A 72089-nucleotide genomic window follows, 5' to 3' on the forward strand; every position below is an offset into this window, starting at 1 on the left:
GTAAATAAAAATAATTCTCTGATGTTTGTCTTCACGTTATATTGAAAACAAAAGAAAAGGAAACAAATATCCTTCAAACTTAAACAAGTTCTCTGTCTTGACGGTATCAACCTCGCTGTTCGCGAGTGATGCAAAATAACCGACGCTATAGCTCATTCTTTCAGTATTGAGTTCAACCTGACTTGACATTAATCATGCAGGTACAAAATAAAGAATCAGATCAATTTTCACCTTCAGAGACGGAGTTCTGCCAATGTTGTAAACTATAGTCTTCTGTCTGTTTGGATCGGACAACTGTACTGGGCTCAAAATCAATAAAACCATTGATCTGTCAGGAATACTTCTTTGGTTTCCACTATAGCCTTTTTCTCCTCATCCACCTCATGAAACTTTTTTTTTCCTGCGCGGAAATAATACGCTTATCAATCAATAGTTGAATAATAATTCGACGCGACTATTCTCTACGTTTGATAAGATTGTGTCAAAGGGCCTGAAGGCCATACCTCTGTTGGATTCGTTGACCTCTATTGTGACTGGCCAGCTTACAATGCCAACGGTAACAATAGATAACAGGTACCGAATTAACTTTTGTTATGGTAAACCCATTGGTTGCCAAGTGAAGTATAGAGATATCTTTGCAATGATTACACTATTGAATATATTTTTAAAATCTTGTTGTTAGGTGGAATTGTAAGCTGATAAATATTTTGAGAATAAAAATGAAATAGATGGTAGGTAGAATGAAAAGTAGAGCAGCAACTATGTCCGGCAATCAAAGAACGGAAGGACGACGACAGTGGTCTCACCACTCAACAGCCCCCCCCCCCCCCCATCCCTCGCCCCTCCACGAAAAGCGTCCAGTTACTGTAGTGACGGTGCGACAGGTGTCGCTAATACTTGGTTGTGGTTTCAGGCCTATGAATTCACGCACAGTAAGCACAACGTGAAGTGACTAGCCCAGAGTTTCGGCCTCAGATGTCAAGTGGCGGTCCGCTAGTCGTTGACGACTTGGTTCTTCGATAAACACCTGCAACTCATGCAACCTATGCGACATTATTTCCTCTGTGCAGTTGTATGCGGTATATCCACTTCGGATATAAGCTTATTATTAGGCTCTGCTGACATCGCAGCGTCGATTTCTGGGAATCAAGTTACTGCACGTTTTAAATATACGCACAAAATGAGACGCCAAAAGTTGTGGAGCCCTGGTGGTTTTCACTTTTCAGTGTAGTGCGAGTGGGTACAAATGGTGAGCGCTATCGCTTGTGATTGTCCGAATAAGAAGAATGAAGTCACAGCTTGACGTTTCCAACACTGCCGTGCTGACAGCAGTCTACAGTCAGTGTTGGCCCGCTCCTGACCCGAATAATACTCCGAGAAAGGGTTTTATTGGGTGAGTTATACTACTTTCCTGACAAACTTTGATTTGTAAACATTATTCAACATTGCCTTGGCAATCAAACAAGGGAACCATGGCCATGCTTGCAGCTCCAACATTGGAAGAAGCATATACACACAATCAACTCACATTCTTGTAACTAGAACCTTCATTGCTGTGAACATTTATGGTTTTCTGAAAATGATAGTAATTTATATAGTAAAGTAGTCTCTATAAGATCTTTTGAGTGGGGCACACAACTTGTAGATTCAAATCTACTTGTTGATACTGATACCACATGTACATGCACAATGTAATTTAACAGTTTTTGAAGTTTTGTGGAATTCACAAAAAAAAAAAAAAAATAGGTATCAAGAATTTATAAGCACACATTCTTTACCCCTGAGGTTGAAGAGGAATTCTGAACCAGTTAAGGTTAGTCTGGAGAGAAAGAGATAATTTTACAAGTACTATGAAGACATCATAACATTAGATATATTCTTTTAAAGTAGAAGAATTAGACCCTAAATGCTGTCATTTTTTTTACCTTACGTACCTTGATGCAGTAATCCCTTGAAGCAGCTTGTACTTGAAGCTAGAAACTATACTGGGATTAACTTGAGAGCTGTTTTTGTTTTTGTTTGTACATGATCAATGGAGAATTGTGAAATGATATCACCAGCTCACTCATTTGCATATTTATTACAAATGTATATCAACTATTTGAGAAAAAATATAGCAAATTTTTAAAATTTAATATTTTCCTTTCAATTTTCTGTTGTGCTTGTAAGTTGTTGTTTTTTTTTTTTTATAACAAAAATTAGTTTTCAATTGGTCCAGAATTTCCTGAGGCTTGTTCTTGGTTGAATATGTTTCTAGATTTATGAATGGTTGTGTGCACATGGAACAGTGAATAGATTGATCAGTACGTATACTTTAAGGCATATGTGGTATTTCTGATCCATACATTGTACATGTGCATTGATATAGACCCCCGACTAAATACTGGTTAGTGATAAGGTTAGAGTGAAGTTTAGAGTTAGGGTTAGGTTTAGGGTTAGAGTCTGGATTTGGTTAGGATTAGGCTCAGGATTAGGATTAGGGTTAGGGTCAGGGGAAGGTTCCGGGGTAATTGCCCAGGGGGTAAATGCCCTGGACCCTATACAATGTCCATTGTACAATGGGTAAATGGAGTATCACCTTGAATAACAAGTTCTTTACTGTTATAAAGTAAAACAATGCAGGATTATATGCCACATCATGAAGAAGAAACAAACACTAAAGCATGGAACCCTAATGTGAGCAACATGATTAAAACATATATCTAATACTTGGCTTATAAAGAATAGAAAAAAATCAGCAAAAGGTAATATATTAGGTGAAAGGGATGGGTGATTGTAATGAAAGAGGATTATAAGTAAAGGTACAAGTTAGGGAGACAAAATGGTAGCATTCTGATGTTTTTTGACACATTGTGGCATTTGTCATATTTCCATATCTTTCAGCTACAGAGAAAAAAAGAGAGATATAAATCCATTGTAAATAATGAAATGACCTGACATCCTCGTTTATCAAAAGACGACAAAGACAAAATCCTCCAGAATGTGCTTTGCTTCACACTCCTGGAGTAAATACTGTCTGCAAACTATCAAAAGATGATATTTGATTTCCACAAATTTGTGTTCAAAATTTAAAATGAAGGACCAAACATAATTGTTTTGTATGTGAATATGTGACACCAATGTGCATGAGTCTTGTAACTTTGAAAGAATTATAAAGTTCCCTGTGTTACATAGAAACCAACTAGCACGAGCGATGGGAATTGTTGTAGTTGAGTACATTGAAAAGCCACTTAGTTAAACTTGAATCATGTCTGCATTATTTTTGGTATCTCTGTTAATATGGTTCACTCAAAAGGGCATTCGGAACATAATACAGATTATTATAAGGGCTTGATTGAAGGTTAGCGCAGTATGCATAATTTTATACAAATAATATATATGTACATATCGTCGGTTGAGAATGATAAGGGCGTTAAGTTGCCACTAAACCCATAGTGTTCAAGACAACTTAACGCCCTTCTCATTCTCAGCAGACGATATATACCTGGTACCATATCTGAAATAAAGCAAACCAATTTCTTTTTCTTTTTCTTCTTTCTTTGTAGGTCTCATCAAATGAAGTCATCTTCACCCCGGTCCACCCATCAAGCATCCTCCACCAACAGACCACCGTCCGCTGTCAGGGGGAACAAACAGGTGCCCCACCCCACCCATCGACCCCAGGGTGGGTTGGGAAGGGGAGTCAATAACCCGCGAGCCACCCAGGGATTATGTGTGAATGGAATGAGAGCCAGTGACCGATGGGGCTTCCAAAAAGACCGATCAGAAGAAGGCTTTGTTCGCAGCAATGATCTTCCACTCCATCTCGGTTTGGATAAGGTACGATACAGTTTTTATCATCACCAATAATGTTATTGTTAATACTTTGCATTCCACCCAGTGTTAAAGGGACATAATATTTCAGAGGATTTTCAAAACTTCACATCATAGGTAGTACATAAATCGACAATTCCATGTTTTCATAGATTTGTTGAATTTATTGTGGTCTGTGAGCAGAGAAACCAATACTTTGAAAAACCTAAACAAATCACCCTGAACAATGATGATGACATAGGAGCCTCGCATATTTCAGAAATGTGGCAGTGTAATTCCATTACAATATTACTTGCTTAACAAGTTCACCTGTGGATAATCTATGTATGCCATCTTCTTTTGTTCTGCTTCCCTGAGCCCCAACTCATACATTCTTATGGTGAGACTGCCATGTCCTAATCCTTGTTCATTATTGCAATTTGCTCTAAATTTTGAAATCATTCTTATTCCTCATCCTAATCACTATAGATTCTGAGACTACTAGTATGTACCCAGTATAACTAATTGTAGTTGTTCAAATGTAAAAGTCTGAAAATCATCTGGAGATCTCCTGTAAAAGGCCTACTGTAAAAGTGGATATTTTCGTGTGAGTAATTTTTTTTTTCCGCTCAGTCAGGTAAGATGAGTTTTGTGTGTTTTAAATTCCACAGAATCAAGGCAGCGCTACTGGAACATATAGCAAGCAAAAATATTTGTGTGCTTTTATTTTCATGCTGGTTTCTGGTTTCACAAAAATTTCAACACCACAAAAATTTCTCCTTTTACACAACAGTACTGCCACAAGTTGCTTGCTTTGACATGTCACATATGATAAAAGAAATCATAACTGTGTGGGTTGACCTTGATTTTACTTATAACTATTTCATGTGTAACTTCATGTTGTGACCCGATTATGTGTATTCCTTAATCGGTATTTATGTGATATGTCTGTCTATGACAAATATTTTAAAGGCATAATGATCAATTTCAAGAAGAGCAAATTGACAGATAAGTGTGTGTGTCACAAGACAAACAAACAAATTAACAAACAAAGAAGCAGGACTCTGCAGATACATAGGTCTTTATATTTTTATTGAGTGTTATATGTTCTACTTATTTCAATGTAGTGTTTTTTTTTTTTTGGTAACTCTGTAATCAAAATATCAAAGAGCAATCTTTGAATAATGTTTCTCATGTATGGAAGTTATCATTTGATGCATTTGTGTATAAAAAGAAAGAAATTATAATCCAAAAAATTCATGTGAAATTAATGTTCCAGGGCACACTCCACTGGAGAAGTTGGTCTCACTTCAAGCAGGATTTGAATACTGAGCTTGAAGAAGGTATGTTAGGTAATTCCATATAGTACTTGTTGCTTGATAAATGTAATTTAAAACCGAAAAAAAAACCACCAAAGTAGTGAAAGCCAAAATTTAGAAGGCCTCCCTCTCCTCCAAAAACCAAACATAGCAGTGAAAGCAAAAATTCAGGACTTACCCAAAAGACCAAAAAAAAAAAAATTGTACTTGACATAGCATGGAAAGTACATGTTCTGAATGACAACGATGTAACAAATTTGAAGAACACAAACAGACTAATGCAGGTGCATTATACTACAAAAGAGAAAGAAAATTTGTAGTAAATCTGCAAACATATTTATTTTCTTGTACACCACAATATGTCCATTTTGAAGGAGAGGAGTATGATGATGATGATGAATGTAAGCATTTAAATATAATGCCACTTGTCTAAAAAAAAAATGTGAGAAAGACATTCATTTGAATTGCATTGGTAGATATCTTTAATACTCAGTATATCTTGACTTCAAAAATGCAAGAGTACAATGGGAACATAGTCTTATATCTGAGATGTCATTATACTGTATCATATGTTATCTAACATACTGGCAAATTCTGCACAATTGTAGTGGAAAAAGTAAGCATAATATAATGCCATAGGCTATAGTGCAAATTGTTGATTTGCATATTTTATTGAAATATTTTGTGTACATGGTAACTCCGAGTTGGATTGTAGCTGCATTGTTTTAATGCATTACTGTTATGTTAATTTAGTTGGATTGATATTATGTGATTGTCATTATTCATCATTTATAATTGCTTCTTAAAATCACAATTTCCATGAAGGGACATCCTATAAAGTATTCTGTTTTTATTCAATTCACAGAAGATTTATCCCTCTACAAAATTACACAGGTAAGTTGAAACTTTTTAACATATTTTGAATTACCGTATTCCCATCTTCACAGTAGATAGATTTGTTATTGTCCTCTCAATTGTACATCTTAATATGTTCAGTGGATGTCTTGTTTAGATAGATGATTTAGGATGTGTGACATACTGTAGCCTTTAATCTCTTGCTATACAATGTGTTCTACATGTACCAAGAGTGTACTCTTGGTAGCAGGGGTGGATCCACAAATTCTGTAAAGAGGGGTGGCCTTACAAAATTAAAGGGGGCGCATGAACTCCTCCCCCATTTTTTCCATTTTTTTCTTTTGTTTTAACAATAAAATGAAGGAGGGAGGGGTGCGCTCCCCCTGGATCCGCCACTGGGTAGTGTCATGTCATGCTTACTTGCCTACAAGATGATATTGAATCTTATAATTGCAGGTGTACCAGTCCAAGATATAATCAAAATGTTCATCAAAAAGGAATGCATTTATTATCTTTTTTAAAACCCTAACCAGAGCCTTTCCTATCTTGTAACATTGTCTTTGAACACAAACCAAATAAGATGGGCTTTTTTTATTTCTTCTTAAATCTGGAATTACAATTTTTTCTGTTCTGGAGTTATATAGGATATAATGTTTTCAACACTTAGAGACACCTGTCGCTGGTAGATGAAATATCACTATTTTTATATGTCATATATTTCCAATTGAAGATAAATCATGAGAGTAATTGTGTGAAAAATGTAATCACAGTAAAATGATTTATGATTGTGGCGTGCCTACTGTACAACTTTTGTCATTCATCGCTATATCTTCTGGAACAGAGCATGAGTGAGCAGTATCGTTTGTTGATATCTTGTTGCTAGGATACCTTTCGGAAGCTGACCCAGCAGGTCACAGAAGCAAGCCTCCACCTGAATGGCAGATATGGTTCTACCGGGTTTCAGGTAACTTCCCTTCTCCTCTTATTCAATGTAAACAGAGCAGAACAGAACAGGAAACTAGTCTTAGCTGCAGACCCCTAAAAGGTTTTCCAGTAACTCATTTTCAGTATACACATAACTGATACTTCATATCTCCTGTGCTATAGAACCATATTTGACAGTTTTATAAATCAGCTGTGTCATCAGCCTTTGTTATGCTGTGAAAGAATTTTCATTCACCCACCCCCTCCCACATACACACAAACCAAAACAGATACTGTACATCTTGCACATACAACTGCACATGTATTAACATTGATTCTCCAACTCCTAATTGACAGGTGTAATGAATTATTTCAAATACTGTGCACTATGACTAATAGAAGTAAGAAAGAAAATCATTACAAAATCAAATTATTTGATAAAACATTAAAATGATTGTAAACCATATAATTACATTGTATGTGAAGATTGGTAGGTATTATAAAGTGCTTTAAAATACCATGTACTGTGAGAAAGTCCACTAAATCTAACATATTTAATATAGAATTAAGGCATAAACATGACTTTTCTGTGGCACCACATATTCATGAAATGTTTATATTCAACAATTTAAAGGTGTATACCTATTTCTATTCTTTGGCAGAGAAATATTTAATGAGAAAAAATTGATAAATTTTTTAATCTTGCAATGAGTTGTTTTTATTGCAACTGTGTGACAACTGTCAATTAAGGGTACTTGTCAATCAATTGCAAGAAAAATAGTTTCCCTGAATTTGTAGACTGAGCTTGGCTGTGAAGACTAGCGGCGATCAGTGGCAGCCCTGGTTGCAGCAGCTAGCTGAAATGCATGCAGTTATCAAGCACTGGTATGCAAGTTATTCTCTCTTTTTCTGGATGTCAAAAACATGAAAAGAAATGTACACAAAATGTTTGGTTATTTTTTGGTTTTTGTATTTATTTTGTATTATTATTATTTTATATATTTATTTTTATTTATTTATTTTTATTTTTTTGTGGGGGGGGGGGGGGGGGGGGTGGCCCACTTGGGCCACCAAAACATATAATTTCTTTAAAATGATGGTTGCTAGGCATCTATGTCTGGTGATGGTAGTCTACTATTCTTTCTTTGTAACTCTTTCAAACTTTGTCACATTTTGTAGTTTGTACTAGTAAATCAAATGCGTTGAATGCTGCAGTTCATATGTTTTGGATGGATTATGGAATCCTTCGTTGGCTCATGGCAGCCAGTATTTCAAGCGGTGTTTCCTTCCTCTTGATGTTGGTAGGGTGTGAGACGAAGCCAGCTGGCAGCCAACCTACCCTCCTCCCATCCCAGCATTCAGAACCATCGGGAGGCCTCGGGGGAGATGGAGAAGTTCCAGGCAGATCTGGCAATCCAGTGTACCCCTTTCAAGGAGCGGAAGAAGCAGTAAGATTTTCTACTCAATGACAGGGAAACCTTGCTATATAGTGCACTCCTGTTATAGTGAACACAGTTATAACGGAATTCAGGTTATAACGAAGTGAAAATTCAGGTCTGATTCTGATTCAGGTCTGAATATCATATCTCTCTATACTTCATTTGTTGAGAAATAACGAAATTTTGACATAACAAGAGAAAACTGTTGGTTCCAAGGACTTCATTTTAGTTGGAGTTGCCTATATAATGAGATGCTTGAGACCACTATAATTTCCTTGTTATAATAGATTTCTCCTTATGTCGTGGATAAAAATAAAAGAATATAAATTACCTTGTTATACCAGGTAGCTTCATCAGATGTCATGAAAACAAGGTTTCACTTTACAATTTTGATTGAACAGTTAAAAACTTGCCCAAACGGGCAACTCCAGGGAACTAAACAAAAGTGACCTAAATAGACAGAAAGAATCACAGAAAAGAGTTGGTCACTAAATTTCTTATCTCACTTGACCCAATATTTACTCAATTGAATTTCAGCTCAGTCCTTTAATCATGTATAATTTCTATTCATCCCTTGCCCAGGTGTAGTTGTGTATGGTTTGTTGTTTTCTAGTAAGTCCAGTGTTAATAGAATATTGCTGTCGGCTCATAGACCGACAGGTGTAATGTTTATCATAAAATGCCATGTTTCCCGTTCCCTAATCCTAATATTCAATACATGCACCAAACAAATCTCATAATACTGACTGTTGATCAATAGTCAGAGAAAAATATATTCACCATAAGCATTGATCTTGATATCTTCAAGCAAGAAGGTGGTATGTCTCATTCTTATTTTAGAGGAATCAAATTCGTAAGCAGATCCTGTATTAAACGAAGAAAGACTTTGGAAAGGTCAATTAGTTATTCTCTGTTTTTGCTGATTGCAGGAGGCCCAAGTCTCATATGGTCTCTTCAAGAAGGAGGAGATTGAGTCCACCACCTCGCCCTCACTCCACCCTTGGAATGGCTACCAACTTGTCTGATGTCAGGCGGTTTGATCAGCTCTCACCCAACGTGATTCACCAGCTACAAGGTGATGGAGAATATGGCAGAGAAGACGGGACATCACTGGACGGTGAGTGTAGCCTTGGACCCTACGATATCGTCAACGATGACTACAAGCTTGATGAATCAGACTCTGACTTGGGTGTGTCTGAAGACCTGCATTCGCTGGTGAGTGACGAGGTGGAACAGAGTGAGAGGCGGTCCATCGGATCCATGGATATGGATTCCTCGGAAGATGAAGAAGAGATCCGGGAGAGGATGGAGCGCATGCGTCGCCACAGGGAGAAGATGAAGAAGAAACTGATGCGACTCGACCTCCCCCCAGAAGTGCTGTCAGGGAACATTGACTGCATGTTCCCATACAGTGGATCCAGTGCAGCCAAGAAGAAGAGGCAGGATCCCTTTGCCGATGCCCTGAGTGAACCCTACTGCCACATGGATCTCCTGGAGCTCAGCATGATGGACAAGGACTGGCGAACCATCATCAGGACCGCTCCGGATGCAGATGATGCGGCCCTGATGGAGAGGATGATTGAGATGGAGAAGCTGCAGTATCAGACAGCCGAGTGGGAGAGCCAGCAAAGTTCCCCAAAGAGGAGGTCTGCATCTGCCCTGGGGCTGCGGAAAGGTTGGAATGACACTGCTGCCATACCCACAGAGCGAGCGCACAGTGCTCTGGCAAAACCAAAGCAGTCAAAGAACTGCTGTGAGGAATGCCTTCAGCTGGTGTGTGCAGGAGACTGTCCAAACAAGAATGCAGCTGGCAGAGGCTTGTGCATCCACTGCCGACAACCTTACTGCAACGGGGTTTGCACAGAATTTGGTTACCACCTGCACATACGGCATGCACGGCAGGAAGAGAAAAAGAAGAGGAGACCTAAATCATGCCACACTTGCAGACGGAGCAAGACTCCTAACAATACCATCAACACAAACAACATAATCCTTGGCAGGCCGCGGTCTGGCTTTGCCACATACAGCAGTTCAAGGGTGCAGAGCGCGAGGGCCAACAGAATGACTGTCGCCTCGACGGAAGGGGCGGAGCACGTTTCAGATAGGATGGAGAAGCTGGGGTTGTCTGCTCGAAAGTATGCAGACAAGAGTGGTGACGAGGGGGAGGATGAGAGGGAGGGGAAGAGTGACAAAAAGGCGAGACCAAGAACTGCAGGATCAAGACGACAGATACGCGGCAGGGATGCCCTCATAGCGGGCAAGAGTTTCCAGTCACAGCGAAGGTTCTCTCTGACCGAAGAACCAGTCTCCACTACAGCCGCCAGCATGAATCCAAGGATTCTCCGTGTGAGGTCAGCTCATTATCGCACAAGGAAAGCAAGACAGAAGGGTAGGAAGGTAAAGAAGAAGTAAAATCCTCTAGGAAATTTCATGAAAGTATTGTTATCTTGGATGACATGGAATATATTAGGAGAGCATGAAATTTATTTTGAGAGCGTAGGGGCATGAAGTAAGGTTCTAAGATTCTAAGATCTAAGATTGTAAGATCTGTGTATGATCAGATTAACAAATATTCATTGGTTGTTGACATGTGATCAAGGTTGAATGAAATTTACTTTTGCTGCGATTGCTTAATTAATCAAAACCACAATGTACAAACTGACAGATAAGTTCTATGTCATCAAAGTGAGGACATTTGAATGTTAGTCTTTTTCCTCAGGTCCCACTAGGGCACTTTCCAAAAATTCATCTGGGACATTTTACTGTGTTTTTATTTGTGTGTGACTTCCTATGCATTTTGGAGTTTTTAAGCAAAGAATGTCTCTATAATTGTACATTTTCTTCAAAGAAATATTTCCCTGCTGTTCTCAATGAACTCCATCAATGACATGTTCGTACACATCATCCTATATGGATGGAGACAGTTCAGTCCTTAGTATTTGATCTTAATAGTTTTGTGTAAAGTAACTCTCTTGGTGGTAGAGGCCAAATTCTCCACAATGTTGCAAAGCAAACATTACACAATGTGCATGCAACATGTTGCCATTTTGTACAGTCCTGAACTCTTGTACTTATGCCCAGGGCAAAATGGAGCAAGCTTATCACATGCGAGGTTGTGAACTGCTCTTGAAATCCCCCAACCACCAGTTCAATTCTCATTTCCAAAATTTTCAAGAATTACCATACTTGTAGCTGCCCACTGGTAATAAAAACTTCCTTGGAATCTCTGAATGTGCAACAATGTCTTCCACTTGTAATATCAACATGCAAAATGTCTGGACATGTCTAGACTAGAATGTCTTAACTATTTATGACATTGACATATGGCTGTGACAAGTGCAGTGCTTACTACAGTGCACTCCCGTTACAACGAACACGGTTATAACGAAATTTCGTTAAAACGAAGTAAATCTTCTGGTCCCAAAATTATCACCATTAAAGTCTATGGTACAAAATTTGCTTACAACGAACACGGTTATAGCGAAATTTCCGTTATAACGAAGTCTTTTCTGAGCGCCACAGACAAAGAAAAACAAAAGAAATGTGCTCCGTTATAACGAAATGCGAATTTCGTACGTAGCGGAACAAGCATTCATAGCGTCTCTGCATGGGTGAACGCTTCACACCACTGTGTGTTCGCTCCTTGTGTCACGCACAGTTTCTGAGGGGAACTTGCATTTGTTATTGTAATACAGTTATCGCATCACATTTCACATAGCTTTCCGGTGTATGATGAGTATTCAGCAAACATAATATGATATAATATATACGTGGTTCCTTGTTTTCGTTATATTGTATTTGTTCGGTTATAACGAAATTTTGTTATAACGAAAGAAAACTGCCGGTCCCGAGCATTTCGTTATAACGGAAGTGCACTGTATGAAACCATTTAGCATTTTCTTGATAGCCTTCTGACAGTGTATCGTAATGATGGTTGAACCAATGCACAAAAACATCTCGCAGTGTAGACATATTGTTATATGTTATGCAGTGAGGTTGATAGGATCTCTTCCAATGCTATGTGTTGTGTGCTGTAAGAGTAGCCAAAATTTTTCTAGAATGTGTTGTATCTGTTTAATGTGTTCTTCTTGAAACAAGAAAATATAGTGTAGTTGATCTAGAATTATGGGGATAGAATCCACCAACACCAAAGAGCGCATTATACAGATATGATAAAGGAATTTGATAGGGTTTTCGTTGTCTTCCGTGTGAATGCTACAATACACAGAGATGTGTTGGTGCCCTACAAACAGGCAGGTGAAATCTGACAAAGACTTTCTCAACACAAACAGGAATTATCGTTGATTATGATATATGTTATTACGATATTGTAATATAACCGGATTTCTCCAGTTACTGTGGGATCTTTATTGGGTATGTTCGCGGACACCTCACTCAGACTCACAACGATCACATCATATCGCATCATCACGTAGAGAAAGCATCAATAATTCACCGAGAAGACAATCGAAGTGCGTGCGAAGAAGAACTTTATTACCGTACTCGCCAATCCGGCTACCCGTCAGGACCAGTCGCCTGACACGATGCACCACTGTATCGCCGCACGAATGGCCGATACACACAGCGTTACAAGACTTTAGTGTACAATACACTACAAAACCACGGGGGGACTCCGCGGACACGTCCGCCCCCGACGAGCGTCAGCTCACCACTCCTCGCTCCTTCTACCCGAGCGAGAGTATAACCACGTGCGACCCGTGACCCCCATCGAAACTCATACGGTCATGGGGTCACCGCACGCCCCCTACGTCCTAACCAGACGTACCAGAGACAGCAACTTCAGTGCTCTAACCTCATTTCATTACACAGCCCCTCCCTAAGACTAGTCAGTCCCTTGACTAGGGCAACTCGGGCTTTACATAAATAATGAAATGATCGAAACCGGATACTACAATCCCGTATCCCACACAAACAGAAACATAAACAATAAACGCTAGAACAACATTTTTACATAATCTTCACAGATTAGCGTGAACACATTTACCTATTCTTACACGCTAAAACAACCAAGTGTATGACGTACATACGCGAAACACTGTCTCGCAACTTTGCATTTACATGTATTTACATAACTTAATAAACACACACAAAAAAGATGTGAAAACCGCATCATTACTAAACAAGCGAGGCATTCATCACTACGCATCATTGTCTCCCGCCTTGCTTAAACAACGAACTCCTTAAGTATAGCTTGTCCGATAGTTTACATTGTATTTACACGTATTTACACACACACAGAAAAAATAAACAAAGCTCTCTTAATAGCAGTCCACATTTTAAAGACAAATAGAACACTGTAGCGTCATAAGTCGTTGCGCCTTCCGCTAGGGGTTCCCGTCCTGCACTCCAACCATAGCGTCTCCGGAGAATTCCTTGCGCCGTCCCACTTCCGAACTTGGTGTACCAGATATCCTTATCGTAAGTCATCTCGCAGACCACATGACAGATATGACAATACGTCACTGCTGGTTCAACCTGTCGAAGTAGCACATGGCGTTGCAGGTAGTTGGTGCACCTATTGCAGGGATCCCGCAGTTTCCTACATTATATACATTAAGTTGCGGCTGTACACGAGTCACTACAATCACCTGGCGCTCTACCCAGCATCCCTGATACGAGTCATCGGATCGCTGAGGAGAGTTTCGCTTCCTTGGTTGATTGCGCCGGAGATCAGTATGGAAAACGTCGGAGAAATGGATTCATCTTTGCCGGTGTGCAAATCGATAGGGTCAGACTCTGGTCGAACGTCTGCAGCTTCGTTGAGGAACTTCCGAGGTGAATGGTGCCACGAGGACATGACGATCCGGCTCCTGTAAAGGAGCATCAATACCTCCACCAACCTCGATCAAAGACTGTAACAACGGCTCACAAAAGCACTGTTTCATTCGAGCCAGGTGCATAAAGCTTTTCTTTCCGATGTTTTCTCTTGTGTTCGGCAGGTCACGTCCGACAACCTTCCTACAACCAGGAACGGACCTTGTCATTTCCGTTGTCAGGATGTGTTCTATAGCAACGCAGAATTGCATTAAAATGCACCAGGAATAGAGTTTCGGTCTGATCGTGAAAACATGCATGTGCACGCATAGCAGGCATTCGATTTGAAGGCACTACTAACGACACTGCAGGCATAGCAGGCATTCAATGTGAAGGCACCGCTGGCACTGCAGGCGCTCTTTCTTCTCCACAAGTGGGGTCCTATTGTTTTTTTCTTCCGGCGCAGACTTCTGCCTCTCAAACAACAACTTCGACATCGTGACGTCGGAATTGACAGATGAACGTGCAGGCATAGCGGGCATTCAACCATAAGGCACCGCTGGCACTGCAGGCGCTATAGAGTCCTCTTGACAGGCGCTGTTCTCTCTCTATCTTCTTCAGGCGTAGAGTCTAACACAGTTTAATAAGCAGGCGCCTTTCACCTGCAAGCGCCCTTCACCTGCAGGCGCCTTTCACTGCAGGCGCCTTTCAACTGCAGGCAGGCGCCCTTCACTGAAGGCGCCCTTCCCTGCAGGCGCCCTTCCTTGCAGGCGCCCTTCCCTGCAGGCGCCCTTCACTGCAGGACGAAATATACGCAAGATGTATTTACTGATCCAGCCTCACCAGCCTCACCCTGCAGGCAATGAAAAGTATAGTAGGCATTTGTAACGAGGGCACTACTATAGCACTGCAGGATAAATCCTCTCTCCTCTAATTTATTAATGCAAAACAATTTTACATTAACATGATTTAGCAGTCACCTGGTCCACGAAACCCATCCCGACGCTGCCACCAATGTAATATAACCGGATTTCTCCAGTTACTGTGGGATCTTTATTGGGTATGTTCGCGGACACCTCACTCAGACTCACAACGATCACATCATATCGCATCATCACGTAGAGAAAGCATCAATAATTCACCGAGAAGACAATCGAAGTGCGTGCGAAGAAGAACTTTATTACCGTACTCGCCAATCCGGCTACCCGTCAGGACCAGTCGCCTGACACGATGCACCACTGTATCGCCGCACGAATGGCCGATACACACAGCGTTACAAGACTTTAGTGTACAATACACTACAAAACCACGGGGGGACTCCGCGGACACGTCCGCCCCCGACGAGCGTCAGCTCACCACTCCTCGCTCCTTCTACCCGAGCGAGAGTATAACCACGTGCGACCCGTGACCCCCATCGAAACTCATACGGTCATGGGGTCACCGCACGCCCCCTACGTCCTAACCAGACGTACCAGAGACAGCAACTTCAGTGCTCTAACCTCATTTCATTACAATATCATATATATCAAGATAACTTATATTAATAATGATATTACGATATATTGATTACGATACATGAATATATTGTAAGAAGTGGTGAATTCAATCAGAATGCCACACGACTCCTATTGCTACTACCAATGATTGCTATTGTAAACTCCTAATTCTGCAGACTTAGCAGTATGTGTACTACTTTTGGCTCTGGACAAGAGAGTTGATCCTTACAATTAAGTATAGAACCCCAGGAATGCCACACTGGGCATAATCCCTCTCCGCTAATTGGGGCTATAAATACAGGAACAGGAATTATTGTACAGTGTATGTTGAAAAATCACATCAGCATAAAGTTTTACACTACAGTAGCAGCATTATATTGATTTCATTCTATTCCTAACATTAGTAATTTATGTACAATTGTATCATGGCTGATGAGCTATTTGTATTTTAATTCCTGATGAAATAGTGTGCAATAGCATTCTTTTTTCATGTCTTCTCAAGTACGATTGATGCATCAAATGTGAGTTTATGTTTCTGAGGTTTCTATGAATGACTGAAAACATAAACAAACAAACAAAAAGACCAACCTGTTGTACTCAATATGTTTGGTCCTAACTTATAGCACAGATCGGATCAGATGAAGGCTTTTTTTTCAGTTTTATATTTCTTCTTCAGTGTTCACTTTTCAGGAGTGCTGCTAAATACCAGGGTACTTAAATGTTATTTAGCTTGTTGATATGTTTGTGTGTAGTTGTTGAGGAAGGGCATGTAGGAAGAAAAAAAATTTTAAAAAAGTATATGTGACCCTGCACCTCAAAGCAAACAAAAAGTCATCAGACACGAAATTCTAGTTAAGAGCATATTCTAAAAGAGCAGACTTTAAGCTTTAAAATGATGTATAACTCAAATCAAATGGACTCTCCTAACCTATCTAAATATTGGAAAGAAAGCACAAACTCAGGAAAAGTGTGAACTGAGAAAAGAGGCTCTGAAGTACAGTGTCTATTCAAGCACTTAATCTTTACCAAACTGTGCTGGCTGTGTGATGAATGAGACAAAAAACAGGAAGTAGACCACCAGAGTAACAACAATGAAGGGATTATCAGATTAAGCTGAAATTAAAGACGCCTTGTTAACACATTCTGTCCATAATTAATGCTAACTTTCAAATCAGTAGCACTATCCTTTCAAAAGTTATTAGAGTTGAAAGTGAAGAGTGTGGACATGGTTTTTCAGGGATTCTAAAGACACACCTAATCACACTATTCTACAAAAAAAAATGTTCGAGATAAACTGCTGAATAACACATTTTCCTGCCCGTTTTATGATACCAAATTTTAGCATAATGTAAAAGAAGACCCGCTCTTTCAGAAAATATGAAAAAGTCAAGCTCGGCTAGGTTGACCCATTTCACTTATTTTCAGTCCTCACGCAAAATCAGTGTGTGCGACTTTATGTTCGTAGACCACCAGAGTAACAACAATGAAGGGATTATCAGATTAAGCTGAAATTAAAGATGCCTTGTTAACACATTCTGTCCATAATTAATGCTAACTTTCAAATCAGTAGCACTATCCTTTCAAAAGTTATTAGAGTTGAAAGTGAAGAGTGTGGACATGGATTTTCAGGGATTCTAAAGACACACCTAATCACACTATTCTACAAAAAAAAATGTTCGAGATAAACTGCTGAATAACACATTTTCCTGCCCGTTTTATGATACCAAATTTTAGCATAATGTAAAAGAAGACCCGCTCTTTCAGAAAATATGAAAAAGTCAAGCTCGGCTAGGTTGACCCATTTCACTTATTTTCAGTCCTCACGCAAAATCATTGTGTGCGACTTTATGTTCGTTTTGAGGTGCACTGTCACATATAAAGCAAACTGGGAGACAATTTGATTAGTATTAATTAGACAAGTATTAATCTCCAAGCATAAATCCATCTTTCAGGCTGTACTGGGTGTACCCTGTTGGTCCTTGAGCAAAACAGGGATGATCTGTAGAGGAACATAACAATAACAAGAAGAAAAAGATACCCAAAGACCGGCACGCTGTGCCTCAAGTCAACTTGTCTATATTTCTTGTTGTTGTTGTTGTTGTCTAGAACTGAAATCATGAAAACTGTGTATTGATTAGGTAACAACTCAGCAAGATATTTTCAGTGTCGATGTTCATATAAATTACATCAGATGCTCATAATTTAAAAATGTGTATTTGTGTAGATTGTTTCAATAGTACAATGTACTATCATATTTATTCTACTTTGTGTAATTCTTTTTAAGTATATGGCATATGTACAGGCATACCATGTACATACATACATACACACACACACACACACACACACACACACAATTATTTGAACAGTAAAAGAATTAAAATTATGTTTTTCTGTGTAAAATATTGGAAGTAAATCGAAGCAGAAATGGAAAGCTTTGATACAATGCTTGACATCAAGATGCAGTCGCATTATAATGTATTATATATCAAAATTGTTGACACATCCACTGTCTTTTCCATCACCCGTGGTTGGAGCTTGCTGCTTGATACATGAAGGCCTACCATGAGACCAGCTGAAGATATTGGCTGTCAAATTTATTACATTATGCGCATTCAGTTGCAGCTGAATATTTTAAGTCTCCATTAACTTTGCAAATTTGTATAATTTTTTTTTTTCATGTGAGCATTTAGAGGCTTCCTTGATGTGATTTGAACCAATTTCGAAAAAAGAAAATAACATACTGTGTAGAAACCACGGGGAGGTGGAAAGAGTGAATTGATCTGAACATCATAATTTATGTTCTATGGTGGTTATTCTATGGGGTTTCTAGTTACGATAGAAGCTGTCATACATGTATGAAACAAAACAAACTTCTGACCCAATGCAAACACAGATTTACTTTATCAGTAACCAACAATAATTGTGATTATTATGGTAACAGCTAGAAACCTAAAATATTACAGTCAGTGTGCATGATATTTCAAGTTGTGAACATTTTCATGGTGGAAATTTGATGAGAATTTTGCACTCTAATACTAATGTGAAAATAAGTATATGTGCTAATGTTTTAGTTACATTGTTTTGTTAAAACATATTTATACTATCAGTAGGAAAGTGGGACAGTCAGCAAAACTTGGACATTTGAATATATCCCATTAGACAGTACTTATAAATTTCCAGTTTTGTAGCAATTAGCTGAAATCATATTTGTGGCGATTGTTTTAAATTGCTCTTAAAGTGAGTGATAAGTCATGGTGTGAAAACTAAAGAAAGAAAAGTGTTCTGTGAGGTTTTGGAGGAAAATCGCACAATCCATTCAGTTGTGGATTCTTACAATTTTGGTTCCTCAGCTGAAAATACTACAATTATTTGTAATATCACAAGAGTAGAGAGAAAAAATAAAAGGAATTCTTTAGAATTAATTTTTCTAGGATATCGGACGATCACTTCACCAAAGACCTGCAGAATGATATTTGCGATGATATATCCTTGTAACAGGTTAAGGGAGTGTGTTCTTCCCATTGACAAAAAGTCGGACAAAAAAGAGACTTCCAAAGTTATGCCACTGACATGCCTACAGTCTTCACTGTCAACTGGAGTTGTGTGTTCGCTGTAAAATGTAATCTAGGTCTACAGGGTGAGTGGCCACTGTGCGGTCATAGACTTGCAGGCTTTTATTCTAGGTATCAACTGATTTCATAGGTAAGATCAAGGGTGCGTTCGAGTGCTCAAAAGTCAACCAAAGCAAACTGATACTAAGTGAACCATACCGTTTTGTGCCAGATTTGGAGCATTCGAGTGCGCTGTTGAGAGAGCGTACCTCACAAATTATTTTTAGAGGGAGGTCACACATTTTGTAGCACAGGGTCATTCATCTGGCGCACTTAAACTTCTTACATATGTCCCAAACTGAGGAAATGAACACTTTGTATTATGACGTATGTCCATGTTACGCGCATTCTTCAAATGTGAACTTTTGGTACCCTCTTGGTACCCTTTAGGAGCTCATCTTTAGGTGGTCCACTTTTGACTCGGTTTGGTTCGGTAGGGTACACTTCAGGAGTATTCAAGCGTTCCTCTGGCATGGATTTGGTATGGATCTGTTCGCTTCAGGAGAGTGCTTGAAGGCACCCCAAGGGACATTAGTTGGCTAATGTGCAGTTTTGTGTGTGTGTGTGTGTTTTTTTTTATTATTTTACTTCATTACAAATCATGTCATATAGAACCTCAACAATAAGGAGCTGAGCTAAGTGCAACTACAACAACTATTGGACAACTACCAATCTGCTGTGATTGTGTATGAGCAGTTGCCATATGGTATCTTATTATTGTCATACTCTACAACTGATACAAGTCTTGGCGTGATGTGGTCTTTAACCCATATTGGTGTTAGAGAAAAGACATAGCACTGACATAGTGCTAAGTCATGTAACTATGAGCTGCATTTGGAATGTATTGTAAGAAAACAAGAATGAAGCTACATGTATCTGTTGTGCACAATGAAGGCAATACCACTGCCTTGTCCATCAATGCGAACCTTTTTGATGAGTTGATCTAAGTACATTTGTGTCATGGTTTATGAATTGTTTGTGGATTGTGGTTAATGGACATCATAGCAGATTACAAATTGTACCATTTGGCATGAAATATTTTATAAAGTGTGCCTCAAGTTTGTGTGCCATATCTTAAAAGGTTGCCTTGGATTCCAGGATGCTGCTTTCATCTTTGAAATAAAAAAAAAAAAAACAGAGAGAATGAAATAACATGGACTGCAGACGCTTTTTCTTCTATGGTTTTGTGTATAAACCAGGTATGGTTTTCAAGTGTTTGTATGTCTTACAAATTTTCTGATAACGTACTAAATGTAAAATGGGATGAAACAGCTCACTTAACTATACACAATAGTCTCTGGCTCAGGTAAGTAAAAATGTTGCTGGACTACACTGTACTACTTTTTTTTTTTTTTTTTTTTTTGAGGGGGGTACTACAAGATATGATGAACCATCAATGACATGAGTAAAAGCATACACAACAATCAAGGATAAGTTTAACAATTTCAGACTTATTTCCCCATTTGAATAATGTGAACTACTACATGTATTTGCCTACATGCAGGCACTAAATAGGAAGAATAGACAGGTGCATCATATACCCCTAACCTACCCCTAGAGCCTTAAGAGGGCACATTTTAATTTGTTATAAATACATGTACTCTGAACAAACGGGCATATGCCCGGTGTGAAATATAAGCCTGGTCGCCTGAAGCCAAACTCACCAATATCCCCAATTGAAGCCTTTTACTATAACATACACAACACACATACAGACCAAACTCATGCACACGATTACACACAAGCTCACAACACAAACATACATATGCTACTGTGCACAGGCACACCCACACACATGCATGCACGAATGCTGAGCCTTGCACTGTAGAGCATTTCAAATACATTATGTCACTACTCTCTAACACACGATATATGATGCTGATACTGACTATTACTCCCTCCCCCCACCCCCACCTCCCCAATATACTTGCTAGCTAGCTGACTTGCCACTTGATTGGAGATTGACTTATTTCCTCCAGCTTGGTCATCAACTTTTCATCCTCAGCATAAGGCAGATGGCAGTCGCGAGGGACAGAAAAAATGCAAGAGAGAAAAAGAGACAGATCAGAACAAATGACTTGCAACAATCCTGTATCAAATATATCATGAAGAGGGTATTGAAATATCACTCTTACAAAATTACTGTCCTTGATTGGTTTGAGGGGTAAAAAATTCTAGCAGTAAGTCCTGAAGGAGTGCACAGGCAATTCTATTTCACATATGAAGTAACAAATTTTCAACACATCTATCAAGAACTGACTTTTGATTGGACAAATCATGACAAATCTGGAACCATGATGTTGAAGAATCGATATCATCCGTTCAGTGGTAGAAATCAGGCGACAGCTACACTGCAGCTGTAGACAGTCCCTCATGCTGCAATATCCATTCTCCTACCATGAACAACCTCACATACAAACATTACAACCTTATTCGTCGGGTCACATCTTTTAGAGACAAGTTTTTGAGACAAATTGCCATTCACACAATGCTTCCATTCAACAGTCTATCTCCTTTTATTAAGAGTTTCCATAGCTGCAGTGTACGACAAAAATATTTCCTTTGACCTATGACACCAGACCACTCTGTCTGGCTAGAGGTTTGATGATTAAGAAGTTTAATAGAAGAAGAAGAAGACTCAAATTTCAGACGATCTTACATATTATTTGCTGACTATAATCTTTCCTGAAAATTAATTTCAGAGTTCATTTATGGAGTACGACTCATAACTCACATTCAAGAAAAGAAAGGATAAAAAAGTGCTCTTGGTAAAACACAAAATCTGTGACAATACCCAATTACCAAAAACATATAAACGTGCGCAACAATGCTCTCAGAGGAATATTTTGTATAACAGCTGTGCACACAGAAAATCTCAGTCTGGTACTCTTAACAGAGTGACAACATTGCGGTCATATACAGATCTTTGAATAGGAACAGCTAAAGCCAATCCATAGAGTGTGCAATGGTCTCCACCAAGTTCTAAATTATCCCATTTAAAGAAATACATCACAGCATACACTTCCATATCTACAAATATTTCATGCTTGTCATTCAACAAATTTTTACATGGGGTCAGCCGTGTTCAACTTCCAATGGTTACATTCACAATCTTGACAAAATTACTGCCCTCTCTCAATTGCCTCAAGTTCTGTTCATGTTTAGTAAGACCTCATGGACTTCCTACACAAACTCTGAACTTACATGTAAATGTCACTTGAAACTCAAATTTTAATCAAAGAACTACAAAGTCAAACTTGTTTCTCTCCCAAATCTGTGGAAAATCAAATATTATGGAAACTTAAATATCAATGTTTATAATTCTTGACCTTGGAGAAACTATGAGTGTCACTGCAATAATTGAATTGTCTTGTTTTGAACCACAACACACGGAGATAACAATAATGGCGAGTACGATGATCTAATGAGGACAACCCATCTTTTTTTTTTTTCTTATGCATATTATTTCTGTAGATCCTCATTCTCACACATCATTCAGTTTGTACTTTACCCTTGTTAATAAGCAGGATGAACCAACTTTCTTAAATACTATCTTAGGGACCGGAGTGAGCTGGGCTGCCAACAGGGGTGCAAGTCGATCAGCACTAGTTGTGGAGGGGGAAAGAGAGTGGACAAAGGAAGTTAGTCGTGAAACACTATCCACAGAGTAGACCATTTGTTTGATTTTCATTCACAAGTACGCCATTTGTTATCCACTGATTTTTTTTTTTGCATTTCAGCAGCTTTATAAACGAATGGAATGAGTAAAGATTTTCATTCGCATATATGCAATTTGCTATCCATTGAATTTTTGCATTTCAGTAAATTCCATTAACTTAAAATTACTTGAGATTTCAATGAACGGAATGATGAAAGAGAAAGTTATGAGTTTCTGGTGGAAACCAGAGTATTTTGCATTTCTGGCTGCATGCATTGGTCAGGCAGAAACAGCAAACCAATATACAGCATCGTTAGATCTGACCCCATCTTTCATTCAATGCATGACAAGATTGTGAAAATCAAACAAATGTCATCAAGCACATCAGTATGCCTACTCTGATGTAAGCAGAGACTGTAAACGTTCTGATGAAGTTATTGCATAATCTTTGCTTACTGTAGAATTGACTCAACCTTTCACATGACTGCTCTCTTATAATACATCACTTCTCAAAGTTTGATTACATAAATCTTTCACACATTTTTGCCATACTGAACAAACATGAACTTTTCAATATTTCATTTGCATCATACTTTGCCTTGAGTGAGTTTTACCATTTTAAGGTTTTGCACTATAACAAATATGTAAAAAAGAAAACATTTTTAGCATTCATTGTTTTAAGTATAAGGTGCATGTGTTATTGATAAAGTTTATAAAACTGACATTAGACCTTGGACCTTTGCTTGGTAAGATTTGGCCCACAAATGAATTCAGTAATTTTCTTGTCATTCTACACAGATCTTAAAGAGTGTAATGAAATAATGTATATTACTATCATGTGTTACTGAATTTTTGGAATAACAAGAAAGAATCAAGAAAGGCAACATCCGACCCCCCCCCCCCCCCACCAAAATAAAAAATAGATAAATAAATAAATAAAATAAAGTGAAATTACAGTCTCTGTATACAAAATCAGTATGCAAACTATATTACAGAATCATGTAAACCCTGGCTTCATTACAAGAATGAATAATGTATCGTATCATTTTAATGGTTTGGTCTGTTGTGCCCCTTTTGGGAATGAAAGCCAGCCTATTGCCAAATGACCTGTTTGCATATTTGACAAAGCAGTCAAAACTCATCAAAAATTCAATCTACTGCTAAGCACTGAGAATGTCTTTGAAAATTGCAATTATCAAAGAGTCTCATCTAAAGCAAAAATACAAACATTACCTCACTATTTCATGTTAAATGACACATGCTCTAGTTTTTCCCTCAGAAATCTCTCTAGTATGCTATGAAATGCAAAAAGATATTGGAGAGACAGTTATCATTAAAAAATAGTAAAACATTTGACAGTCATTACACAAACTACTGTTGTGCTCACACATGACTTTTTAACATCTGTTGGTACAACTTGGTATGTGCAGAAACGGGCAGGTTCCTGTGAAGGAAAACAAAAGAAATATTAGTAGTACTTCTTGTTTCACTCTACTCAGAATTTGCACTAACAAAGAACTTGACAATGAGGTCATCTACGATGACAAATTATAAAACAAAACAAATAATACATGGCCATACTGAGTCCTCAAAGAAAAGAGCAAAAAGTCAACTGCAAATAACAATTGAAAGTGTAAATGCATGTTAATGTCAATATTTTTTTTTCATGTTACCTTTGGAGTAATTTTCCTGCAACTGCATCACAGCAGACTTATATAGTGGCCTTATTTCAGGCAATATCTCAACAACACACACAAAAAAAGAAATACAGAGAGAGAAAAAAAAGGAGAATACCCTTAAAACTCAAATGCAAAAGGGCAGGGAGTCAAATTGGTGTAAATGAATGCAATAACATGGAAATAGTTTCATTGATTAAGCTCATTATCAGAATCTGTTTCTCCTTCAGTAGCATGACAAATACGGCCAAAATGATCAAATTAGGGATTTTTTGTTCTAATTCAAACTACTGAACACATCTTTTCGTTCAGACTTATAAAGTTAAAAAAAAAAGGGTACAGTGCCCATGTGTGAAAGAAAAAAAAAATGAATCTGTGTTAGAGGATCGGTGCATAGCTTCACACTTCAGAATACATTTAGCTCTTGCCAATGAACCTGCAAGGGAGACGTGGCTCCTACAACATGTTCACATGATGAAAGGAACATCATTCACCTGTGTGTAAAAGTGACCACGTCACATGGAACATGGCCAAGGAACACAAAAATGATTTGTGAGAAATCCAATACATTCTAAGTAAAGCATGTACATTATTCAGTGTTATTGCTGGTGGGTCACATATTTGACATACACACAATGCAAAATCTTACAAGATAAAAGAAATCAAATTCTTTCTCCTGTGAAACTCATTATCGGCAAATATACATGCAGCTGCTATTACACAAGGAAAATTCTCTTTTCTCCTGTTAAAACAAACAAAATATCCTTTCTATGTAGCAATGAAATCCTACTTAATTCCATCAAAAGTAAAATCCTGTTCAAAACTTTCCTGAGGCAATATGGGCAAATGATGACTGAAGACATCAGTTTTGTAACTGAAGCAGCAAACTGCAAAGTTTACAAATCTCCATTCTGTTTTGCACAAAGATGTGGTTTTGTCTCTTCAGTACTATTTGGAGGATTTGGTTGGGGATGAATTATTTGGCTCAGACCCAATGACTTAAATTGAAATACTTCTATAACATTTATCTGATGAATAATGGTTAACATTTCGCGACAAACTTTTCAGATTATTCCCTTGAGCCATAAAAAAGAGCTCCTCAAATTAAAGTATTTCCCGCTAAAAATTGTCTGTTTTTTCCACAAAGACTTTGGACACTTGTCGGCTACAATCACCAGAGGGTAAAGGTGGTACACAGGTGCACATCAGATGTTTCTGAGAAGGGTAGTGTAAGTTTAAAAGGCCTTAATTTGGTTTTGGCAATGGAGCAGTGCCTCAAAGTTTCAAATGGAACTGGCTTGACTTTTTGTATTGAATGGCTTAACAGATGGGAATTCCCAAATATCGTGGCTTGAGTAGATTAGCAAAAGTTTAATCACCCTTTAAACAGCTTGCTACGGATTATGTAAGTTGAAAATACCAACAGAGGTACCTGTACAGGAGTTATACCATCACTCTATTTTGTTTCATTTATTATCCTTCATCTATGTTTTTTCCCATGAAGAACAACCTTGCTGGATATTAATTATGCAAATGTCGGCTGCGATACCTTTTTCTTTGTATACGCGTACCTGCATGCTTAATTTGAGGACAACTTTGATATGATTGCACAAAAGAAGCATAAAGCTTGTCATGCATCATATTCCCCAAACCAAACTGGGGGCATTCAGCAACATACACAAGCAGCATTTGATTTCTAGACTAACTTCATTTTGAAATGATACACTTGCTAATTATCAACATTCTTACAGGGGAAAAAAAAAAATCATATTACTGTCACGTCAGATCTCGGGATTACACAATGACCAAAAAAACAAAAAGATCAAGATCAAACTGAAGAAAAAGGCTAGCCAGAAAATGTTGTCACATTGCAGCGAGTGTGACATGAACCATACCATATTAGTTCCTTTGGGTAAATGCTCGTACAAAATGAAATGCTCTCAATTCAGTCAGAACAACATGTACAATTAAAAACTAATCACTCAAGAATTATCATTGATATATTTCATCTCATTTGGGGATAGAGGACAGAAAAAAAGAAGACGACACACTCATAATACATCTTTTGACAGAAAAACTCTTAAACTTTGACACTTTTTTTCAACCTGCATCTGTTCTCCAATCCTCCCGTTATCTATACACCTTATTGGGGTCTACTACACTAAAAAAGAAAAAACCCACATGATACACTATGCAACAAAGAAAATTGATTGCCCAACATCAAACCTTTCATGAGCCTCTTACTCTGCATTTGGACTCAGAGAACTTGTTATCGAAGGAGTAACTCTCATTTCATGATTGGTCGGTGCATGGCAACCCGCCTTCAGCTTGCCGCAGAGTTATGCGAGCTGATGATAGCTGGACGCTGTGGACCCCTGTAATCTAATACCTGCCATTGTAGCACACAGCGATCTGTGGGGTCAGGCCCCAGTCATCCATACAGGATGGATCACATGAAAGAATGCAGGGGAATATTATACACCTAAAACACAAATGGTTTGATGCTCCTGTAATGAATCACCTGGGGCAATATTCAAAACGGACAATCGACATGAATAACTATTTTCATTTTTTCCACTGCTCCTCGCTTTTCAGAAGATCTTCATCATATCTTCTCCTGGATGAAGGGGTGCTTGAGAACTTCGTTGATGGACATGCGCTTGGAGGGGTCAAGCATCAGACAGCGGTCAACGACATCCTTCAGCTGCAGCACCTTCCGCTGCTGGTCCTCCGGTAGACGTTGATGACCGACAAGTTCTGCGGTCAGGTCCTTGGTGGGGTTGATGACCGTCATGACTGTCACTTTCTCCTGAGAGGGAAGAAGGGAGGATATGGGTGGAAGAGACAAGGTAATGAAGAGACAAGGACGAATTGTGAACAAAACGGTGGAGGGAAGGAAGGAGAAGGGTATTGGAGGAAGCAAGGGTGGAAGGCAAGGGTTGGATGGTAGGATGGAGGGGAGAAAGGAAGGTGGGAAGAAAGAGGAAAGGAGGGAAGGCAGGAGATAGAAGGGAAAGAGAAGGATGAAGAGGGGTGAAGGAGGGAGCAGTAGAAAGAGGCAAGATGAGGAAGACAAAAGGAGGAGGGCAGGGGTGAAAAGAAGGGGGAAGGACAGAATGAGAACAGAAAACAAGAATGGAAAGAGGAAATGATAGAAAGATAGATAAATTACAAGTGGTAATTAATGAAGAGGGAGAGTATGCACTAATTCATTGACATTACTGATATATCATAGCTACAAAACATCAATAACATACCATGAGAAAACTGTTAATATTACCTCAGATATCAGTACTCAAAAAAAGTCAACTATGAAATATAAGGAACAAAAAACAAAACACAACAAAACAAATATCTCTAAAGATGACTGACTCACCCTTTCGGTGACCTTGTCCACCTCGATGAACTTGAAGTTGCAGTTGGTGTCGAAGTGTTTGTCCCGCAGCATACCCTTACGGATTATCTTGTGGGGCATCTTGCCCTTGAGGTCCATGAAGAGTTTCAGCATGTGGTTGTTGGTCTTGCCCGGGAACATGATCTTTCCCGTGGCCAGCTCGAAGATGGTGCACGCCGCGCTCCACATGTCGATGGCGGAGTCGTAGGCCATGCCAATGACTGTGAAGGGAGATCAGCAGTCCGTAGGTTGTTTGTATGACTGCTATTCTTGTTTTAATGTATTGAGACAAGTATGGCTACAGTCCACAACATATGCATATGGAATCACAAGTTAGGTCACTTTTTGTTAGATAGACAACGGAGGAAGAAAAAGAAAGGTAGTCATTTCAAACATGTGAATGCCCAAACAATTACACTAATTCATATCAACAGCTACATTAACTCATTTTTTTTTTCATTCCATTCTTTATTTACAATCAATCTACAAATAAATGTCTTCATAAGATGTCTGAATAAACAGTGATGTTTTGCGATACTCTTTCTGATGCTTGCCAAAAATCATACTTGCATGCTGATGATAGTATGGTAAAATGATTCCTATTCTTAAAGGACACCAAAGTACTCACTTATTTCAGGGGCGCGGTAGAATCTACTAACGAGGTAAGGTGTGATGTCACAGTCTGCTACGTGAGAGGCCGAGCCAAAATCACACAGCTTCAGTATTGACTTTGATTCATTGACCTGGAACAAGAAAGGCAGCAAAGACCATGAATGACACAAATCTGGTTTAATTGGAAAATTGGGATCAGAAAACAGCTCAACAGAAAACGTTCAGCATCAAAGACAATGATGAATAATTGTATGAATGGAAAACATTGATGTGACATTTGGAAGGGTACTGTACATTGAATGTGCTTTCTTCCCTTCTCATGGGCATAGCCACTCACAAACTAAGTAATTTCAGTTATAACAAAAACTTTTACTCAAGACTCAAAACCTGCCACAATCTGGCTGGATGTCGTAAGTTTTGATTCAAGCATCTATCACAACTTGCACACATACATATGGAATGATACCAGCTAATGATCAATTTCAAATATTTTTCAGCAGGAGGATGAAAGCCACTGCTGAATTTTACAAACTCATAACAGATACCGCCGGAGTTCTGATAGCCATCCCCCATCCCCATGTGTTTGATGTCACTCTAACTCAACTCCCTCCAAGCTCTGCCAAGAAGAAAATTTGGATTTCCCCCAGAAGTTACTGTGCTGGACGAATCCAACATCGCATGCCAGCAAAACTTCACAATCACAATTCGCATTCAGTGACACTATAACTTTCTCACCAGGATGTTGTCTGGCTTGATGTCAGCATGGAGGATGTTGCATCTCTTGAGGAGCTTGAGAGCAAGAAAGAGTTGCTGGGTGTAGGAGCGCACTGCCTTGATGTGGAGGCCAACGTCCTTGCCGTACCGCTTCAGCACCTCGCGCAGATTCATGCTGTGTGAGAAGAAGCCAGTAATGGGTAGATGTGAAAACACAGGACCAGTAAAATACAAATTTTCTAAAGCACTTTTCAATCACTCCTGGAAAACAAAGACACGAGTAAAAGTCAAAACCTGTTCCCATGCACAAAGAAAGTCTCAGAATATAGCTCACGTTCATAACCACTTTGACCTGTGATCAACTTTTGAAAACATTTTGCTAGATGTGGCAAGAGTGCATCAATTTCAATAACTTACAGATCTTTGTACAGCAGAATGAAAGGTGCAATGGAAAGGCTCTATAGTCCTTTTTGACAAAGTAGGGGCACCTAAATGTCATGGCATACAAGTCACTCAGTCAGAGGATACTTACAAAACCCTCATGAGAATACTAATCATCTCTCCTCCCAGGTGATCTCGTCTTCCCTTATTCAGCACACAAGGTTAAAATTCACCTCAACCAAAATAGACCTACAATCAGAGCAAGGTTAAAATCGACCTATGGCTTCTACTGGTGATATACTACGCTGCAGATACTGGGCACAGATGTATATTTCGCTAAAAAAAAACGACAGGGTGCTGAGGAAAAAATGGATATGACATTACCTGAGAGGTTCAAAGACCAGACAAAGATGCTGTCGATAGTTGAAGTGCCTGAAGAGACGGACACAGTGAAAGCGGTCCTCCCTGTCCTGGTCGTTTAGACGTTTTAAGTACTCGAGTTCCTTCATACCCGTCTTGTGCCTGAGAGGTTGGAAAGGAAAGCATGTTACCTGATTGAAAATTAATATCAGCAAATTTGAGGTGTCTGTAATAGACATTCAACAAGCAAATGACTGTATCAGATTATCATTGCATACACTTGCAGAACCAATATATGTGTCTTGTTCATACCAACTAAAGAATAACACCAAGGTTGTCAACCTGCGTAGATCAAAAAACATACTGCTGAACAGCAAAAAGACAATAGAAACATATTTTGAAATCACGCATCACTTCTTCTTTTGAAAATGGAAAAATTGCACATACTGAGTATGGCTAATGAAGTCTCAGAAAAAAAAAAAATTCTTAAAAATATACTTTGTTAATTTTATCCAAAAAAAAAATCACATTCAATATTGTGAAAAGACATCAATTTGTCAGCTCTGCAAGACCAACAAAACACATGCTAAACTTACATGAGTTCATTGTTGCGAATAATCTTGATTGCAACGTCCATCTGACCCCGGGCAGTGTCTCGTGCCCTGACCACATTACTGAAGACGCCCTGTCCCGTGTAGCCGTAGACACTGTAGCGCTTGTCCAAGGTCTCACCAATCCTGACGCCTGAAAGTATAATTAACCGAACATATATTACTACAAAATCATAGGTGCACATAAGCATAAGCACATAAACTCTGTCCCTCTTTTCCACTGAATATGTTTTAATCTTAAATCTTAAGCACACTATGAACAGTATAATGTTAGGATTCATTTTCTTTTTGGGGGGATAGTGGAAGTAATCCATTACTAATTCACATTAGGCAGGGGGAAACATGGCTACATTACAGGGTTCGAAATTGGCGATGGTCTGCTGGCCATTGGCCACCCAAAATCACGTCGGACTAGCTAAAAATCATAAAATTCCGAAGTTACTAGTCCGTCTCACACTCTGGCTAGCCAAAATATTGCTTCAGTGTCAAAATTGATTCTAAGTAGTCCGCCTGGCTGTTTAAAAAAAAGTTAAGTGCGACCCCTGCATTACTGGTGTGGAAAGAAAACTGGACTCATGCATCGAACTTTATTTTTCCATAAGCCAAAAATTTACACAAATGTATCGCTTCCCCACCTTCTACGATCAAAAAATAACCCTGACTTTCCTCCATATTGATATCTGAAATCATCAGCAAGTGCACAGCTCTCTTGTAGGAGGATGCAAAGAGGGTACATAAATATGTATCAATGATTTAAAGATTATAGCAATACTCTTAACTATCAACCCTTCAGTACCATGGGCTTGGGTCAATGTGTACAACATTATGGGGTTTGAAAGCAGGAGATTATCAAGCAGAGGAGTAAAGATATGGGGTAATGAGTTAATAATAAAATAATCTCTTGCTTTCATCTAATATGCCTTGTCTGCCATGGACTACTCGATATAACAGTGTTTGAATTTTGGAGCTTGGGTATTTGTTCCATGTTCATCATGTCACTGCCGGCAACCAGGGGTAGCCTGGTAGTAGTGCCACTGCACTGAAAGCAGTAGATGACAGGTTTGATTCCACAACTGGCTCCTTTTTGCCAACATGTTTGTCAAAATGTAGATCAGCAGTTGCGATCTTACAAATCCTGTTTGTTCAGACGGAGACAAATAATTGAAAACTCATACCCCACTATGGGGTTTCCTGTGCCAATCAGCTCTCACAGAGCACACAAAAGGTTAGAGAAGTGACTTACGATAATATCCCTCAGCATCATCCCAGTTATCGGTGAGACTTGGGTTCTCTGGACCCATCTGACCAATACCGTCTCGTGTTGATGGACTCTGGGAGAAACAGAGCAAAGCAATAAACTGCGTGAAAAAATGCACTGAATACATATAAAATCATGCTTTACAGGCAAGCAGGAAATACACTGTGTAAATATGTTGCTCTGAAGATAATATCAACACCCTCTAAATCAGAATGCACCTTCTAATCAAAGACAATTTGGATGACATTTTCAACATCACAGTCAATGACACTTTATACACTTTAAATAGTTGTATCACAAGTATTCAGATAACCTCTGTTGTTTAACTTCTCACCAAGATGGCTACTACTGTTTTTAGGGGGCCACAAACTGCTAAACAGTAGTTTCACATTCACTAATTTAAACACACTTACAACATGGTGGTAAGTGCAGGTCCATTTCTCTCATGTTATCCATTTCATTAGAGCTTGTTCTTGTGGGAACAAGAGCATGGACAAAATAATGTTGTACATGTACATGGTACAAGCTTTTTAAATGATGATTCACAGCATGATTTCATCAATAATTCCATTCATACATTTCTCACACATTTGCAAACCTACTCGTTTTAGTACTCACCATTTTGAACATGTCAAGTTCACTGAACATATCCAGACCATTACGGCTAGCTGTTTGATCTGCATGGAAGTCAGCAAAAAGTACAAAATCTTACTTAGATCACAAAGATGACATTAACTGACAACCCTGTCAAATGAATAGCCATAATCCATCTTGAACTCGATTACTTGCAGAAGAGCTATGGCAGAAAACTGTACAACACCTAGAGCATACCAGATACCACGTCATAATTTTCTCTCCTTCAGTCTTGCTGGACAAACTAAGATATTGACCAGTCTTCTGAAATGCAGACAGTCATGCCAATTGTTATTTTCAGTCTCAGTCAACTCAGTTCTGCTGAAATGACAGAAAATCACATGGATGTGTTGCGTTCTACAATACAGACAGCATTTTTTCGGCACTGGGCTATAGTCATTAGAGAGTTAGCATAATAAATCTACTGCAGAATAAATACTGTAAAACACGATATATTCGCGGCATGAACATTTCGCGAATTGGAGCCGACGGCCTTTCTCGCAGCATGAAATTTTCGCAATTTGCTACTGGCATCCAATGCATATTGTGTAGGCAAGAACTTTTGTGTGCATTTTAATTTCACGAATGTTGCCGCTCGCGAAATGTGCGAAATTAAAATGCACGCGAACATTCCTGAATCTACTTATTTCATCCTGATAAGATATTTTTCACATACATAGTACAAAGGAAATTAGAACTGAAGGATATCAAATGCGCTATCACAAACTCATACTCAGGAATGACATTTGCTTATGAAGTGTGGAATCTTTCATACAACAAAATCCAAAATATAGGTACCTCACTAAGCACCAAGGTGCACTTGCTACAGTCTTGAAAAACAAAACAGACAGGGTAATCTAGACATACTTAAATGAAAGGATTGACCACATAAGCCCATTCATTCATACATATGGAACAGATTAAATCCCAGACTTTTAGTACTGGTGATGACAACAGATTGAATCTGCAAAGCCACTTGCCTTTTTCTGACTTTGGCTTGACAATGTCAGCTAACTTTTTCTCTGCATTCTCCTCCCCTTCTTCCTCTGCTGCAGATTTGGCATCCATCGGAGACTTTGTCTCTTCATCACTTTCACTTTCAGCAAACACTGCTTTCATCCTCTTCCTCTCAAGCTCACGCTTGATGGCTTCTTTGTCAACATCGTCTTCATCCTCCTTCCCATTTTTTTCCACCACGGTGGCTTTAGGGACCGCATCTTTATCATCCTCCTCCTCTTCCTCCTCCTCCTCCTCCTCATCTTCTTCATCCTCTGCCTCCTCTTCCTCCTCACTGCTGTCATCGCTGCTGTCACCGCTTTCAGAGGATGAGCTGCCATCGCTGGCCTCCTCTTTGTCTTCCTCTTCGTCCCCCTCCTCATCCTCATCCTCGTCTTCCTCGTTGTCATCGCCATCGGCTTCATCATCGGAGTCTTGGCTCCTCGTGACACTGCCTGCCTTTTCGCTGACCTCAGGTGATTGGTCCTGTGAGGGAGGTTGTGAGGTCTCCTGGGCTGGAGTGGAAGCAGCGCTCTCTCCCTGTGGAGCTTGATATTTCTGGTCATATCAAATACATGAAACATATCGTATAAAAAATACAGCTTAAAATAACCGTGGGGGAAAACCAGAAATCTTTACAAAACCAAGACAGTCAGAATCATTAAAAGACAGCCTATTTTTTTGAAAGCATTATAACATCTTTGCAAACCTATGATGAAGCTAAGGCCAAAAAAAAAAAATTGTTGCATTGGCGTAACCCGCCCGACCCTAAAAATTCCGCCGACCCCATGTTTTTTTATTATTTTTTTTTGCTATCGATATCAAATATCTTGTTGATTGCGATCGCGATCGCACAAACCCGGAAGTGGAAACGGCTCTGGGGATATCGGATGTACGAGGGAGAGATCTAGCGCCTCGCATATAAGCCTTCCTTGATCAGTACGTCATCTGTTTCCAACACGGACACGTACTCTAACAAGATTTATTCAGTGTATACGTAGCATTCAGACTGCGATGTATTGTGCACAGTTTTGCCATAGGTTTCTTGTGTGGAGAACTTACACGAATCTGTATATGTGGGACTGTAATAGAGATCGCCGTGTGCGATGAAAAGATCGTACATATGGGTCAATTTGCATCTATCTTATCTAAGTCAAAATAGTAAAATATGAAGTGAAAACATTCAGGATAGGGATTTCAACATCTTTAAATTCTGTGAAGGGGTATAATTCCAGTAATATCGGCCTCATAAATGATTTGTAGAATAGATGAACACAGCACATTCGGTGCAGCAGTTGTAACTGTTTACTGAGCTGAGCACGAGTTTTACACGTAAAATGCAGGTAGCAAAAAAAAAAAAAAAAAAAAAAAAAAAAAAAAAAATCCGCCCGACCGGCCCTATTTGAAAATCTCATGTTACGCCAATGCAACAATTTTTTTTTTTTTGGCCTAATCATCAAATATTACTTGCTGTTCTTGAATTTTCCACAAGGGGGGTGATAAAAGACTAAACTGTTGCATTGGTTTTTAATCACAAGCGCACTTTGAGTGTTGAACAAAGTATTCTTGCATTAAGTCTGAGTGATATCATGTTAGAAGATTTGATATTAACTCTACCTCTCCTGGGAATGATAAACTGACACTGGAATAGACTAACCCTTTGTCAGTGAGTGTATTAATAAGACAGAACTGTTGACCACACCCTCGGAGAAAAATTGATAATTCACATGGTCAAGCAAAGCTCTGACTGAAAAATGACATTGTCACTGCTGCACAATCTCCTCTAATATCACGAACACCTACATGTAAGTAACAATTTGTATTTGATTCTTTTCTTTACACTAAATCAGGTGAAGTCTCACCAAGGCAGCATAAAAAATCAACGGAAGACAAATATCAAAGAAAAGAAGTCCTATACCATCAAGTCTATGATATTCAACATGCATCAAAGACATTTTAAAGAGAGAAATAGCATGCAATGTTCAATATTTTGGCCCTTCACTGTGATCACAGAAGGGATGGAACTACATTGAAAAGTCTATTACTGACCTGCATGAGTTGTTTCCTCTCTCGTCGCCGCCTCTCAATGACAGCTTCTTCATCTTCCTCATCATCTAGATCCATATCAGGAATTCTGATGAAAGAAGAGAGAACATGACGAGATCAGGAGAGCACTTTTCCCTAAATCAAACAAGGCTTGATCAGCAACAATCTCAAGTCATGAAAATGATTAGCTCTACTCCCATCTGGTGCACAAACATTGCATTTGCAAAGGTTTGGGTACTGACAGGCAAGAACATATGATCATGTGCTATTGCTGAGCAATCTCATCAATTTAGCAGAAGAATGGTGGTACAAGTAACATATAATACAAACGTTTGGATTTCATATAAAGAGGAGTGAATAGAAAAGGAAGTCTGTTGTAAAGGACAGCAGCTCAGCTATGAGGTTCTGAAAATCTGCAAGATGCGACCTCCACCTGTAGAAACTGCAGTGAGAACAGGTAAAGGCTGTCCTTGGGCAGTCATGGTGGAGGTTTCAGCATTGGATATTGCTCTGCGCAGATGTATAGTGAGAGGGTATAGTGAGAAAATCTGTACAATACTCACTCATCATCTGAGGACTCCTGCTGCACAGTCAGCCCTTCCGACAAGCTGCCCTTGAACTTGTCTCGCGGTGACCTGCTCCTACTCCTGCCCCGCCTCCGTCTGCGTCTGTCAGGCGACCTGCTATGATTCCTCCTCATAGGTGACCTGTTCCTGGTCCTCCATGGTGGAGAGGGGCCTCGTTTGCCACGGCCCCGCCCGAATCTATCAGGTGACCTGTTGCCCGGCAACCTCCTCTCCAGCGGACTGCGTCCTCTTCTTTCAAGTGGGCTCCTCCTCCTGCCTGGCAGAGGGCTGCGACTTCGCACTCTCACCTGTGGGGACCGGCTTCGAGGGCGCCTTTCTCTGCTGCGTTGGATTGGGCTTGGAGAGGGAGGGCGGCGTGGAGGTGAAAGCCTTTTGGATGAGGGGCTTACTCTTCTGATTGATGAGTCTGAAACTCTACAGGGTACAATCGAGAGAAACTTCCCATCACAAAAGCACATGAAAGGTTGATTCTAAGTAAGCAACTCATTAACTTTTACCCATACAGTCTGCATCCGCTGATCTACACGATATCCTGTAGTTCCCCAGACACTGCAAACCCCAATGTACATGATAATCAGTAGCAAAAATACATGTAACTGGGACAACGATGTCTCTTTATGCATCTTATTATAGGTGTGAATTGACCTAACATCCCAGTCCTTTGTCTCACTTCCCTTCACTACTTTTTGGATTTTGACCTTCACTTTTCAAGTTTACAACTGTCAGAATGGGTTTGTATCTAAGAGAGATTGAACACTGCCGTAAAGCATACATACTGCAATGTAGTCCTATTCAAATGGTTCAAGAGCTACCCTAGATCACAGCAGCTGTATCAGTTTCCATATGTCATCACATTTATAAGCATCGTGATACTTTATGAAGTCATATTACACTGGAAAGCTTGGAAAGCTTACATTATGAAGATGTACAAGATAAAGATTATTACTTTTTCATTAGTGGGATCTTTCGAATAAGTGAAAAGATTATTCATATACATATTTCATAGGTGAATATCATGTGACATCACATGCATGTACAGTACTTCTCAGAGGATTCTAATTTACATCTTGTAAAAAGACTATCATTTTCTCTCTCAGTTGATAAATTATTTTCCATACTTTCCTTCTCATAAGTGATGGTGACATCAATTTGAAGTTGAGAGAGCAAAGATGAGTGAACATGTGCGAAATAGCTTTGGGCCTCAAGAGCTTATAAATTGCATTATGCAATACGTGAATACATCTGTATGCCTTAATAAAGCTTCTATGGTGTTGCTGGAAAAAGTAACAGCTGTTTACAGAGCATTAGGAACACAGAATATGATTTGTTGACATAGATTTCTAAATCTTACCTATCAATATGCAAAAATGTATGACAAAAATCTACTGTAAATGCAGACACACATTGCTTGTATCACTGACTTGAATACATACAAAGAACTTATGAATCTCGTTAGATATGCACTGATGAGAAAAATTATATTTACAGAAAAGAGACACAAAAATAAATGGTAATCATGCTTGCTCTTACCTCTCCCTCTTGGGAGAATGTGATCTGTTTGGCCTCGGAGACCGCCGGCTAGTGTCCTGCACTGACCTGTGTTCACGGGAATGTCTGTCTTTCTTGGGAGAAGACCTGCTTTCATGACCTGAGGATTTCCTGGCCTCTCTGTTTTCCTTCTGGTCGGTTTTAGTGGCACTTGGTGGGGGAGATCGTTTCTTGGAGTCCCTTTTACTCTCCCCATCTTTGGAATGCTTCCGGTCACTCGATGCAGAGTGACTATGTTTACTAGTCCTACTGTGGGCAGATTTGCCCGTAGTATCTAATTTGCTACTCGACGACCGTTCCTTGGCCGGTGACTTGCTGCGATTACGTTTTCTGTGCGAACTTTCGCCCTCTCTCCTCTGCGATTTCTCCTCGCCCTTTTCGACTGATTTGGATGTGGATTCAGCATCTCTGTATGCCCTTTTTGATGCGGAATCAGTCAGCATTTCCGCTTCCTCCTCCTCATCTGTCTGGTATCCCTGAGCGATCAAATTCATCCCTGAGTGTTCGTCATCTGCTGTGGCAAGGAGCTGCGCCTGTAGTAGCTCTTTCTGCTTCTCAAGTTCCGCGAGGTCTGCCATTTCCCTGGTCTCCCTCCGGCTTGGCTTCTGCTCGAATTGAGGCAGGGGAATGGTGTCTTCCAGTTCTATATCCGATTCTTCTTCCATTACCACCTCCTCCTCTCCCCTGGCTGTGGCTTGTGACTCTTCGTTTCGCTTGCTGCTCTTGTGACGTTTGTGTTTGTGCTTGTGTCGCCTGTGCCCCTCCTTGTCTTTATGGTGCTTGTGTTTATGGTGGCTCCGCTTGCTCTTGTGCTTGTGCTTCTTGTGGCGACTGCTGCCGCTGCTGTGTGTTCGGTGCCTGCTGCCATGACTTTTGGCCTGTGTAGATGTCTCCTTCACAGCATTTTCGTCATCTGAATTACTGGATGCTCTGGTGATAAAGAAAACACAACAACAACAAAAATATTACTACTACTGTCCTGCAGAATGTGACAAAACATTCTCTTGCGCACACTTACGTGATGTCATGAAACCAAATGCGTTTTACAGTACAACCAAAGTATACAAAGAGAATACTCAATTTGCTCTACAGCCTTGCCCACACATGTTCATGACCTGCAACTAGTACATTACATTACAGGCACATTAGCATCAGACAAGGCCTGTATCTCAGTAAATCACATGCAGTGTACTATCTTTAGGGAAATCTTGACCATACATTGCCTTTCTGTCACCACGGATGTTTGCATGCTGGGTGTTTGAATTTGTCAGATGGCCCCATTTTGCCCAATGTACACTGCAAATTAACCAATGACTTTTTTTTTTCAGCTGTTGATATCTTTGATAATGATAATGTATGCACTTTGTTATAAAGCAATGGCTGCACAGACAGACAAACAAATCTACACAGTAACATTAGGAGTTAGAATAGTTCATTTCTAGTCTTTTGTTCAGTCAATGTTTTTTGTTTTGTTTTTGTTTTTACCTTAGTACTGCATTAGTTAATAGGGTCTAGAGTAATCATCCCTGTTTGCAACAGAGTGACTATTTGCGACAGGGGCTGTTTCATTCATTGATAAAAAGGCCCAATCATGTGCGAGATCGGAGAGTACCCTCACTTCCCTCTTCAACATTGCAACTCCCACTTTTATTCTAAAGTGGGACTAAGGACACTTGATACATTTTAACTGTTTTATCAATGGATGAAACTGCCCTGCTGCAAACAGGCACCCTGTCGCTAACAGGGATTACTCTAGATCTAATACACATTCATTCTCACTTGTGTCATTTTTGTGACAAGATTAAGGAGTGACTTGGCATGACATGTTTCTTACTCCGATTTAACACCATGTGAAGACCATAGTATAGTCAGTAAATTTGAGTGCTAGTACTCTATTGAATGATGGTTCCTACTACATTTTGGATCAAATATTTATCCTCTACTGATTGGTTGAAAGATTTTCATGTGATTACAGGTACTGCATTTTTAGCTATGTCAGGATATCAGCATGTTTGACACTCCATGAAGTAGTGTACCTTTTGCAATATGATGTCACTTCTATGATGACATTTTGCAAATAAAATACCAGTATGGTTGGGGCACCACCTATCGGCAGGGCACCTTCCCATCGGCACCCTGTGTATCATGGCTTTTTGCGTATAGAACGAAAAGGTACGCGCGGGATTAAGTGTCATTAGCTGTAAAGACAATAAAAACAAAGAAACCAAAATCAAACTCAAACAAACCAAGCTAAAAATTACACATCCGCTCAGTAACGACACATGGCTGTGAAATTCACGTGTATTCCCTATGGCCTGTGAAATTCATGTGTATTACCTATGCTGTGAAATTCACATGTATACCTATGGAGGGGAGGGGGTGCCGATCGCAAGGTTCCCTTTTTAGCTGCGCGAAGAAAACGGAACGCACGCACTAAAATTGCGCTATTTTAAAACTGAGATTCATAATCAACGAGACGGTCACGACATTCAAAACTGCAGTATTTATGGCATATTTGAGATAGAATTAGGCGGATTTGTGTTATACAGTTTAGAATAAACAAGCTACAGATCCTTAGGGTGACGATACGTGGTACCCCCAACCCTACTAATATATACGCAAAATAATATCACAAAGCAATTTTGAAATTGTGCGCAGCTTTGTACCGTCACTCTGTGAAATGCAACAATTGTGACATCACAAAGAAATTTTAACATTGCGCACTGCCTTGTATCGTCACTCGGTGAAATGACATGCATAATCCCGTTCCATGCGGTCCCACAATGCGACTCGAGCCATGATCTTAGAGGGGCGGACTGCACTTTGTACACATGAGGTTTCACAATTGGTGAGCTCAATGGACTTAATCAGAAATGTAACTCCATACCTTTAGTATGCCTTGAGAGTGAGACTTGAGTGATGATCTCTCCCAACCAAGAACAATACTTGTGTGAGCGGAGTGGCACATGACATGCGGGAGAGCGTGCTCACTTTGTTTCTTCTTTCTTTCTTTTTTCATTTGGTACGCTTTTCATATCAGTCACTGATACACCAATTTTTTCCAAAGATCATCGATAGGTAAAAAATCGGCGATCATTTGTGATCGGCATTGGATCGGCATCAGATCGGATGATTGGTTACACCACTCTCTATCCACCACACAACTTCTCGCCTCACATTTTTTTTCCATAGACCCTATTTTCCTTCTGTTGTTTAAATTTTGTATCCAAAACATAATATAAACATATTTTCTGGTTAAAACTTATAAATAGGTCTAGTGTAGGCCTCGGTGCTTCGAAAAGAACTAAAATTATTCTGTATTCACCTAATGAGGGGCTCTTTTGGAGCCACCTCAGCTCTGTCTGCCCATATAGACCCCGTTCTAGTTTTAAAGGGACTGTACAGTTCTGGTCGAGGTGAGGATCTAGCTAGCTAATACTGATATCGATAGTAGGCCCTACAGTCAGACAGTTGTACGTCTAACGCTGTGAGTCTAAGTAACTGTTGTTGTGTTAGACGCTCGACAGTTACTTGCGTTTTTGTGTGTAGGACCTTGTAATACACTCCACAAAACACAGCACCAACAACACAACGTCAATGGCGCAGTGATTGTGATCCATTATCTAGTCGTAATCTCGATTCACGAAACCCGAATTTGAAACTAACCGAGCTGCGTGCAGAGAGCTTATCTACACTAATATATCCTAAATACTATTGTTTAGAACACTGTGAAGTGTACAAATGTACATTTAAAAGCATTAGTAAGAGGTAATGCAGCAGGGAAGCACAATTTAGCGTTGATCATTGTATTCGCCGGTTACAGACTGCCGCTTGTAAGAGGGCTATCTATCCACACGACGAATACCGATTCTCTACACGAGTGTGATGACGAAAGTGTGATTTGCGTTACTACCCTGAGCTTTGAGAGCAACCATGCGGCTTGAACATTTTCGCCGATGGTGCTATGGAAAATGATTCTTGATAAACTCACCCATCTGTCTCCATATTTTCGTCAGGACTCTCGGTTTTTGCCATATTTTTTCGATATAAACGAAGAGACACTCCGTCTTTCTCTCTTGGTCAGGTGCGCGTCGTTGCTTGATCCCACTAACTTAAGTGCTAGCGCGAGCGGCACACACACTGCTTGCATGCTGCACCCAATACTGTAGCACATCCACAGCACACGTACAGTACGTATGATGCTGTAGTATACACGATGTGATTCAGCTGCTGCGTTCGCAGCGCTGCTGCTGCTGGCTGAGGCTAGTAGGCCGATCGTGCCCTGAACGTTGAGTACGGGTTGGTAGCTAGCACGGTACGTCGAGGAGTCTACACAGCGCAGGCGCAGTGACAAGCTGATGAGGGGAGAGAAACTCGCGTGGATCAGGCTGGGTAGTAGACTTAGTAGTAGAGATTCATTATCTCGCCATTACAAAATGAATGGTCTATAGAAGCCTTTCCTTATCATAATATACTACTAAGTTCTAACTAGATACAATGTATGTCATTTATGATTATCATCAACGTCTGATATTAAGTAGAATCTCTTTTCTTGACCCGGGAAGTTTATAAAGGTGTAAGCAGCATGAAATTTTATCGCTGTATAGGCCTATATGAATCATGAAAATATAGCAACAATAACTGCCTTCACCGACTCCCTGGAAATCATTCAAGATTCAAGATATCTTATTGTCATGTAAAAATATACATCAAATTTGTTTTCGGACATTTGTGCAGAGTGCAAAGGTGTCATACACACAGTAAGGTAATCACTCGCAACTGGTGACTGGGCGAAAAAATGGATGATGGATTTGAACACAGATAAGTTAAGGTTTTGACAATATCCAGGAAAAGAAGTAAGGTGCAACACGTGTATCATCTGAATAACGCCCCTCTTGAATCTGTTGAATCCGTGAAGTACTTGGGTGTAACCATCACTTCTGATTTGAAGTGGACCCAACACATTAACAATACTGTCAATAAAGCCAATAACGTGCTTGCATTTCTAAAACGCAATCTTCGCATAAAATCTGATGTTAAAGTCACAGCTTACAAAACGTTGGTTCGACCAATTGTTGAGTATGCTTCCACAGTTTGGGATCCATCTACCAAGAACCTAATCCACCAAGTGGAAATGGTCCAGAGAAGAGCTGCGCGATTCACTTTAAATCGCTACCATAACACCTCGAGTGTCACCAAAATGCTACAAGAACTTAATTGGACCACTCTGGAACAGCGCAGAGAAAATGACAGGCTAATTATGATGTACAAAATACACAATAATCTCACTCCTCTTTCAGCACAGGACTATATCATCAAACAGGCTACTCAGTTAACGAGAGCCTCGCAACCACACTCCTACCAGGTACCATATTCGAGAACTGAATCGCATCGCCATTCGTTCTTCCCAAGAACTGTAAGGAACTGGAATTCCCTGTCGTCAGAAATTGTTTCAGCGCCATCTGTGGGATCATTTCGAAACCGTCTAACGGTTGATCACAGTGGCTAGTATTTTCGTCAAATTTTCTATGTGCTTGTAAATATCTGTATATAAATTGTATTATAATGTAAATAGCACCAGTCTGCAAGAATCTTCAGTCTATTGAAGGAGGCAGACTTAATCAGAAGAAGAAGAAGAAGAACTGAACGACATGCAAAATATACACAATGACATTCAGTACATGTCAACAGCAACAGAAATAAAAGTTCAAATCATGAGTTTTATTAGTAGTTTTTAGGCGCGATCCATAAAGAGAGATATATAGAGATGATATCTCCGTGGAACTAGTATCTATAAGCCTACTCAATCTGAGTCACTCAGTGTCAAGTCCGTGTCCTTCCTTTGAATGAATACAGTTATTACAGTATATAGCTGGAGTGTTTGTGTGTTGTTGTTTTTTTTTATTGGACTGCAACAGCCACTTGAATTCATATTCAAGATGATGTTACCACTATATGAAACATAATGAGGTAGAAAAAGATCAAACAAACACAATTAAAGATTGCAATTTCCCTCCTTGACTAGGCTGGAATTGATCATGTGGAAGAAAAATCAAAAACATAAAAATGAAGCGTAACTGACCCTAATGTAACTTTAGCATGCTTTCTTGATATTGGTTACAATTAATGTTTTGCATATCTCACAAAATCTTCCCGAAAATTTCGTTAAGACTTTGTGAAGACAACATAAACAGTTAATGTTTGTGTTGTGTTTCATGATTTTAAAACCAAACTTCAAGTGTATCGTGTATATCCATTGCATCAAATAACTTTAGGGTTGTAATTCCTACGGTAGCATTTCACCTTTTTCTTTTTTTTTCTTTTTTCTTGTTTTTTTTTTTTTTTTTTTGGGGGGGGGGCTATAATTGCAAAATTATCTACCAATAATGTTATAGCCCATTTTTACAATATGTATATTGTGTCATTAGAATAATTACACAGGAGTCAAGGAGGCTGTATATAGGCCACCTCATAGGTGATCGATGCCATCTAATTTACATACCTGTGAAAGCCTTCACTGAGAGTGTAACTGAGAGTGTAACCGTTTGAAGAAGGGGTTCGCTTTTAATGAATAATGACAAGAAAAAGACCGAGGGAGAAGAAGATCTAGAACAAGAAGAGGAAAAAGAAGTGGCCAAGAGGAAGGCAAAGAAGAGGAAGGGAGAGGAAGAAGAAGAAACTTAAGAAGAGAAAGAAAAAGAAGAAGAGGAAGAAGAAGTGAGAAGAAAAAGAAATTTATATAGACGAGGAAGACAAGGACGAAAAAAGAGGTGGAGGAACAAGAAGAGGAAGAGGAGGAAGAAGAAATTAATATCCTTACCTATCAGCAAAGGAAGCTTTTTGTTTTGCAAGGCGAAGATCGAGGTTGAGGGAAAAGAAGAAGAGGAAGAGGGAGAAGAATTTGATACCAGATGAGGAGGAGGAGGAGGAGGAGAAAGAAGAAGATACGGAAGAACTGAGGAGAAGAAGAAGAAGAGGAAGAAAAGTGCGCATTTGGCGCATAAATGAAGCATTGTTAGGTGATCCGAGTATCCTCTCGGATCACCTTCTGTATCTGTACGGATTCTTTGTTAGGTGATCCGAGTATCCTCTCGGATCACCTTCTGTATCTGTACTGATTCTTTGTTTTCCTTCTTCTTCTTCTTCTTTATTTCTGGACAAAATTTGTGTATCGGTTAGCTCAGAAAGTCCTCTTCCTATCAATGCCAAAATTATACCATATATGTATCATGTCCCAAAGACGACGGGTCAAGTAAAATCGTAGTGATCAGTCGACCGTGACGTCACTATGACGTCATTATATGAAAACACATTTTCAATCATATCTCATTAATGGAATGGAATATTTCAATGAAATTTACGTCACATATATTTCAAGTCAAGCGCATTCTACTCATATTCTCAAAATTCATATTTATCTCAAAACGCGCGCGTACGCGCGCGTTGAAATATTTGTATGCTCAAATCCAGCTCAAATTTTTTTTGCACACGTTTCAGACCATTTGGAGCATTTTTTGAAAAATTGAAAAAATTGGACGGACGCGTACGCGCGCGCACATATACGCACGCACAGCTAATATGAAATAGAAATTTTCAATTTTTTCACACGGATCGGATGTCCGAAATTTCAAGGAATATTTCTACCAAGTTTCAAGTCGATCCGACTCAATATGACGTCATACGGGCCCGTCAAATTCAAAATTCCGCGCGTGCGTCAATGGGGATACACAGTGCAACTATGCCAAAAAACCGCCAATTTTAAATCGGATTTTACTCGTCAGGATGGACGGTGACCCCCCATTTTCTTTACATATTCTGAAAGGTGATGAGTTGTACATGTCATTTCATGGGCTGGCTATGCTGATAAAATGATTAAAAGATATCAAATTTCTTAATAAAGTAAAAAAAGTAAATTTTCAAAATGACGTCATCAAATTTCAAGTTTACTCGAGCGTATCTCACTAATCCTTTGCCAATTTTCACCCAAATTTCAATATATTGTAGCTTATGAAATGTTCTTTCATAAATGTAATTAAACAATTTTGATTTGATGACGACATCACCTCAAAAAAATGGATTGAAGGTAACCTTGTCAAATTTGACCAGTTTACGTGTAATCTCTATGGGAGTGCAATTTTTATGGAAATGAAAATTGACATGACTATTTTTATCGAGCACTAGCTCACTTATGCTTCGGTAAATTTCTCTAAGATTTTAATATGTTGTAGCTGAGATGTAGGGCTATCGTAAGTGTGCCCTTCGTTTTTTCATACGTTGTCGGGATCACGTAAAAAAACTTGGTTGAAATTAAAGTTTATCTTCGATGTATTGAAATATTTCTTTCTTTTTGCAACTTTCTTTGCAATAACTCAAGAAAAACAGCCCCTATCACCTTCATATTTTGCACATGTTTAGTTCATGTCACGAAAATTATTTCATAAAATCACAACTACTTGATCAGACGCCATCTTGGGTATGTAAATTAGGGTCAAAGGTCATAGATGTTTCATCCTGTATCTTGGTGAATACATGTCCTATCTTTCCCATATTTTGCACACGTAAAGACCATGTTACAGGGATCATTTCATAAAATAACCACTTTTTGCTCAGATGCCATCTTGTCTGTGCAAAGTGGGGTCAAAGGTCATATGTACTTCTTTTTCTATCTTTGCTATGACGTGTTATCTCTATGGGAGGGAATTTTTTAGATGTGAAAATTGACATGACTCTCTTTATCGAGCACTATCTTACTTATGCTTCGGTGAATTTCTCTCAGATTTTGATATGTTGTAGCTGAGACTTTGCAGTATCAGGACTCGAATCATTGATTAAAAAAAAATCGGATCACCTTAATTTGTCAGTGATGACAAATTACAATCTCTAGTTAGGTGATCCGAGTATCCTTCGGGTCACCTTCTGTATCTGTACTGATTCTTTCTTTATTTCTCCTCAAAAGTTGTGCAGAGGTTAGCTCAGAAAGTGCATTGCCTATCAATGTCAAAATTATACCATATATGTATCATGTCCCAAAGACGACGGGTCAAGTAAAATCGTAGTGATCAGTCGACCGTGACGTCACTATGACGTCATTATATGAAAACACATTTTCAATCATATCTCATTAATGGAAAGGAATTTTTCAATGAAATTTACGTCACGTAAATTTCAATTCAAGGGAATTCTACTCATGTTTTCAAAATTCATCGCATTGTTAAAACGTGCGCGTACGCGCGCGTTGAAATATTTGTATGCTCCAATCGAACTCCAAATTATTTTGCATACGTTTCAGACCATTTGGAGCATTTTTTGAAAAATTAAAAAAATTGGACGGACGCGTACGCGCGCGCACATATACGCACGCACAGCTCATATGCAATAGAAATTTCCCATTTTTTTACACTTATCGGATGCCTGAAATGTCAACGAATATTTCTACCAAGTTTCAAGTCAATCCGACTCAATATGACGTCATACGGGCCCGTCAAAGTTGAAATTCCGCGCGCGCGTCAATGGCGAAATACAGTGCAACAATGCCAAAAAACCGCCAATTTTAAATCCGATATTACTCGTCAGGATGGACGGTGACCCTCCATTTTCTTTTTATATTCTGAAAGCTGATGAGTTGTACATATCATTTCATGGGTTGGCGATGCTGAAAAAATGATGAAAAGATATCAAATTTCTTAATAAAGTAAAAAAAGTAAATTTTCAAAATGACGTCATCAAATTTCAAGTTCATTCGAGCGTATGTCACTAGTCCTTTGTCAATTTTCACCCAGATTTCAGTATGATGTAGCTTATTTAATGTTCTTTCAAACATAAACTTACAATATTTTGATTGGATAACGGTATCACCTCGTAAAAATGGAATAAAAGTGATCTTGTCAAATTTGACCAGTTTACGTGTTATCTCTATGGGAGTGCAGTTTTTCTGGAAATGAAAATTGACATGACTATCTTTATCGAGCACTAGCTCACTTAAGCTTCGGTAAATTTCTCCCAGATTTTAATATGTTGTAGCTGAGACTTTACGCTACCGTAAGTGTGCCCTTTGTTTTTTCATACGATGTCAGAATCACGTCAAAAAATTGGGTTGAAATTCAGGCTTATCTTCGATGTATTGAGATATTTCTTTCTTTCTGCAACTTTCTTTGCAATAACTCAAGAAAAACGGCCTCTATCACTTCCATATTTTGCACATGTTTAGTTCATGTCACGTACATTATTTCATAAAATAACAACTACTTGATCGGACACCATCTTGGGTATGTAAAGTAGGGTCAAAGGTCATAAGTGTTTCACCCTGTATCTTAGTGAATACATGTCCTTTCTTTCCCATATTTTGCACTCGCAAAGACCATGTTACAAGGATCATTTCACAACATAACCACTTTTTACTCAGATGCCATCTTGTCGTTGCAAATTGAGGTCAAAGGTTATATGTACTTCTTTTTGTATCTTCGTTATGACGTGTTATCTCTATGGGAGGGAATTTTCTTTAATGTGAAAATTGACATGATTGTCTTTATCGAGCACTAGCTCACTTACCCTTCGGTGAATTTCTCCCAGATTTTATTATGTTGTAGCTGAGACTTTGCGCTATCGTTTTGTTTCCTTTGTTTTTTCATACGATGTCGGGATTACGATAAAAAATTGGTTGAAATTAAAGCTTATCTTCTATGTATTGAGATATTTCTTTCTTTCTGCAACTCTCTTTGCAATAACTCAAGAAAAACACGCCCTATCACCCCCATATTTTGCACATGTTTAGTTCATGTCTCGTACATTATTTCATAAAATAACAACTACTAGATCAGACAACATCTTGGGTATGTAAATTAGGGTCAAAGGTCATAAATGTTTCATCTTGTATCTTAGTGAATACCTGTCCTATCTTTCCCATATTTTTCACACGTATAGACGATGTCGCGAGAATCATTTCACAAAATAACCACTATTTCATCAGATGCAATCTTGGGAGTGCAAAGGTGGGTCAAAGGTCATATGTATTCATTGCTGTATCTTCGTTATTCAGTGTATACAGAATTTGGTACCAAAGATGGCAGATATGACTCCCTTTTCTAAATGAGAATGCAAACATCACACGGCCAATGTCTCTAAACACAGATGAAACTTGTATGGTCATGCCTATTGCGATCAGGACTCGTATCATTGATAAAAAAAAAAATCGGATCACCTTAATTTGTCAGTGATGACAAATTACAATCTCTAGTTAGGTGATCCGAGTATCCTCTCGGATCACCTTCTGTATCTGTACGGATTCTTTGTTTTTCTTCTTCTTTATTTCTCCTCAAAAGTTGTGTATCGATTAGCTCAGAAACTGCTCCTCCTATCAATTTCAAAATTATACCATATATGTATCGTCTCCCAAAGACGGCAATCGAACTAAAATCAAAGTGATCAGTCGACCATGACGTCACTATGACGTCATTATATGAAAACACATTCTCAATCATATCTCATTAATGGAATGGAATTTTTAAATGAAATTTACGTCACATATATTTCAAGTGATGCGCATTCTACTCATATTCTCAAAATTCATATTTTATCTTAAAACGTGCGCGTACGCGCGCGTTGAAATATTTGTATGCTCCAATCGAGCTCAAAATTTTTTTGCACACGTTTCAGACCATTTAGAGCATTTTTTGAAAAATTGAAAAAATTGGACGGACGCGTACGCGCGCGCTCATATACGCACGCACAGCTCATATGCAATAGAAATTTCCCGTTTTTTCACACTTATCGGCTGCCTGAAATGTCAAGGAATATTTCTACCAAGTTTCAAGTCAATCCGACTCAATATGAGGTCATACGGGCCCATCAAAGTTGAAATTCCGCGCGCGCGTCAATGGCGATATACAGTACAACTATGCCAAAAAACTGCCAATTTTAAATCCGATTTTACTCGTCAGGATGGACGGTGACCCTCCATTTTCTGTACATATTTTGAAAGCTGATGAGTTGTACATGTCATTTCATGGGGTGGCAATGCTGACAAAATGATTAAAAGATATCAAATTTCTTAATAAAGTAAAAAAAGTAAATTTTCAAAATGACGTCATCAAATTTCAAGTTCATTCGAGCGTATCTCACTAGTCCTTTGTCAATTTTCACCCAGATTTCAGTATGATGTAGCTTATTAAATGTTCTTTCAAACATAAATTTACAATATTTTGATTGGATAATGGTATCACCTCGTAAAAATGGATTAAAAGTAATCTTGTCAAATTTGACCAGTTTACGTGTTATCTCTATGGGAGTGCAGTTTTTCTGGAAATGAAAATTGACATGACTATCTTTATCGAGCACTAGCTCACTTAAGCTTCGGTAAATTTCTCCCAGATTTTAATATGTTGTAGCTGAGACTTTACCCTACCGTAAGTGTGCCCTTTGTTTTTTCATACGATGTCGGAATCACGTCAAAAAATTGGGTTGAAATTCAGGCTTATCTTCGATGTATTGAGATATTTCTTTCTTTCTGCAACTTTCTTTGCAATAACTCAAGAAAAACGGTCTCTATCACTTCTATATTTTGCACATGTTTAGTTCATGTCACGTACATTATTTCATAAAATAACAACTACTTGATCGGACACCATCTTGGGTATGTAAAGTAGGGTCAAAGGTCATAAGTGTTTCACCCTGTATCTTAGTGAATACATGTCCTATCTTTCCCATATTTTGCACACGCAAAGACCATGTTACAAGGATCATTTCACAAAATAACCACTTTTTACTCAGATGCCATCTTGTCGTTGCAAATTGAGGTCAAAGGTCATATGTACTTCTTTTTGTATCTTCGTTATGACGTGTTATCTCTATGGGAGGGAATTTTCTTTAATGTGAAAATTGACATGATTGTCTTTATCGAGCACTAGCTCACTTACCCTTCGGTGAATTTCTCCCAGATTTTAATATGTTGTAGCTGAGACTTTGCGCTATCGTTTCATTTCCTTTGTTTTTTCATACGATGCCGGGATTACGATAAAAAATTGGTTGAAATTAAAGCTTATCTTCTATGTATTGAGATATTTCTTTCTTTCTGCAACTCTCTTTGCAATAACTCAAGAAAAACACGCCTTATCACCCCCATATTTTGCACATGTTTAGTTCATGTCTCGTACATTATTTCATAAAATAACAACTACTAGATCAGACAACATCTTGGGTATGTAAATTAGGGTCAAAGGTCATAAATGTTTCATCTTGTATCTTAGTGAATACCTGTCCTATCTTTCCCATATTTTCCACACGTATAGACGATGTCGCGAGAATCATTTCACAAAATAACCACTATTTCATCAGATGCAATCTTGGGAGTGCAAAGGTGGGTCAAAGGTCATATGTATTCATTGCTGTATCTTCGTTATTCAGTGTATACAGAATTTGGTACCAAAGATGGCAGATATGACTCCCTTTTCTAAATGAGAATGCAAACATCACACGGCCAATGTCTCTAAACACAGATGAAACTTGTATGGTCATGCCTATTGCGATCAGGACTCGAATCATTGATAAAAAAAAAAAAAATCGGATCACCTTAATTTGTCAGTGATGACAAATTACAATCTCTAGTTAGGTGATCCGAGTATCCTCTCGGATCACCTTATGTATCTGTACTGATTCTTTCTTTATATCTCCTCAAATGTTGTGCAGAGGTTAACTCAAAAAGTCCTTCACCTATCACATTCAAACTTATACCATGTATGTATCGTGTCATAAGGACGACAGATCTAGTGCATCATTGTGATCAGTCAACTGTGACGTCATTATGACGTCATTATCTGAAATCACGTTTACATATATATCTCATTAACGGAATGGAATTTGTCAATGAAATTTACATATCATATAGTTCAACTTAAGCTCTATTGATATATTTCATAAAATGTACTCACGTTTATAGTAAACGAGCGCGTACGCGCGCGTTGAAATTTTAACATGCTGCAATCGAGCTCAAAATTGTTTTACACACGTTTCAGGTCATTTAAAGTATTTCAAAAAAAATCGACGGACGCGTACGTGCGCGCACATATACGCATGCACAGCTCATATACAATAGAAATTTCCCGTTCTTTTACACGAATAGAATAAGGAAATGTCCAGGAATATTTCTACCAACTTTCAAGTCAATCCGACTCAATATGACGTAATACGGGCCCGTCAAAGTTGAAATTCCGCGCGCGCGTCAATGTCGATATACAGTGCAACGATGCCAAAAAACCGCCAATTTTAAATCCGATTTTACTCTTCAGGATGGACGGTGACCCTCCATTTTCTTTACATTTTCTGAAAGCTGATGAGTTGAACATGTCATTTCATGGGTTGGCGATGCTGGCAAAATGATTAAAAGATATCAAATTTCTTAATGAAATAAAAAAAGTAAATTTTCAAAATGAGGTCATCAAATTTCAAGTTTACTCGAACGTATCTCACTAATCCTTTGCCGATTTCCACCTAAATTTGAGTATGTTGTAGCTTATTTAATGTTCTTTCAAACGTATAATTACAAAATTTTGATTGGATGACGTCATCACCTCATAAAAATGCATTGAATGTAATCTTCTCAAATTTGACCAGTTTACGTGTTATCTCTATGGGAGTGCAGTTTTTCTTGAAATGAAAATTGTCACGACTACCTTTCTCAAGCACTAGCTCACTTACCCTTCGGTAAATTTCTCCCAGATTTGAATATGTTGTAGCTGAGACTTTACGCTACCGTAAGTGTGCCCTTCATTTTTTCATACCATGTCGGGATCACGTCAAAAATTTTGGTTGAACTTCAAGCTTATTTTCGATGTATTGAGATATTCCTTTCTTTCTGCAACTTTCTTTGCAATAACTCAAGAAAAACAGCCTTTAGCACTTCCATATTTTGCACATGTTTAGTTCATGTCACGTACATTATTTCATAAAATAACAACTACTTGATCAGACACCATCTTCGGTATGTAAATTAGGGTCAAAGGTCATAAATATTTCATCCTGTATCTTGGTGGATACATGTCCTATCTTTCCCATCTTTTGCACACGCAAAGACCATGTTACAAGAATCATTTCACAAAATAACCACTCTTTGCTCAGATGCCATCTTGTCTGTGCAAATTGGGGTCAAAGGTCATATGTACATCTTTCTGTATCTTCGCTATGACGTGTTATCTCTATGGAAAATAATTTTTCTAGATGTGAAAATTGATATGATTGTCTTTATCGAGCCCTAGCTCACTTAACCTTAGGTGAATTTCTCCCAGATTTTAATATGTTGTAGCTGAGATTTTGGACTATCGTTAATGTGCCCTCCAGTTTTTCATACGACGTCGGTATCACGTCAAAAAAAACTTGGTGGAAATGAAAGCTTATCTTCGATATGTTTTCATATTTCTTTCTTTCTGCAACTTTCTTTGCAATAACTCAAGAAAAACAGGCCCTATCACCCCCCCCCCCCCCCCTCTTTGGCACATGTTTAGTTCATGGCACGTACATTATTTCATAAAATCACAACTACTTAATCGGACACCATCTTGGGTATGTGAATTAGGGTCAAAGGTCATAAATTTCATCCTGTATCTTGGTGAAGACATGTCTTATCTTTGCCATATTTTGCACACACAAAGATCATGTTACAAGGATCATTTCAGAAAATAACAATTTTTTGCTCAGATGCCATCTTGGGTGTGCAAAGTGAGGTCAATGGTATTATGTACTTCTTTCTGTACCTTCGGTATGACGTTTATCTTCATGGGAGGGCATTTTTCTAGGTGTGAAAATTGACATGATTGTTTCTATCGAGCACTAGCTCACTTCCGCTTTGGTGAATTTCTCTCAGATTTTAATGTGTTGTAGCTGAGGCTTTGCGCTATCGAGAATATGCCCTCTCTTTTTTCATACAACGTCGAAATCACGTCGAAAAACTTGATTTAAATCAAAGGTTAACTTCGATGTATTGAGGTATTTCTTTTTTCCTGCAAATTCTTTGCAATAACTCAAGAAAAACAGCTCCTATCACCCTCATATTTTGCACATGTTTAGTTCATGTCACGTACCTTAGTTCATAAAATAACAACTACTTGATCGGACACCATCTTGGGTATGTAAATTAGGGTAAGAGGTCAATTATGTTTTTATCCTGTATCTTGGTGAATACATGTCCTAGGTCTATCTTTCCCATATTTCGCACGTGCAAAGACCATATTCCAAGAATCATTTCACAAAATAATCACTTTTTGCTCAGATGCCATCTTGTCTGTGCAAAGTCGGGTTAAATGTCGTATGTTTTTCTTTCTTTAGGGTCTAAGGTCATAAATGTGTCATCCTGTGTCTTGGTGAATATATGTCCTATCTTTACCATATTTTGCACACGCAAAGACCATGTTACAAAGATCATTTCACAAAATAACCACATTTTGTTCAGATGCCATCTTGTCTGTGCAAAATGGGGTCAAAGGTCACATGTACCTCTTTCTCTATATTAGTTATGACGTGTTATCTCTATGGAAGGGAATTTTTTAGATGTGAAAATTGACATGATTGTTTTTATCGAGCACTGACTCACTTACCCTACAGTGAATTTCTCCCAGATTTTAATATGTTGTAGCTGAGACATGGCGCTATCGTATAGGTGCTCTTTGTTTTTTGATACGATGTCGGGATTACGTCAAAAACTTGGTTGAAATTTAAGCTTATCTTTGATGTAATGAGATATTTCTTGCACATGTTTAGTACATATCACGTACATTATCTTATAAAGTAACAATTACTTGATCGGACCCAATCTTGGGTATGTAAATTAGGGTCAAAGGTCAGAAATGTTTCATCTAGTATCTTGGTGAATACCTGTCCCATCTTTCCCATATTTTGCACACGTATTGACGATGTTGCAAGAATCAATTCACAAAATAACCACTTTTTCCTCAGCTGCCATCTTGGGAGTGTGAATGTGGGTCAATGGTCATACACTTGTGTGTGCTTCTTTCTGTATCTTCGTTATAGTGTATACGGAATTTGGTTCCAAACATGGCAGATGCCAAAGATGTCATTTTGGGTATGCAAAGTGAGGACTACGGTCAAATATGTTTCATTCTGTATTGTCGTTAGTGTATGCGGAATTTGGTACCAAAGATGGCACGTCTGACTCCCTTTTCTAAATGAGAATCCAAGCATCACACGGCCAATGTCCCCTCAACTCAAACATAAAGAATATATTGCATAATCACACCTTCGATCATTACACATTTACATTTTACAGTAAAGAATGTGGAAGTATTTACCTCCACAATTTTAATTATAACCATTGCAATACCTTTTTTGATTAACGCTGAAAACATGTTGTGCACATTTACAGCTTAAAGGGTGTGTACAGTTCTGGTCGAGGTGAAGATTTAGCTTTTAACGTTTTGTGAGATATTCAGAAACCACTCTATGAGATGTCAAAGAGCATGCAATTCTGAGGGGTATTACAAGTTTATTCGATGAAAATCGGTTTTGAAATGGCTGAGATATCAAAAAAACAAGGTGAAACAAAGATATACTAGTAAAGTTGGGGCATGTTGCCTTTTATTATTAGCACATTTTTGGATATCTCAGCCATTTGAAAACCAATTTTCATCAAATAAATGCTGAATCCTTCTTAAAATTACATGCTCTTTCATATTTCATAAGAGGCTTTTCATTATCTCACTTAGGAATGTTCAAAACATGAATCCCTACCTCAACCAGTACTGTACAGTCCCTTTAATGTCATCACGTACACGAAATTTAATGCTTGTATCAAAATAGTGGAAATATGTAGTTCACTCTACAAGACTTTAAGAAAAATTAGCAGTTACCTTGGCAATGTCTTGTCAGGTACAAACACAATGGCCCAAATGCATGAAAGTGGTTCAGTTGAAACCATTACTGGTTTAAATTGGGTTTATGCAAATTTCTTCTGCGTAAAATTATACCATTGACAGATTGCATAAGCCAACAGATGTCAAGTAGTAAATGCACATTGATATACACATCTTAGTTAAGGCACGTTTATTTCAGGCTTATTTAAGACCATGGTCTAAATGTTTACCATTGTCTAATTTCAATCCACTTTCTTTATTTTAGGCCAAAGTGTATGTGTCTTGTATAATGTGTGTGTCTTGTATTATTACACCTACAGATCATTTAACACACCAAATATAAAATAATTTGTTTAAATACTGTGGAAGTAGTTCACCCCACAAGGTTTAATGGAAAAAAATTGTAGTAACCAAGGCAACACCTTCTTTAACAAACACACACACCGACACACAAACATACACACACATAAACACAAAAGCAACAACATGTCGTGCACATCTACGCATCTGGGTGGATTAAGAAAAGGGTGAATTCTTTCAGATTTGATTGTTGTGACATCCGTTTCTTTATTGCTTTCTTAAAAGGTTCAACAAAAGTCAATCACTGTGATCAATGTCACAGTCATGGTTGATTCAAACTGTGTAGATGAACAACAGAAATATTCACATTCCATCATAAAAAAAAAAATGTTGCTTCCTGCGCTGCACAATATCAATTGATGTGTGTAAATTCTTTTACACTAAAGTCTTGTCTGTAGTCCTATACCAGTATATAGCTTATACAAATGTACTTTGCTATTTCCAGATACAGTGTATTTATTTCCATCCACCCACACAGCTGTAGGTAGCACACTGTATGCTTAATACATGTCGTCATAAATGATACTTTACAGGCTACTCTTATCATTTGAAGAGTTAATCTTATTATTCCTACTTGGTACACCAGAAGCCTATTGCAAAAAGTTACAATTATGGTAACTTTGCCATCCAATGGTAACAACCTTGGCAACAGTTCTCAAAAGCCAATCAAAATAAAGAATTACATGGAAGTGTCCACTGGGTGACAAAGTTACCACAATAGCAACTTTTATGCAATGGGCCTCAGATATTTGCTGAGGACACAGTGTGTTTATTTTCATCCACCCACACAGCTGTAGGTAGCACACTGTATGCTTAATACATGTCGTCATAAATGATACTTTACAGGCTACTCTTATCATTTGAAGATTTAATCTTATTATTCCTACATGACAGACCAGAAGCCTGTTGCATAAAAGTTACAATTATGGTAACTTTGCCACCCAATGGTAACCACCTTGGCAACAGTTCTCAACAGCCAATCAAAATGAAAAATTCCATGGAAGTTTCCACTAGATTACAAAATTACCATAATAGTATGCCCCTCCATAACTTTCACCACTGTATGAATTAGTCTACAATTTGAACTCCAAACTAATCTGGTGCAATACAGCTGTACCAAGTACAACAGCGCTTTAAATTGATATAAGGAATCATTATTTATGGCTATACCAGTAACATTGTTTCACAGCCATAAAATAAATTTTTCACAGGAAGTCTTATTTTTTCCCTTTTCCCATGTCCAGAAAACACACGATGTACATGGTCTAATCTCTGTGGCATGTAGGTCAACATTCTTTCATGTCAGTTTCAAAATAACACCAGGTCAATTTGCATCAGCTGAACATAGACACACATATTCACATGTGCAACATGTATGGATGTAACCTAACTGCAAATTCCAGTAATTCTGTTTTATACATGTACCTGCATGCAGTGTACCGAATGTATATTACATGACGTTGTACTGTATGGCCAAATAAATAAAAAGATAGATAGACAGATAAATAAATGAATAGATAGATAAATAGTAAAAACAGCTGTGAAGTTCCATTCCTATCATTTTCCTTGACTGACATTCTAAAATTGCATGTTTTGCTTTAATATATAGCATTTCTTCATTTCGTAAGTGTTCAAAAGACCGATAATTCATGTCTGTGCAATTCCACATGTTACATTCAAATATCAACATAAAACAAAAAAACCTTAATTTATCACCTTCTTTCACACAATTTGAGGAACTTCTTTCTTTTAGGGGAACTTTATTCTTTTTTTCTCATTTGGGCTGTAACACATCCATCATTTCTGGCAGATTTCCACAGACAACCACTACACAGGATTATTTCCAATGAGGCCCACATTTTATGAATAATTTAAGGTTTATGATATCTTTCAATGAGTGAAAACATAGCAACAAGTGCAAACACTAAAGTTTTGACACACTTCTGGTTTTGCTCAGCAAAACAGCCTCAATATCATATTTCCCAAGATTCATCAAAACTGCTTCAAAACTGTGTGAGTTAGCTATACAAATTTGCGACAGACTGCCCGGCTCACAACAAGTTGATTCGTACGGTGTTACACAATTTAATACACTTCGTGATTTTCTCATTTGCGAAAATAACTGTACATGAGAATACAAGCTTATAAAGAGACATAGATGAAGGCAAATTTGTTCTGTGACAAAAATGGTAACCATTTTAAAATTGGCCATGAATCTTTATTAGAAATTTGTTGATATTAGAGATTAAATGCCTTCTTGCATGCAAATGTTTCCTGTGGTATTTTAAATCAAACATTAGTAAGTGCCTGTTACTGTGCACAAAACATGTCACATTTGACCTGTGACAGAAATAGCCACCTTTTTCAAGATGCTCGCTAGCACTTTTTCCTGTGAGCTACGTACATGTAATAAGGACTATTTCCCCTGCACTAAAAAACACAAAAAACAAAACAAAACAAAACAAACAAAACAAAACAAAGAACAAAGAACAAAACAAAACAGGAACTGTACACTGCAAAGTCACATTCTGGCATTTTCAACTTCATGTGCGTCTAGGTTTTTTTTTTTTTTTTTTTTCCAGCGACCACTCGTTGCATTGACTGTTCAATAGCACATAAGTCTGGCATGGTATAGAAGGCGCTGAATACAGTTGTGATGTCTCCATAGGTTGTCCAGCTGCCCATTCAATTGTTCTGCCTTGTTACAAAACAAGACACCAAGTCACTGCTACTGTAAGCATGAAACACTGGCATGGTACCACATCATCCAGGGCTAAGAGCTTTGGTAATTGCATGAGAACCAATGAACGTGAAGGTCGTCCCAGCTCTAAAGGCATTCCACTGTTCACAGATATTTCGGTGATGGCTGATGCTACGACAAGAGAACATTTGTATCAACTGTGCACATTGACAATGTGTTCAATCCCTATGGTATGACATCCTTTAGGTGCACAAGGATACAATGTACCAGTGTCAGCCTCCTTAGGTGCGCATGGTGCTATATTATTTGACATGACCTGACAATGGAGCAAAGAATGTTGTTACTTTGCGTGGTGATGATATCTTTGTTGGTGTCAATGTCCATCACGTCAGAAACCAAGAAGTACAGCAGAGTTGTCTGGATGTCATTAATACAAGAAAACTCTTGCCTGTTTTTTAGGAACCACAGTTGAAAGCTTGAATTGTTTCCTGATTCCTTTCCTCTCATGCTGAAAGTATCTGTCTGCAACCTGTCTGCCATTTTCAGACCTGACACGATGTGTAATGTGTCAGGATGTCATCTCAATGAATAATCCACCAAACATCACTAAGGAGTGATCCCTGGCATAACCTGTAGGATAGCTCCATTGGATCTTCTCTGCCGGAGTGTAGAGTGGCTAACTACATGAAAGGACTGGAATCTGACTGGGGTTCAGGACATCAACTACAGTCTTCACAATGTCCTTCGCATGGCAGATCATGGCTAAAAAAAAATTGCCTTGTCAAAAAATTAATTCAATTATTTGCCAGTATAACTAAAACATGGACAATGAAATGCCTGATATACACACACACATACACAAACACATACATGAACACAAATAGTCCCAACCCTTAAATTGATTTGACCTACAATGTGTCAAAGAATTTCAAATAAAACAATGGCAGCCATCTTGGAAATGGCAGCCATTTTTGTCACAGATCAATGCTCAGCTGAATATCTACATTAATAATGTTGATCTGTGTTTTCAATACAGTGTGTGTCAATGCAAAAGAGAAACATTTCCTTTCTCCAACTTGATTTCACCTACACTGTATATATGTAGAACATCAAAGAATATCAATTAGCAATGGCTGTTGTCTTGAACATGGCAAGCAAGGTATAAAAATGGCACCATTTTTGTCACAGGTCGTATCCCGTATGTGGACAAAACATCTATGAAGATATATAAATAAAACAGTAATACAGCTAGATTTCATTAAAGCACAAACAGAATATGAAATAAGCAATGACAACTACCTTTAACATGGCCATATTTTTGGGGTCACATTGCAATACCTATGTTACGTGGACACAATTACTAATGCGCAATCCATGATAAAAAGAACATTTCCATCATTTGATGCAATTCGAATTACAATGTTAAAGAATTCCAAATAAGACAAAGAAATCACATAAAAAATAACCATTTTAATTTTTTTCAAAGACAACCTGGCACCTAAAATCACCACTGAAACTTATTCCACATACTAAATTCCATTCTGGTTTCATGAAAACCCACAAATCTTTTGAATTTTCACATCATTTGGGGACAGGGAAGGTAAAGTTATTTCCAGTAATTTTTATTATTATTATTTTTTTTTTTTGCATGATGCATTTCACTGAATCCTTTGGAAACATTTTGTAGCTGGTTCTTTCTTTCTATTCCCACTCAGAAAAGCAGTACAACTTTCAAAAAACAGGTTAAATGGCTTAATTTGCCTCACCTATGGGAAAGTTGTGCATTAATCAAAATAAAGACATTAAAAGATAAAAGAACAAAGGCTCAGAGAAACCCTCTTAAAAAAAGAAAAGGGTGAACTGCTTCATCACACATATTGTAAAATGGACTGGTCTTTGGCCTCCTTTACAGTGTGAGGCTTGGCCGCGGCTTGGCCGTGGCTGAGCCCACCTTCATTTAAGAGTAAACGCGCAAAAGGCCAAATGTGAAGCCAAAATTGGCCGCGCATTTGGCCATGCTCTGGAGGTGGTCTTGCCCACGGCCAAGTCATGGCCGAGTCGGCCATTGCTCAGTATAAACGCAAACTGGGCCAAATGCGCGGCCAATTTTAGTCTGGCTTCCAAACCCTCTCCCTGTACTATTTCGCTATTCAGGATATTAATCCCCTCAACTTCAAAAACTAGTATAGTTTAAGGTGGTTCTGTCTTGCAAAGGATTTTTTTCATTCGGGAAAAAGCCTTTGCCGAACGGCTACTTCGTCGCCAAGGAGTTCAGTTGGCATAGGGTCTAAAAACCAGACAACACCAAATTGCGTTTGTTTACAAGCAGAGCGCCACTACGACAAAATATTGAAAAGTTTGAATGAAAAGCGCGGCCGAGTCCAGCAGTGTAAACAGAGAAAATTGTGGGTCTCGGCCGTGACACATGGTAATCTATGCAAATTGTCCATAACTTAAACCATGGTTTCAACTGCACCACCTTCATGAATTCGGCCTACATGGGGCAAAATGAGTCATAGCTCAAATTGCCATATAGGGTCTTGCTAAACTAACCCAAGACCTAACATTACTAAAGGATTAGCTATGTTTAAAAGCACAAACTATATGCACCAATTATTCAAAAGGGTAAAATAGAAAAAGGACCCATAGCTACTTTCCACAATCACTATCAAATGTCTTTGACATAGCTTTGATCCATAATGGGAAATGTTAAAATATATGACTTACATGTTTGACACCTTTCTACTTTTATGGTCTAAATTTTGGTTTTACCCTTTACCAGAGAAGATTCTGTGTCAAGCTAGAAAATAACTAGAATTATCACTAACAGTGATTAATACTCTTGCCCCTAGTGTTGCTTTATAGTATATAATGTCATGAGGGCAATAACGTTAAAACCAAGTTTGTGCACTTGTCAAATTGAAAACAGAATAATTTAAGTTTATTGTACAATTACAGAGTTCACACTGAGTACCACAAGGTTTAGGTAAAAAGTGCAGTTACCATGGCAACACACTCTCTGATACAAACACAAGGGACATTTTGCTTAACTACACTTACAGACCATTTTACACACCAAATCTGACCTTCATATAATCAATGGTTCAATGTGATACAAAAATGAGGTTACCATCATCATGGTAACACATATTCTTATATTAACGCATTGTTGTCCTGCATAACTATACCACGTTCTTGATCATCATGGATACTAAAGATGACCTTAATTGCTTGATGTGGAAGTTGTTCAATTCACAAGGTTTTGGTAAAATTATGGTTACCATGGCAACACTTTGTCTTAAAAAAATAATTATGTGTTCCACATTTATGCCTCAAGGCTATAATTCCTAGGTACCAAATTCAATTTCAATTGCTTCCTAACTGTGGCAGTTGTTCACTCCACAGGATTTCAAAGAGAACCATGCATTTACCATGGCAATGATCTGTCATGTACAAACACAAACAGTTCTTGCCTAACTATAGCTATGGATAGATGATCATAGAAATCAATTTTGAAATTGGTTGCTTAAATACTATGGAAGTAGTTCTGTCCACAATGTTTTGGTACAATTGTGGTTACCATGGCAACAGTGTCAGACACACATAAAACACATGTCTTGCACATCTATACCTCAATATACTTCAATATCATCATTTACCCTAAGTTTCATTTACATTGCTTCAAATCTGTAGGAGTTTGCGACATAAGATTTTGCAACAGACCGACCGACTGCCCAATGAACATCACAGTGATTCCTGTACAAGTAGCCCCTTCACACTAAATGTGGCAGAGGTGTAGTAAGGTGTAAGTAGAGATTGTGCTATGGGTTATAACACATGGTACCAGTTGAGCGTCTCCAGGATTGTGGCTTCACGTGCCCTTACAGTTAACCTATTGCACCTTCCGATACCACACATGATCTGTTCACCACCACATAAACAAGAAATTGATTATTCAGGTATTTTATATTGCATAACTATTCCACTATACTTCAAATAAATTCAGACCTTTTGCTTTTGCACTTATTATGCATAATCTCCAATGTCCTTAAAATTATTGTTGGTGGTGGAGAATGGACGTCTCAAGAGACAATAAAGTTGCTCATCTCTTATCATCAGATAAGAAGTGTCTTGCATGTCAACCAAGTTACATCCAGGATTTGTTGTCCACACTGTTGAAGTAGCTGTGATCCATACTTGGTCTAATTGACTGGTTTTGGGCCTTTAACCAGTACATTTCTAGTCCCTGTGCTATACCAACACTACAAAGCAAAGCTGGTGTGTCCTCTCTGCTGGGCAAGACCTGCCTTAAAAGACATAAAAGAAATACTGTTACCAATTACTGAAGGAAATTGTCTTTTCAACAGTGCTAAAATAAAAGCACTAAGATGTGTGTTGTTACAGGAGAACATGCATATCAGTATGACAAATGTAATGGGGAAAGTTACACAGTATCTTACATAATATATTTTAGACAAATATAACCAATTTCTTGTAGTGATAACTACTTGTATATATAACTGTGCTGAAAGATTAACAGCTTAACACAGCATAACATCACCCTTTATGTTTATTTTTTCATTTCACGATTACAAGTACTTGTTGCTCTTTCAAGAGCACAGTGTTCACTATAATATGAATCTCTGGATGTACATCAAATCATCACTTTACATATTAGGCAGACAAAACAAGAACAGTCATTGAACAGTCACATATATGATGTGCAAAATGCACAAGCAAAATGTCATAAATGCAAGATGGTATTAACAAATAAACTATTTCACGCCAAACATATCGCGAAATTAAAATGCATGTGAAAGTCCTTGTTTACACTATATGCATTGAATGCCAGTGGCACTTCGTGAAAATTTCATGCCACGAAAAAGGCTGTCGGTTCCAATTCGCTAAAAATTCATGCCGCGAATATATCATGTTTTACAGTACAGTACATCAACATTGTGTCTCCCATATCCAGCCAATTTCCTTATACGGATGAGCAAATGAACTGTATTATGAAAATACCTTGCATAGACTATCAATATCACTCATATAAACAAAACTTATCAAAACTGTATTCTAACTGCTTCATGGTAACTGTAGTAAAGGGGAATAACTTCAATGGTAAGTTTATTAATACCTATGCTATACACATGATCAATCAAGGTGTCACCTTCAGTTGTAGCATCATGAACATGTTGTTGATATCCATAAGAACACATCAATTTATGCACATGTGAATCACTTGAACCTTGTCTGAGATTTTCATTGAAGTCACCAATAACTATGCATTTTGTACTTCTTTGCTGTAATTCTACAAGTAATTTCCTTAAGTTCTCACAAAACTGTTTCTTGTCATAACTAGGAGGTCTGTATATCACTGAAATAAGAAATGAAGGACAAGTTACTGCAAATGTTATAAATTCTAGGTTATTGATGTCTACTTTCAGCCTACTAATAGATTTGATTTTACTGTATACTGCAACTCCCCCATGAGCTTGATTTTTCAGTGCAGAAAATAAATGACTGTCGTCGGAATAAGATTTTGCCCGAGGTTGATTATACATTTTAAACTGATGTAAATTTACATCAAAAATGTCATCATTAAGCCAAGTTTCTGTTAAACAAATAATATCAGAGTTTTGAAAGACGCAATTTGACTGAATATCTTTGAAATGTGCTTTGAGGCCTTGAATGTTATGTAATATAATATTCAGAGTTGTATTGGAAACATCATTGGCAATACTCTTTTCGTCAAGAAATGTTGGCATGGTGTCTAAGCTTTCTTTAACAGCTGGATTGCAATACATAACTTTTGAACTAAAATCTTCAATAATTAGTCCAGATAGTGACATTACGCGGCTCAGAGCTACATATGCTTGTCCAGGCAAAAATATATTTTTCAGAGAAACAACAGCTTTTTCCATTGTCATGCCTTGTACTTTATGTATTGTGCATGCATATGCTAATTTCAAGGGAAATTGTTTCCTAGTATACTTTTTCCCAATTGATTCCTGTTGCATTTCTATCGACTGAGTTCCTACCTTTCTATTGTCGAATTTCACCAATACACTTGTTGGTCTTGAATTTTCATTTAATCTTATGATGTCAGTCACAGTGCCAATGCAACCATTTGATAAACCTTTGGTCACATTTACATTTCTGATAAGCATCACTCTAGAATTTACAGCAATCCAAAGATTTGCCAGCAAAGAAGCCTTGGTATGTTTTCTTGGTTTGTCACATGTTCTGTTTTTACCGTCATCACTGAGTTCAAAATCTTCTGCATCAATACATATGATATTTGTGCATTTCTTGTGAAGCATTTTTCTATTCCAGTCACTTACTTGTTTGTTTGAAGAATATATATGCAACACATCCTCACATTGTTCTCCAGTTTCGCACGATTGAAGAACTGCTATATCATCACTAGATAACGCATCTTTCTTTCCCTTTACCCTTACTTTGTTCAGAAGAATAGCAAACTCTGCATCATCCTTTTGTCTCATTATTTCATCCAAGTTAATTATAGAAAAGTTGTCTGTCCATAAAGAACTTTGCAAGGTATCTTTATACAAAGGAGAACCTTTTACTGGGGGTAACTGATAGAAATCTCCAACTGCAATAATTGAAACCTTTCCAAATGGAGCATCATTGCGTGTCTGCCTTATTTGCCTTAAACGTCCATGTATATACCACAACAGTTTTTGATCAACCATGGATATTTCATCAATTATAAGTATCTGCAATTGACCCAGCTGATTACGTAGATGATTTATCTTTTCTTCTCCAAGAGGTTGATAAGGAAGTGTAGCAGAAATAGGTATGGACAGAGCATTATGAATAGTGCTACCTTCAATGTTGTAAGCTGCGATTCCAGTTGGAGCTACTTTCATAATTGAAATATCATCTGGATTATGCATCATTCTGCTAAGAATTCTTGTCCCTTCATTATATATGCATTTCACAAGATGGCTTTTTCCTGTTCCAGCACCACCTGTCACAAAAATCTGAAATGTTGCAGGTTGTTTCCCATTAACTCTGTCTAGACACCATTGTCGTATTTTGTAGAATACTTTTTGCTGCTTGCTATTTAAAGTTCTTAATAACACATTACTGTCTTCTTTTGTAATGCTACATGATCGAAATTCTATGCCATATGACTCTTTCTCCTGTGATTTAGATTCAAGATCTGGGATTCTAAATTCATTGTCAACATCTTCAATTTCTTCACGTATTTTAACCGTTTCATGTCTTTCTACTTCTGTTTCTGGACAAAGTAGGCCCCACGCATCTTCTTGTGGACCAAATTTCTCAAGATATTCTTGTGCTTGATTAATTGTATCAGCATTTTTTTCATACTGCCTTAGATTTTCATTGACAATGCTTTTAACACTTTCAAGACTCTTCTTCAACATTTGTACAGAACCAGTCTTATAAAAATCCTCGTAACTCAAAAATTGATCCGGTTTTAACTGTTTATCAGTGCGAAATGGCAAATATAATTGCAGTATACTCTGATAATACTTTTCAGGGGTTCCAGTCACTGAAAAACGAGGATATCTCACTACAGCATCACTGGTTCTTGTTCGTTTTTGTATATAGCCCAGCTGACCTCTCAACTTGAACACATTTCGTTTTTGTTTCTTACCCTTCACATCAGATTCACTGAGTAGTCTATACTTTGAACAAAATGTGGCCAAACACATATTTTCAAATTCACAACCATCAGGTCGAGCTTTATATTTATCAATTCTGCTTGGCATCCACGGACTCCTATTGTCACCATCTGGTCTGCTTTGAATAACGCTCAATGGTAAACTCATTCTCACAGGGTTTGGTCCAACAGGTATAAACTCTACTTTTCTTGAGCACTCTTTCAATCTCAGGCTACAAACACGATACACACTTTCTTGTGCTGACACTTCACGGTTTTGCATATAGACATGTCCTATTTTCTTCATACTCTTTCGAGCATCCTCATTGCCTTCTTTCATTTCACTCTCTGCATTTTTCAAGAGCAAACCCATTTCTCTTTCTGCTTTCGACATGTATGACACAACATAAACAATACAGGCATACTCATTTGTTATATATTGCAAATCCATATTCGCATTCCAAGCTCTAAGTAAGAATGAATTATACTGATTCACCCATATATCTTTTGGATCTCTTTTCATGACTATATCTTCTTTTGTAGCTACAGCATTATAGGCATCTTCAAATTCCTTTTGAGAAATTGTTAAGGCTTCAAAGAGATGTCTAGCATTATCATATTTCCCTTCCATACATGATGAATTCTTTACTGTAGACAAAATATCCTGCGCTTCATCAGTAACTTCTGGATTATCTTCAGGCTTCACAACAAATGTTTTCCCAGAAGGTGGTCTTGGAAAATTAAATCTGCAGGTACTTCCCTTTTTCTGGCATGATTTTGAATGTTTCTTTGAGTGAAGCTGAACATTACTCACTATTTCATGTAGCTCATCATCCTCATCTTCACATGGAATGTTACATGAAATGTACTTATCAACAAAATCTATGACAGTTTCATCTTTGTCTATACCCAATTTTGGTGCATTTTCAACCCAAAATAAACAGTGTGTGTGTGGAGATCCTCTCTGCTGAAATTCAATCCTGTAAAAGTAGTCAATTATTTTTCCAATAGGTTCTGCCTGAGAAAGAATCACTTTGTTCAAGAATGTATGAAAGCGCTTATCAAACATACGTGCTACTGTAACTGGATTTGACTTTAGTAAGTTACACTTATCTGCCCAATCTAGATCATTTGCTTTTCTTCTATCACCTTGTTGATTTAGCAATGTATTAATAACTTCAGGCCATCTCATTTCAGCTGATGAAAATGATGCAAACCATGTAGGCTTTCCAAGTTGTCTAACCATTGCTAATACATCTTTCTGTGTAGATTGCCAGTATGGAGGTGTTCCCCGTATTTGTTTCAAAAATTTGTACCCTTTATTAGAATCCAGTATCTCATGAACTTTTCTAACATCTTTTAGATCTGAAGTTTTCACTGAAATGGGATTACCTATTTCTCCTGAGCTTTGTCTCAGAGCAATAGAAACATTAGAAAGTATTTGTTGTAGTTCATAAATACACTGAGCATAAAAGATATATTCTGTGTTTTTTGCAAATCTGTTGTCTACATGCATTAGACGATTGTGTAAATAACGTCCCAGTGTTATTCCAATATACCTAGTATCATGAAATGTTGGCTGGCCTGTTGGAAATAGAGCAGGGAAACATTTTGCTTCATTAGTCTTATCCATCAACAATGATACAGGACTATTTTTTTCACAAGGTGCACAACATATAATATCATTGAAGTACTGGTCAAGCACCTCCTGTCTCATATCAACTTTTTGTAAACATGTATCCAACTGAATGCCTTGTAATCGTTGATCTTGATCATCCTCTTTAACATCATCCCCATCATTAGTTTCACTTGAGTTCAACAATTCAACACATGCTACTTGACTATTCTCTGATAAATCAGAACTCCATTCATTATCAATAGTAATATCAGAATACCACTTATTATTTTTCTTTAAATACTCTAATGCAGCTAGCACATTCTTTTTCTGAACAAATTGATATTCATGATATCCTTTATACGATAGTTTCCTTTTCAGTTTTACTCGAATAAATTGGTCATCAGTCTCTGGTCGAGGTAATATGTTAACAGTTTCAACCGTGCATGAAGGAACACAAACTGTTGGGCCATGTACTCCATACTGTCCTCCTTTTGGCAGGTTCAAAATTTTGATAAATGGAATGTTGAGTGCAATCAAATGGGTTTCTAACTTATTCAGATTTTCAAGTTCAGCAGGTATATCATGTACTTCTAAATTATTTCTAGCAGCTTCAGCAGGCATATTACCAGCCAATAATTTCCTGTGGCAAGTGTAACAAATCCACAATAAATTTCTGGATGACTTTGCTATTTGACAATCAATATCACAGTCATTACTGCATAAGTGCAAAAATTCCTCTTTGACGCATAATGGATTGCTATATTTTGCTTTTAGGCACACCAATACTTGATTTCGGAATAATAGTTTTAAGCATACACAGCACACATATTCAGGGCCATGTGATACAATTTCTCTAAATTTTTTCAGAACATACCCCCAGTTTTTCACGTTCATTTCTCTTTGTTTTTTCCGTTTTGCATTTCTCATGGCAACCTGTTGCCTGTAAACAGAATTTGTCTTATATCTAATGTTTGAATTTTCTCTCAATATTTTCTTACGTCTTTCTCTGAATAAAGCATTGTTTTTATATTTAGCTTTCATCTTTGTACTCATCAATTTCCTAACATTTTCTCTGTAGCTAGGCTCCAAGCCATACTTTTGTTTATGACTCTCCTTCATTTTCTTCTTCTTTTCTAACCTGTGAGCTATATCTGTTTGATATCTTACTCTCTTTGCAGCTGCATTTTTAAGTTTTCGAAGTAGGAAAGACTGATCATCTGATAGAATTTCTGTTTGTAATTGCTTTTGGTCACTTTTTGCCTTTTCTCTCTGTGCTCTCATTCGATCCCTATTTTTTCGTCTAGTAATATTAGCATTACTTCTTTTTCTTTGTTTTTTCCTTTTCGTACTTTGCATGGTAGTTTTAACTTCTTCAGATTCTCCAGTGTGCCTACTCATTTTAACTGCAGGTTCAATGTCATCCTGTAATACTTCATCATTCAATACATTGATTTGACAATCATTGGCTTGTTTTGCAACTTTCCTCTTTGCTGTGAATTTTCTATTTGTCACAGGTGTTTCCATATCAGTAATGTTTTGTGATCTTAGCACACTTTGACCTGAACTTGATGTTTGCATCCTCACACACACAGATTCTACAACATCGTAATGATTGCCATTTGTGTTTTGCAAGTAAATACCCCTTTGTGATGTAGCAATTCCAAACTGAAGTTTGCTTGCACCAAATAATTTCCATTTTGAACCACTATCTTCATACATATAAATATCAGTATCTACTAAATTTGATAAGGCCATTATTTCCAATTCTGTAGCCCATGTGCCATTGTTCCATACTCTTTCCTTGGCAATGTATTTTACAACATCTGTGTATCCTGATCTTAAAAGGCTTACATAATCTCCCTTGTTTTGCAAAATATGCTTAACAATTGCTTTTCGAACATCATGGTGTGAATCTTCCGTGCCACATGTGACATATGATATAGCTCTGTAAAAACAATTTCCATCACCAGTAATTCTATAGACAGTCAATGGTTGTGACAGGACAGTAATATCACCATTTTCTACCACATCTTTTTGCATATCATCACTGCTACATTTGTCATTAACCTTTATACCCAGTTTGCAACAAAGCTTCTCTCTATCAGATTTATTCACAGGTCTGTACATGAGATTAATCTTTTTTATTTCTCCCACTTGTTTCACCTCGGATGCATCAATGTCGGCATTTACTGTTTGTTCACGTGTGTTTTGTAATGGAATTTGTGTTTCTTGCAAGTTTGATGCCATTATTTGTTTGGACATCATTTTCTTCACTCTTACACTACCTTCCTTCAAAGTGAAGTTTTTGGTAATCTTAGATGATTCATTATGACTTTCCTTCTTACTTTGTACTCTAGCATCTGAATTCACATGAAATACACGTAATTTTTCATCCAAAGTACTAGACTGAACAGCAGTTACACTTTCAACTGCATCAAAATGATTGCTTCCAGTGAACAGAATATATATGCCTCTTTCAGTTGTTACTTTGTTGTAGTATCCAGGTTTCCTTGCAGACAATATTTGCCAATTTTCTGTTCGATCATCATACACATATATATCATGATCTAACATATGTGCCATTGAACTAATATCAGTGTGACCAGCCCATGTTCCTAAATCCATCAATTTCTCTTGAAGTACAAACTCCCTGACATTCTGATATCTCTCTGTGTCTATTACATTTTTAAATAAATCACCCGTTTCAAGTAAATGTGCCACATTGTATTTCCTGAGCATGAAATGGTTTCCTTCACTGCCAGTAACTACATGAGCAATACTTCTGTAAAAGCAGTTGCCATCGCCCACAACTCTCTTGATATTTACAGGTTTCCTCATACACAAACTTTCATTTCTATCCTCCACTGATTCACTGGCTGGGCCACTGTAATTGACATTTAATTTATTGCACAAACACTGCTTGTCCACATATGTCATTGGTACAAATTTGAAATTCCTATCTCTTCTTTCTGTTGTCTTCTCAACTGAAACAAATTCAACTTCATTCTCACTTCCATAGTCATCACTGTTTACATTTACTCTGGTTTTGTTTATTGTTTCATTTTGAGTCTTATGACTATAACTCAAATTTCTTTCAGTATGATCACAATGTTGCAAATTGTTGCTGTTTTGATCATTTATATTCCTACAAGCAGCATTTAGTGTCTTTGATTTCTTGGAGCCACTACTGATCAATACGTTTTTCTTAGAATTGGATTCTACTGCCAGAGCGGTTAGTTCAAACTGAGTAGTACGTAAATCACATGCCATAGATTTTGCCAAATTCAAACAGTGCACCTGTATACCTTGCCATGATGAAATGTTCAGCAAGACACTGCATCCATCTTGTACCAAGTATCCATCATGACTTCTGGAATGAGAATCAAATACATAATAACCACAGTGATGTCTAATGATTGCAAATGTACTCTCAGCAAAATTCATAAGACATGCATCATATCTGCACAGTTCTTGTTCTAATGCTTGGCTCAATGACAAAGCACCAAAATTTGACAAATTGTTTTGATTTCCGTCCAACACTCCATATTTTGATTCAGCATAGGTTATTTGAAAGTTTTCATCCAGAATGTGAAGTTCCTTGGGTAATTCATCTATCATTACAAGCTCTTCATTCAATGGTGAATCCTTCTTTATGTAATAATACAACTCATTCCCAAGTGTCAGAATCTGATCAAGATCACAAGGTCTCATTTCAAATCCATTCTTTGTTTGAGAGTAGAGAACAGCCACAAGGGAATTACATGCACATTGTTTGCCAGCAGTATAACCAAATCGTTGATCACCTTGATTAAAATTCCCTTGTGCAATTGTTTTGGTCATAGGATATGACTGCCTTCCACCACATTCAGAACTCGAAAGAGAAACAGGCTTACAAACACGTTCTTCAGTCTCTGAACCACTTGCAGCTGGTTCATCATCTAATACATGTACTGTCAATTCCTGTACATCATATGAATTATGGTGGTCAGCACCTTTCGCAGAATCATCATTCATTACTGTGAAGTCAGATTGATTCGTAGTTTTTTCACGTTCAGGCAGGAATATTGATTCATAACTAACTTGACCCCACATGTTATGAGCAGCTGAAACAGGTCTGTGACATAGAGAGTGAACATTTACATCTGCACTAGAATTCACATGGAACAATTCCTTCACTGATATTTGTCTGTCACTTTCAACATCTTTTGTTCCACTG

At 38.1% G+C, this 72089-nt stretch overlaps 2 protein-coding genes across 2 annotated transcripts; one reads left to right on the forward strand and one right to left on the reverse strand.

Annotated features, from left to right (window-relative positions):
• The first annotated feature begins 1286 nt into the window (after positions 1 to 1286).
• LOC139728940 (uncharacterized) lies at positions 1287 to 10741 on the forward strand. The gene is made up of 7 exons (XM_071639868.1): positions 1287 to 1393; positions 3546 to 3819; positions 5072 to 5135; positions 5977 to 6005; positions 6850 to 6930; positions 8196 to 8338; positions 9259 to 10741. The coding sequence occupies exons 1-7, from the start codon at positions 1287 to 1289 to the stop codon at positions 10739 to 10741; spliced, it is 2181 nt and encodes a 726-aa protein (XP_071495969.1).
• Positions 10742 to 26345: 15604 nt separating this feature from the next.
• Positions 26346 to 41789, reverse strand: LOC139728923 (uncharacterized). The gene is made up of 13 exons (XM_071639851.1): positions 41680 to 41789; positions 37671 to 38618; positions 36117 to 36554; positions 35557 to 35641; positions 33492 to 34065; positions 32497 to 32555; positions 31864 to 31951; positions 30606 to 30753; positions 30034 to 30171; positions 29290 to 29443; positions 28571 to 28685; positions 27925 to 28163; positions 26346 to 27357 (listed from the first exon to the last, which is right to left on the reverse strand). Exons 1-13 carry the CDS (start codon positions 41721 to 41723, stop codon positions 27154 to 27156), a joined length of 3234 nt encoding a protein of 1077 aa, XP_071495952.1. The 5' UTR covers positions 41724 to 41789; the 3' UTR covers positions 26346 to 27153.
• Between the last annotated feature and the right edge of the window lie 30300 nt (positions 41790 to 72089).

Source organism: Diadema antillarum, unplaced genomic scaffold (assembly GCF_040938485.1).
Source record: "Diadema antillarum isolate AM-2024a unplaced genomic scaffold, OU_Dant_1.0 seq00000205_RagTag, whole genome shotgun sequence".
Classification (NCBI taxonomy): Eukaryota; Metazoa; Echinodermata; class Echinoidea; order Diadematoida; family Diadematidae; genus Diadema; species Diadema antillarum.

Coding starts and splice junctions, on each gene's coding strand:
- LOC139728923 (XM_071639851.1), bottom strand. CDS start 41,723: ATGGCAAAAACCGAGAGTCCTGACGAAAATATGGAGACAGATGG. Junction 30,172..30,605: donor ATTCGCAACAATGAACTCAT/GTAAGTTTAGCA, acceptor CCAACCTCTCAG/GCACAAGACGGGTATGAAGG. Junction 29,444..30,033: donor CTGGTCTTTGAACCTCTCAG/GTAATGTCATAT, acceptor CTTCTCACACAG/CATGAATCTGCGCGAGGTGC.
- LOC139728940 (XM_071639868.1), top strand. CDS start 1,287: ATGAAGTCACAGCTTGACGTTTCCAACACTGCCGTGCTGACAGCAGTC. Junction 3,820..5,071: donor TCCATCTCGGTTTGGATAAG/GTACGATACAGT, acceptor TTAATGTTCCAG/GGCACACTCCACTGGAGAAG. Junction 6,006..6,849: donor CCCTCTACAAAATTACACAG/GTAAGTTGAAAC, acceptor TCTTGTTGCTAG/GATACCTTTCGGAAGCTGAC.